Raw genomic sequence first — 62,876 nt, 5'->3', positions numbered from 1 at the left:
TGGGCTAGATTTCTCGAAAACCGTGAATCCCACGAGAAAATCGAGAGTACCAGAACGCTCCACTCGTCGAGAGCTTCGCGGCGACATAAATTTCGAATTTTTTCGACACCGTTTTTCGGTGGGTCCCACGGAACCTCGTAGTGTTTTTCCAAGTATTTAATGAGCTTAGAAAATTCTGAAAAATTTATGTACTAACCCCCGTGTTATGGGCTTCGTGTAGGTATCCTCAATTCGCGGAAATTCGACAGTTGTCCGGGTCTGTGAATTTCCGGCCAGACAGACCCGTTACCGGAAAAGTCTCCGAATTGGATCGAGGTTTTGGCGATCCCCCCATTGTCAGACGTCCCGAGCGCGTCCCCCAAGTCGGAATGGGCAAAGGTAAACCCGAACCTTGCTTTTTCGTAATTTTCTAGTGCTTAAATAGGATTAAAGATCCATAAAATATTCGTGGTAGCTTAGAAAATTATGATTCTTTTTGCAATAGCTTAGTAATATTGCTAAGGACCGCGGGGCAAAGTTTTAGAATTTTTAGAGCTTGTTTGGGCAGTTTTTGCAAAAATGATCAATAATAAGGACTAAATTGAAATTTTACGTATTGTGATGGATGACTGATTTGATGGGCCCAGGAGGGGCTGTGTGATATGATTGAGCTGTGGATATATGGATTGTGAGTATAGAAGTGTGTTTTGAGCCCTTTTACAGGTTGGGTAGGTCCTAGGTATAGGGGAGACTGCCGGATTTTCGGCACGACTTAGGACGTATTTGGTCTTTTTCTTTGTTTGTATTGAGTCAAATTTATTAAATGATTGTAATAAAATTGTCAGGTGAGCCGGGACAGTCCTCTTCCTCCGCCCAGCCGCCTCAGTGACCACCGTCAAGTCTGTGAGTAAAATATTAATTTTAATTGTAATTTCGATATTATTATATGTTCAAGCATGCCCATGCATCACTTATATGCATATATTTATGTAGTTAAACTCTAGGCACGATTTATGTTGCATTCATAACTGTTAATGTGCCATGGATGTTGTTGTGGTAATTTGGAGCAGTGTGCGTGCGTGTGATGTGGTGTGGACTATGGATAGGACGGGTAGTCACGGCTTGAGTTCTTCGCTGGGACCCGATCCTTCGGGGGGTAGTCACGGCTTGAGTTCTTCGCTGGGACCCCCGATTTGGTTTATTAAGCGAAAGTCCGGCTTGAGTTCTTCGCTGGCACCAGGTTGGATTTAAGAGAGTCAGATAGGGATCAGCTCCCATATATTATGATTGATGTTACAGGGTGCGTGAGTGCTCCAAATTACCTTTTTGATGTTATGATGTGAAAATGATGTTGATGTTGCATTTCACTCTACAGGGTGCATTAGTTTTAGATAGTTATAGAGATTATGGTTAAAATTGATATTTTACTCTCTAAGTCGAACGCTCACTCCTGTTCAAAAATTTTTCCAGGCCACAGGAGGATATTTTTGAGGTTAACCTGCTTTCTCCCTCGCAGGTCGATTACCAACGTTTGTATAAACTTGTTAAATCTTAGAATTTCCGCATGTGTTAGAAATGTTTATTTGATTTGGGTCTGTAACCTAAATTATTATTTTGGACCTGTAAACTTAATATTCTATGCATGTTTGATGGATTGGATGAGGGAGCTGAGCTCCCATTTATTTTTATGCTGATGAGTATGTGGAGGGTGAGCTGAGCTCCCCAATTGAGTATTTATTGTGTTTACAGGTCGGGTGAGTCGAAAACTCCCCGTTGGAAAGTCCATTTTATGGCCGGACTCTGTCCGTTTGTTTTCTTGAATTTGGGCCCAAATGGGCCTTAGAGTTGGGTTAATGAACAGTTAGGCTTACTACGGGCCTCGGGGGCTTTAGGCCGGCGCAGGTCCTAGTGCCGGTCCGGCCCATAGGTTGGGTCGTGACAAATGTGGTATCAGAGCTTAGGCTCCAGATTTTTAGGGAATGTTCATCTAAAGTGTTGGAAAGAGTCTACTAGGAGTCACATGCGGAAAAATAGGGTCCACATTCGTCTTGCATTGTCATCTTTGCTTCTAGTTTCTGCTCCATATATTGCGTATAAATATGAGTCTATAGAGCTGTGTAATGTGCAGTTTTGAATTTTGTGGGCTAATGCTGCTGAATTTCAGGAAAATGCGTAGAAGTAGGAGAGCTGCTCGCACGAGAACTGGATGTGCTCGACGAGGTGTCAAGACAGATGAGGCGCTGCCAGGAGGCGGGGTAGGAGGCCTAGAGCTGCTCAAGTAGAAGAGCGTTGCCACGATCTTGAGATCGATCTTTTATGGCACAGGTCCCATGGACCCCATGGCGCCTACTCTAGTGGGTTGCAGAGAACCATCGATATGATGGCGCAAGATATGGTCCACCCTCCACAGCAGCGATCCACCGAACCAAGATGGGTACCTTACATGCAGATCATCATTTTTAAGAAATTGGTGCCTGGTAATTATGATGTGTCAGACGATTCATATCGGTTTTTGGATTCTGCAGGCAGAACAGAGTTCTGATTGGTGATAGAAGACTTGTTAAGTGTGTGCAGCATGTCATGGGGCCTATGCCTAGACAATGGATGAATGACTACGTGTTACCTCGGATGGAGGGTTTGTCATGGGCTCAGTTTGTGGAACTGTTCATCAATCGGTTTGTGCCAGAAAGCTTCAGGGATCAAAAGCAGTGGGCCTTTGAGGCCTTAAGACAGAATGGCAGGTCTGTAGATGAATATGCTACAGAGTTTCTGGAATTGAGCAGATATGCCCCTACAGCAGTAGCTACAGAAACTATGAAAGTGAAGAGATTCCTAAAGGGGCTTGACAGGAGGTATGCAAACTTGGCCATGATGTCTGATCAGTCTTTTGATGTGGTAGTTGATCGAGCCAGACAGATAGAGATTAGCTATGCTGTGGATGACAGCGGAAGAGCAAAGAAAAACAGAGCAGAGGGTTCTTCAGGTGTTCCCCAAATGGGTACTCCGGATAGTGGTGGCCAGAGTAATTACAGAGGAAAGAGTAGGAACAAGAAAAGTGGTTTTAGACACAAACCTCAAGGATTCAGACTGAGTGCGGATCCAAAGCGGTCACGATTCGCAGTCTGGTTAGTGCAGTTCAGATCCTCTTTGGCACCTTGTGCACAGTGTGGAAGAGGACATTCAGGATCTTGTTTGATGGGTTCAGGAGTATGCTTCAGGTGTGGCCAACCAGTCACTTTGCTAGGGAATGCCCGTGTTGGCCGAGCCACAGATGGGGTCACGGGGTTCATTGCAAATGTTCCTCGGCGATTGTATCCTAGTGCTTCCAGGCATGGCGGTGATCGATTCGATGTGGCCAGGCGAGGACAAGGGGACATGGATTTGGAGGCGATCGGGAGGTAAAAGTCGATCGTGGTTACGCCACTCGGTAGGGGTCAAGCTCGAGTTTTCACCCTGACCCACCAGGATGCTCAGGCTTCTAATGCAGTTGTGGCAGGTATTCTTCTGGTCTGTTCCTATGAGGCTCGTGTTTTGATAGATCCGAGTGCTACGCACTCTTTTGTCTCCCCTGTGTTTGCCATGAGGTTGGGTAGAAACCCTACAACTTTAGAATGCCCTTTGTCGGTAGCTACCCCACTTAGTGACAACATAGATGTATATATGGTTTTTCCGGGTAGCCCAGTGGTAGTGGATGGAAAGATCCTCCCAGTAGACTTGGTTCCTCTACCAGTAATGGATTTTGATGTAATTTTGAGGATGGATTAGTTGGCAACTCATTATGCCACCTTAGACTGCAGGAACAAAAAGGTGTATTTCCACATACCTGGTGTGGAAGAGTTTAGCTTTGATGGTGACAGGAGCGTGGCTCCATATAATTTGGTGTCAGCGATTAGCGCTAGAAAAATATTGAGGCGTGGATGCCAAGGGTATTTGGCATTGGTGAGAGATACATCTGTAGAAGGTGTCAGCATGGAAAATGTTCCTGTTGTCAGAGAATTTATGGATGTCTTCCCAGAGGAGCTTCCAGGGTTGCCACCAGGAAGGGAAATAGAGTTTTGCATTGATGTTGTGCCGGGTACAAATCCCATATCCATGCCACCTTACAGGATGGCACTAGCAGAATTGAAAGAGCTAAAGGAGCAACTACAGGAGCTTTTGGACAAGGGTTTTATACATCCGAGCACTTCACCTTGGGGTGCTCCTGTTCTATTCGTGAGAAAGAAGGATGGGTCATTGAGGTTGTGTATTGACTATAGACAGCTGAACAAGGTGACTGTGAAGAACAAGTATCCACTTCCTCGGATCGATGATTTGTTTGATCAGCTCCAAGGGGCTAGATTCTTTTCCAAGATAGACCTGCGGTCAGGCTACCATCAGTTGAGAATTAGGAATGAGGACGTGTCCAAAACGGCATTCAGGACAAGATATGGTCATTATGAGTTCTTGGTGATGTCTTTTGGACTCACTAATGCACCAGCAGCCTTCATGGACTTGATGAACCGGGTGTTCAAGCCATTTTTGGACCGTTTTGTCATCGTATTCATAGATGACATTTTGGTATACTCTCGAACCGAGGAAGAACACGTGTGGCACTTGAGAATGGTGTTGCAGACTTTGAGGGAGCACCAGCTATATGCCAAATTTTCGAAATGTGAATTTTGGCTAGAAAGCATCTCATTCTTGGGACACGTGGTTTCAAGAGAAGGTATTCAAGTGGATCCCAAGAAAATTGAAGTCAGAATGGCGATTGGCTTAGGCCTACAACGATCAACCGAGGTGCGAAGTTTTCTGGGTCTAGCTGGCTACTATAGGCGTTTTGTACAGGATTTTTCCAGGATAGCGGCTCCCCTAACTAAGTTGACCAGGAAGAATGTTCCATTCATTTGGACAGATGACTGTGAGGAGAGTTTCCAGAAGCTTAAGGAGTGTCTAACCACTGCCCCTGTGTTGACACTACCTATGAGCGGTGAAGGATACGCCGTGTACTGTGACGCCTCCAGAGTTGGCCTAGGGTGTGTTTTGATGCAGAATGGAAAAATAGTGGCTTATGCTTCAAGGCAGCTGAAGAGGCATGAGCAGAACTATCCCACCCATGATTTGGAAATGGCGGCTGTAGTCTTTGCACTAAAAATCTGGAGACACTACTTGTATGGTGAAGTGTGCGAGATATACACCGACCACAAGAGTTTGAAGTACATCTTCCAACAGAGGGATTTAAACTTGAGACAGAGGAGATGGATGGAGCTTCTAAAGGACTATGATTGCACCATCTAGTACCACCCTGGGAAGGCCAATGTAGTAGCAGATGCTTTGAGCAGAAAATCTTCTAGCAGTTTGGCGCACATTTCAGTAGAGAAGAGACCGTTGATTCAGGAAGCACATGAGTTGATAGATCAAGGTTTAATCCTAGATCTTTCAGATGAGGGGGTATTGTTGGCTCATTTTTCAGTGAGGCTAGAATTGAGGGACAGAGTTAGAGTTTCCCAGCACAAGGACCAACAATTGATGAAGATCATAGAAAGAGTACAGCAAGGTAAAGGTGGTGAGTTTGGATTTGCCAATGATGGCGCCCTAGTGCAAGGTTCTAAAATATGTGTGCCCGATGTGGACAACCTCAGAAATGAAATCATGCGAGAGGCACACTATACACTGTACAGTGTCCACCCAGGCTCCACCAAGATGTACCATGATGTGAAAGATGGCTATTGGTGGAATGGCATGAAGAGAGACATCGCAGACTTTGTGTCCAAGTGCTTGACTTGTCAGAAGGTGAAGTTTGAACACCAGAGACCGTCAGGGAAGCTGCAAGAGCTCCCTATCCCAGAATGGAAGTGGGAAATGATTACTATGGATTTTGTGACTGGGTTGCCTCGTACCACGCGAGGATATGATTCGATATGGGTAATTGTAGACCGCCTAACCAAATCAGCTCACTTCTTGCCTGTGAAGACTACATATTCTGTGGCACAGTACGGCCGACTCTACATTCAAGAAATAGTCAGATTGCATGGAATTTCGGCTTCCATAATATCTGACAGAGGGCCCCAGTTCACTTCTCAATTTTGGAGAAAGTTGCAGGAGGCACTTGGCACACAGTTGAACTTCAGTACGGCTTTCCACCCTCAGACAGACGGACAGTCCGAAAGGACAATCCAAACACTGGAAGACATGCTTCGCATGAGTGTTCTGGATTTTGGAGGCCAATGGGATGAGCAGCTAGCTTTGGTGGAGTTTGCCTACAACAACAGTTATCACTCCAGCATAGGGATGGCACCCTATGAGGCACTATATGGAAGAAAGTGTAGGTCTCCTCTGTGTTGGACAGAAATGGGGGAAGCGAAGGTGCATGATATAGACCTAGTGCAATACACTTCAGAGATGGTTCCCTTAATCAGGGAACGATTGAAAACAGCTTTCAGTAGGCAGAAGAGTTATGCAGACCCCAGACGGAGGGATGTGGAGTTTGCAGTGGGTGACTATGTATTCCTGAAGGTTTCTCCAATGAAGGGAGTCATGAGATTTGGAAAGAAGGGCAAGTTGGCACCTCGGTATATTGGACCTTTTGAGGTTACATATAGAGTTGGAGCAGTTGCCTACTGGTTGGAGTTACCACCCAACCTTTCTCATGTTCATCCTGTGTTTTACATCTCCATGCTCAGGAAATACATTTCAGATCCTTCTCATGTACTACAGCCGGATGTAATAGAGCTAAAAGAGAACTTGACATTTGAGGAGCAACCTGTAGCCATAGTGGACTACCAAGTAAGACAGCTAAGATCAAAACAGATCCCTATGGTTAAAGTTTTGTGGAGGAGTCAGTCAGTGGAAGAGTGCTCCTGGGAGTCAGAACGGGACATGAGTAGCAAGTACCATTATTTGTTCAATGTATAATCATGTGCTTTATTCTGCCTTGTGTAAAATTCAAGGACGAATTTTCTGTAAGGGGGGAAGAATGTAACACCCCAAAAATTTTAAATTTTATTGTTTGATGAGTATTATTGATATTTTAGTTTTATTTAAATTTTAAGAAATTATTTGAGATTTTTCGGATTTTAAAAATCGGGTTCGATTTTCCGAAAATATAAACTTTGATGATTTTTAAAAATTAATTTAAAGACCACGTGGCAAAACTAAAAATATATTTGGAGTCTACGAATTTTTCTGAGTTTTCTGGAATTTTTTCAGAATTTTTGGACCTCGTTTTCGGTCCCGAGGCAGAGTAAAAATTCAAAAATTTTGTATTTCGAATCGAACCGGCCGAATCGAACCGGACCGGATCGGACCGGTCGAATCGGACCGGCTCCCTACCCTTTTTCTTCCTCCCGCGCGCGTCTCCTCCTCCTTCTCTCTTCCTCCCGTTTTCTCTCTCCTCCCGCCCCGCACCACTGCCACCACCGCCCCACCTCACTCGGCCACTGACCTCCCTCCCTGGCCAGTGCCCCAAACGGCTCGAAAACGCGCGCGAAACGCCCTCCCTGCGCGCGCGACTTTTCGACTTCCCCGGCCAAAATTCGGCCGATCCGGCCACCAATCGGACCGGGTCTTGTGTCTAAAATCATCTACTCGGCAAGAGCTTTCCATAGACACCAAGAACACCGAAATCCATCGAGCGGTTTGTCCAATTTTTGCTCGGGAAGTTTTTAGCCCATTTCGACTTTTGGGCTAGATTTCTCGAAAACCGTGAATCCCACGAGAAAACCAAGAGTACCAGAACGCTCCACTCGTCGAGAGCTTCGCGGCGACATAAATTTCGAATTTTTTCGACACCGTTTTTCGGTGGGTCCCACGAAACTTCGCAGTGTTTTTCCGAGCATTTACTGAGCTTAGAAAATTCTGAAAAATTTATGTACTAACCCCCGTGTTATGGGCTTCGTGTAGGTATCCTCAATTCGCGGAAATTCGACAGTTGTCCAGGTCTGTGAATTTTCGCCGCATGCACTGCACGGAAAAGTCTCCGAATTGGATCGAGGTTTTGGCGATCCCCCCATTGTCAGACGTCCCGAGCGCGTCCCCAAAGTCGGAATCGGCAAAGGTAAACCCGAACCTTGTTTTTTCGTAATTTTCTAGTGCTTAAATAAGATTAAAGATCCATAAAATATTCGTGGTAGCTTAGAAAATTATGATTCTTTTTGCAATAGCTTAGTAATATTGCTAAGGACTGCGGGGCAAAGTTTTAGAATTTTTAGAGCTTGTTTGGGCAGTTTTTGCAAAAATGATCAATAATAAGGACTAAATTGAAATTTTACGTATTGTGATGGATGACTGATTTGATGGGCCCAGGAGGGGCTGTGTGATATGATTGAGCTGTGGATATATGGATTGTGAGTATAGAAGTGTGTTTTGAGCCCTTTTGCAGGTTGGGTAGGTCCTAGGTATAGGGGAGACTCTGCCGGATTTTCGGCACGACTTAGGACGTATTTGGTCTTTTTCTTTGTTTGTATTGAGTCAAATTTATTAAATGATTGTAATAAAATTGTCAGGTGAGTCGGGACAGCCCTCTTCCTCCACCCAGCTGCCTCAGTGACCACCGTCAAGTCTGTGAGTAAAATATTAATTTTAATTATAATTTCGATATTATTATATGTTCAAGCATGCCCGTGCATCACTTATATGCATATATTTATGTAGTTAAACTCTAGGCACGATTTATGTTGCATTCATAACTGTTAATGTGCCATGGATGTTGTTGTGGTAATTTGGAGCAGTGTGCGTGCGTGTGATGTGGTGTGGACTATGGATAGGACGGGTAGTCACGGCTTGAGTTCTTCGCTGGGACCCGATCCTTCGGGGGGTAGTCACGGCTTGAGTTCTTCGCTGGGACCCCTGATTTGGTTTATTAAGCGAAAGTCCGGCTTGAGTTCTTCACGGCACCAAAGTTGGATTTAAGAGAGTCAGATAGGGATCGGCTCCATATATTATGATTGATGTTACAGGGTGCGTGAGTGCTCCAAATTACCTTTTTGATGTTATGATGTGAAAATGATGTTGATGTTGCATTTCACTCTACAGGGTGCATTAGTTTTAGATAGTTATAGAGATTATGGTTAAAATTGATATTTTACTCTCTGAGTCGAACGCTCACTCCTGTTCAAAAATTTTTCCAGGCCACAGAAGGATATTTTTGAGGTTAACCTGCTTTCTCCCTCGCAGGTCGATTACCAACGTTTGTATAAACTTGTTAAATCTTAGAATTTCCGCATGTGTTAGAAATGTTTATTTGATTTGGGTCTGTAACCTAAATTATTATTTTGGACCTGTAAACTTAATATTCTATGCATGTTTGATGGATTGGATGAGGGAGCTGAGCTCCCATTTATTTTTATGCTGATGAGTATGTGGAGGGTGAGCTGAGCTCCCCAATTGAGTATTTATTGTGTTTACAGGTCGGGTGAGTCGAAAACTCCCCGTTGGAAAGTCCATTTTATGGCCGGACTCTGTCCGTTTGTTTTCTTGAATTTGGGCCCAAATGGACCTTAGAGTTGGGTTAATGAACAGTTAGGCTTACTACGGGCCTCGGGGGCTTTAGGCCGGCGCAGGTTCTAGTGCCGGTCCGGCCCATAGGTTGGGTCGTGACACACTAAATTTTTATTTAATTAAATATACTTATTTATTTATTAATTTTATTAAAATAAATTAAATAATTTTAATAAATTAATAATACTTATAAGATTATAATTATAAGATTACTATATTAAGAATTATAATATATTTTTTCAGTATCAGTAGAATTATTATTAAATAATATTAAAATTTTAATTTATATTAATTATTACCATATTAAAAAAATAAAATTATCAGTTATTTAGTGATAAATATATTGTTGCTAAAAGTTATTAGTGACAATATAAAAGATAATAAAATTGGCATCATAAAGGATTTAACTACAAATTTTCTATGCTAAAAGATTAGCGACCATATGTTAAGGAGCCATACTAAAATTATTTGCGACACATTTTTTGGTCGATAAATAGCATTAGCGCCCAATTTATATACTTAGCTACATGCTTTAATATGTATTATTAGTGACAAATTATTTATCTGTCGCTATAAATATATTTTTTTTATATATTTTTAAAAATAATAGATAGATTAATAATAATTTTTATTTTTTGTTTATTAATTTCTTATTTTAGTTAATTACTTCTTATAAAATTTTATATTTAATTGAAGTTAAATATAAGTAGGATTAAGAATTTTAAATGTATATGAACTTTAAAATTAAAAATTTTAAATTTTGACAAATTTTAAAATTAACTTAAATAATAAGAAAATAATTGTAATTAATTTTAAACATGAAAGACAATTCCAGCAATGTCAATGTTGCCCTCCTTTGTACATCTATATATAATATAGATAATATAATTAACCTTTTTTTCTCGTTTGAATATTCATATGGTTTTATGTACAGTTATGGTAATTTGACATTTCTCTTTTCTCTGGTCTCAAGTGGCGGACGTGGCAGGTCCAAGCACATCCATGAGTTAAGCACTTGAGCTTGCACGTGGACATTTCAGAATCAGAAGAGCAATTGGTGAGATTTTCTTCTAAATCTGTACTATATATGTGTTTAACTTGGCAGCAATAAAGGGACAAATTTCATAAAGCCATTAAAAATGTTGATGAGCCACTAATTATAAATTAAAAAAAATACAATTATTTAGGTTAGTAAGAAAGGAAAGTGCTTATTGACATATGGATTGTTGATTTGAGCTCGTTGCTTAAAGAGGAAGAGCATGTGCTCTGTAGGAAAGTGTGGTTTTGTAGGAAGAGATTATGATTTGTGGAGACTTGAGAGAGAAGATGGAATTCGCAAAGAGATAAAGAAAACATTTGGGACTAAGAAAGAGAGGGAGGAAGAGAGAAAAATAAAATTAAGTTTTACTTTTCGTTAGTGAATTTAATATTTTTTTGTTAAATTAGTTAGAAAATGTATGTATTGTCAAAAATAGTAAAAGTTCATAAGCTTAATAAAAAAAATAATAAAAGTTTGAGGCAATAAAACTGTAAGCACTTGATTTAGAAAAAATAAAATTAAGGCCTAAAAGAAGAATTTTATCATTATAAAATAGATATAATTAGATATGTATATATGGATGTGTCTTTATGAAATAAAGATCTAACACCCCAAATATTTATATAGTTTTTTTTTAATTTTATTTGTTTTTAAAATTTACAAATAATTTGAAGGAAATTATTTTATAGTTCAAGTGGAATGGTAGCAAGTCCAGTCTCTTAATTATTTTTTTTTTCCATGAAAGTAATAATTTGTATGTTTAATTTTTTTTTTTTCAAGTGACAAGAACATCAATTTTATTGTGAGTTATTTCTGTCCATTTTCCCTCCAGGATTTATTGTCTCAATTTGTATCATTTATTTATTAATAGTATCATATCTTAGAATTCCGTACTGATTGTGTGTATATTCTTTTTTTGAAACTTTAAAATATTTTATGAATTACTATATAAGGGTTAAGTTAGGCTTATCAAATATTATGAATTTACTATTCTAATTATGTGTCGATTTAGAGGCCGAATATGGATCCCTCAATTATATATTATTATTGTATGTGGTTTGATTATTGACTTGTGCATGAATTAAGCTTACCATAAGCTTTGAAACCTTATGCTGATCCAAATTTTAGTGTTGGTCATGACCCTGAAAACCGGATCATGGCAATAATGATATCAAAGCCAATGGTTTAAGTGGATTAGCAATTTGGAGCATTAGGTTTTTGTTGACAAAGTTTTGAAAAATGGATAGATAATAAAGGTATCAAAGTAGCACGGTGGGAGCTTGGTGGTGTTGATTAAGTTTTTGTTCATGCTCAAGTTTTTCTTTTTTAGAATTAAAGGACGAATTCTTTTATGGTTGGAAGAATATATAAGACCCTAATTTTTTATATAGTTTTTAAATTTTATGTGATTTTAAAATTTACATATACTTTCATGGAAATTATTTTATATTTATTCAATTTGTTTTCCGAGAAAATATATATAAGTGATATTAGTTTTATATATCAAATTATTTTCAGAAATTAATTTCAGTGATGTATTTTGAATCCATAAATTTTATATATATTGATTAGAAAATATTTCAAGTGGAATGATAGCAAGCTATGTATTACAAACATTGTCTTTGAATTATTTATTTTTCTAAGTTGACAAGAATTGTCGTTTTATTGTTATGTAATTATCGTTTTATTGAAAAACAAGGATCAAACCGATGAATCGAAGTAAATAAAAAAAAATTAATTTAGATTAATTTAATTATAATCCATTATCCATTCAGTTTGATTTTCATATTAAGTAAATTTAATTATTTGAGTTTTGTTTTTTAATTTGATTTGGTTTAAAATTGAATAAATTAAAGCCATGTTTCACATTGAATTTCAGAACCTGAAACTACTTTTCTAAATAGAAGCACCATCTTAGATGTTGTTGAGAAAAATAATTTAGTAAAAATTATTTTTATTATTTTAATATTCTTATGATTAAAATTAATTAAATTTAATTTTTAATTATTTTTTAATACTTTCTCTATAGTAATTTTAACAATAATATCAAATAGATCCTAAACGGGAGCGAAAAGTCACCTACATTTGTTAAAGAATGAGAATGAGAAAAGGCACCTAAATTTGTCCGATCAACATATGTTTTTTGTAGTTGCAAAAGACTCTTTTGATACAAATACTAGTTCTGAAGAGACAGACATCTACAGAATCAGAATTTGAAATCACAGATATCACTAACTTGCTTAGAGTACTTACATGTCATTGGACATAAGAAAAAAAATATATACATATAATAATTAATTTTCCTTCTTTTTAAAGAAAAAATTATATTTTTCTTATATTATAATAATATATCTAAATGACATAAAAAAATTAAGACATAAAAAAAAAAAACTCATTAGAGTTTTTTTTTTTTTTTTTTGTCTTTCATTTCTCTGATTAAGTTTCCCTTCATTTACTCTACACAATTAAGGATCAAACAAAGAATAAATCCTTTTGAATTTCACAAGAAAATAATTTGGGTTCTTCCTACTATATGACAATTATAATTATATATATAAAAAAATAAGATAAGTATCTATCGTGGTCGCAATCTACATACAGGAATTTCTACGACACAGACAAAGAATCATTTTCCCGTGGAAATCACACGCACGAAGTCAAGTCGTGATTAATGTCAAGGAAGGCTGCTACGTGCAAACACTACATCTGTCACAGAGGTGGAAACCACCATTCATTTTTATTCGTGCATTTATTTTTTTTTTTTAAATTATTTATAGCATATAAAAAATGAAGAAATATTAATTTTTTTTTAATTTTACTATTTATTTTTATTAAATATAATAATTATTATATAAATTTTTAAATAAGATAAAAAATAATTTAATTAATTATTATTATATTTTTATAAAATAATTTAAATATAATAAATAAAAATAAATGAAAATAGCAGTTACAGCATGATTCATTGGTCTTAGTATTGCTGTTCGTGGTCACTTTATTGTCGGCGATTGGAGTACTGTTGGGACTCTTAACAGTAGAAAGGGCAACTCTCATTTATAAAACATTTGTTGTAAATAAAAATAGCAGAAAATAAATTAAATATGTTTTTTAAATCATAATTAAATTTTAAAAATTTAAAAATAATTAATTTTTCAATTTTCTATTTGAAAAAAAAAAAAAATAGAACCATCAACTTAATAAATTAGAAAAAATAACAACCATCAACTTATGGGGAAAATTCTTGGATAGGCCAACCCAGAAGAAACAATTCATGCATGATGAGTTATTTTCAAGCAAAATTCTTCCTTCATGGGTCCAGGAAAGAAAAACATTTCGGGCCAAGAATCTCTGCTTCTACCATCCCTTGTTTTTTGGACCTACTACCTGAGAGGTGCCAATACGAGAAGTAGCAGAGCAGGGAGAAGCACCATAACAACTTATTTTCCTTCGCAAAATTAACTCATTTCCAGACTGTTCTTCTACGTTGCAAAATAAAAATAGAATGGCCGAGTCTTTTCTTGTCGACATTGCAGAAAATGTTTTCAGGAAGTTGGGCTCTCTTGCTCTTGAAGAATTTTCCTTCGCATGGGCACTCAGAAGCGATCTTGAAAAAATTAAAAAGATCTTAGTCGTCATCAAAGCCGTGCTTTTCGACGCCGAGCAGCATCAGTTACGGAGTCAACAGATAGAGGTTTGGCTGGGGATGCTCAAAGATGTCCTTTATGATGCAGAAGATGTGGTGGATGAGTTTGAATGTGAAGCCTTACGAAGGAAAGTGGTCGAGTCTGGGAACACCACTCGAAAGGTACGCCGATTTTTTTCTACCTCTAATCCACTTGCATTCCGCTTTACAATGGGACATAAACTAAAGAAGATTAGAGAGAGGGTAGCTGAAATCGCTGCTCTTAAGTCTGATTTTGGTCTCACCGAGCGGATTTTCGATAGGCATGTCATTCATAGGGAGAGGGAGATGACCCACTCCTTTGTGGATGCTTCTAATGTCATTGGGAGGGACGAAGATAAAGAGAACATCATTGAAATGTTGCTGCAATCTTTTGATAGTGAAAATGTCTCCATTATTCCTGTAGTTGGAATAGGTGGTCTCGGGAAAACTACACTTGCTAAGTTGATGTTCAATGATCAAAGGGTGATTAGTCATTTCGAGCAGAAACTATGGGTGTGTGTTTCAGAAGTCATTGAAATAGAAAAGGTTATAATTAAAATTCTGAGCTCTGCATCTCCTGGTCAAAAATATATGGATCTGGAATTAGACCAGCTGCAAAAAGCCTTGCGACAGGCTTTAGATGGAAGGAAATATTTACTCATCCTAGATGATGTTTGGAGTGAGGACCCTAGAAAATGGCTGGAATTAAAAGCTTAGTTAATGGGAGGTGCTAATGGAAGTAAAATTTTAGTCACCACTCGAAGCAGCCGTGTTGCTTCCATTATGGGCACAGACTCTGCATACGATTTGAATGATCTTCCTTACCAGCATTGCTTGTCTTTGTTTTTCAGAAGTGCATTTAAAGGTGAGCAAGAAAAACAAAATCCAAACCTTATAAGAATTGGAGAAGAAATTGTGAGAAAATGCAAGGGAATTCCATTGGCAGTGATAACTCTGGCAACTCTGCTGTACTCTGTAACCGATGAACGTGATTGGGAAGTTATAAGAGATAATGAAATATGGAAATTAGAACAAAAAGGAAATGATATTTTGCCTGCTTTAAGATTGAGTTATGAACAATTGCCATCTCACTTAAAAAGATGCTTCGCATATTGTTCTGTTTTTCCAAAGGATTACATATTTTACGATCTTGAATTGGTTTATATTTGGATGGCACATGGACTTGTTCAATCTTGCAATGAAAATCAAGAGTTAGAAGATGTTGGCTTTCGCTATTTTAAGGAGTTATGTAGTAGATGTTTCTTTCAAGATTTTAGGGAGGATGCAGGGGATGTTCAGTGTAAAATGCATGATCTAATGCATGATCTCGCATCATCAGTGACACAAAATGAATCCTCAGCAATAATTTCCGGCTCTCAACAGGTTTCCAAAAACGTTCGACACTTATCTTTTCTTTATCCTGAATTACTTCCTGAGGATCTTCCTATACCCTTTCAAAACCTTGATCACGTGCGAACCATTTCCTTTTTAAATGAAAGGAGAGAAGGGATTAGTAGTGAAGTATTCATTGATGCATGTTTCTTAAGATTTCAGTGCTTGAGAGTCGCGGATTTGGCTTATTCAAAGTTTGAGTTACTACCAAGAAGTATAGGCAATTTGAAGCATTTGAAATATCTTAGTTTATGGAATAATTTTTTCCTTAAAAGACTCCCTAATTCCATATGCAAGCTACAAAGCTTGCAAGCACTAATACTTGGCGGATGTGACGAACTTGAGGAGTTGCCCAGAGATATAAAGTACATGGTTAACCTTAGATTCCTTTGGATAACTACAAAGCAAAAGTATTTACCAACTGGAGGATTAGGGTGCCTAAAATCTCTTCGATTTTTGTTCATTACTGGTTGCGAAAATCTAGAATATTTGTTTGGAGACTTGCATGGCTTGACAAATCTTCGAAGATTGTTCATTGGTGGTTGTGACAGTTTGATCTCTTTGCCGCAAAGTATTAAATTCCTAACAACATTAAAGATTCTCAATATTGCCAATTGTGAAAACCTTGATTTGGCAATAGAGGAAGTGGAAGATAATCAACACCGAAGTCCATTCAGTCTCCAAAAGTTAGAGATCATTAACATACCAAAGTTATTGGGATTCCCAACATGGCTAATTCGAGGATCAATCAACAGTTTAAAAGTCTTGAAAATTACAAATTGTGACAACCTTAGAGAATTACCGGAACCTCTACAAAACATAGCAACACTCGAAGAACTTTTGATCTATGGTTGTCCTATGTTAAACAATGAACGCCTACAGAATATATCAGGTATGCACCTTAATTCATGTCCTCATTTAATTTTAATATTTTATTTTATATTCTAGCAAAGCCATAATTTCTGAGCTCGTCAGGGAAGTGGAATAAATTCTCACATGATTTTAATTTGTCATGTATGAACTATATATGAGATTTCGAGTGTTGAAGTAGACATCTTATTAACTTTATAAATGGTCTCTATATATACTGATTTTTTTTTAAAAAAAATAATAGAATTTTATTCAAATGTAAATTAAATTTTAAATGATTATTATGTAATAAATTACAATTATATAATTTTATATAAAAGAAATTTGAAATAATTCAAGTTATTATATGCCATTTTAGATAAAACTTTAATTTCTTTTAGAAAATTATTATTTTTATTTAATATTTAGATCAAAATTTATGTTGATGGAGTCAATACAAACAAATCAACTTAAATGGATCGCATGAGTAGTTAAATTAATTTTTAATTAAATCTTAATTTAATAAATTATTCAAATTTAAATATCTTAAGTTAAATATATTAAAATGGTTTATGAATTACTTTAAATTTAATAACTTCAAATAAAATTAGTGAGTTGGGTTTAAAATTTAATGCCTTTAATTGAGCTTTGTCAGGGTTGGCAAGTCCAATTATATCATGTATATAATACCAATTACCGCTGCTTTTATCTTTACCAAAATCAGTTGCAAATGTACTGTTGATAGTGACAATTTGACAATTTCTAATGCCTTTGGAAATGGCAGGTGCAATTCAAGTATGTCCATGAGTTGAATTTACATGTGGGCTTTTTCAAGTCTCATTGGTGAGAGTCTCATAAAATAGCTTTATTCAGTAAATTAATGTTCAATTATACTAAAATATGTACATGTAAACAATTTAAGACTTGATTCAGTAGCTAAAAGTATATCACTCTTCTAATAGATTTAAATTCGAGTCCTCACTTCCTATTTCCTAGTAACAAAAAAAAAATTGAAGTACTTAAAAGAATTTTTTTACTGTGTTAGATTCTTTAAATACGTTGGAACTTTCACTTATTGATATTTTTGCTTATATATTGCAGTTATCATTGAGGGAGCTAAACCAAAATTATAAGCAAGCGAAGATGTTAATGTTGATCAATTAGTCTTTGCATTTAATGTTACATGCTGATTTGTGTTGTTAAGTTTTCAAGTAATATGTGCAAATTGTCTGTATTTGCTGCTTTATTTGAGGGCTTTTACTGTGTTTATATTAAACTTATTTGAGAAGTATTGCCCAAATATTTACTTTTTCTTTCTAGAAGTATATAAATGTTAGTTTTTGGCCCAGGAATGATAATAAGTGGAACACACTAGGGTTTGCTATTTTCACTTCCATATCACGGAGGTCATTGCATAGGGTCTGAACAAGGCGTCTCATCACAATTTTTTGCATTAAAACTAGGAATATATGTAAATGATTTTTCTATTCTCTTATACTCTCATGACTACTTTAAAAACTAGTAAGATCACAAATCTTTTTAATTTATTTTCTTTATAAAATATATAGTAATAAGTATAGTGTTAAAATAATCAAAATTATACTTATTTCAAAAATAGCTACGCAAAAATGGTACTAAATACACAAACTTAACCACATCAAACTTTCAAACTTATTTTATCCAAAATCTGCTAATTGTTGCTCTTACTCATATCCCTCAAGGGAATAGACAGAAAAAGGAGAATGATTATATCAACCCAGTTGATAATTACATGGGGAAAGAAAGGCTAATTTTAATTATATATATAATTTTGATTGAACTTATAAAGGTTGATTTTTAATTACAAATTTTAATGAACCTAGCTAAATATAATCACGTTATCTATTAGTTAGATAATATATTTATTCACATTAATATTAAATTTTAATGAAATTTTATGAATGTTTAATTGTATATATTATTTATAATTATATTATTATTTTTATTTAAATTAAATTAAGAATTTATTTAAATTTAAATTTATTAGCTCTACTTTATTTATCTTTCAAGTTTTTTTTTTTTGTTGCAGTCCAATTTTCATAATTGGAGTAAAGTATTTTGTGATAATAACAATGAAAGGCAACTTCTTTCCTTATGGAAAACACTTCTTTAATGGCAATAAGTAATGCTACTCTTTTTTTTTTTTTTTTCTTAATGAATATGGGTACTAACAATTTTCTTCAAATTACTACTTAGACTTAATTCACTCCAAGTAATTCACTATGTAAGAATATCAAAATTACTTGGTGTCTCACATGGCTAAGGACTTCATGGTATATATATCAAATTTTTTATTTGGTAGATTATTTTATATTTGTAAGTCAAATGTGTTAAGTTAATTGTATAAATTTTAGGATAGATCAGATTATTTTTTGTGGTTATATGCATGTTAGGCACAAAATTTGTTTAGATGTCCAACTTTATTGTGTATGCAAATAAGAACAACTTAATATTTAGTGATGAAAGTCCATGAAATTATTGAATATATCACACGTGTGAGATTTTAGTGCATTTTTTACTTACATATATATGGAATTTCTATAAATTTTGAATTTGAATTTGAATTTTTGTTTTAGTTTAGTGCCGGACTTGAAAAATTAATTTTTTTTATATTTTTAAATAATAAAAATTAACTTTCAATATATTTATCAATTAAATTTTCAAATATTTTTTTAAAAAATAAAATTTAAGAATAAAAAATGGAAGGAATAAAATTTGAAGAACCCGTATTTTCTCGCAACTTCTGTGTTTGGGTGTTTTCGTTACTTTTTATTATTATTTTATTTTTAATTTATTTTATGCATTTTACAATTAAATTAAATTTTAATAATTTAATCAACAATAATTATTATCTAAACAAGATATATTTTACAAAAGAAAATAAAAGTTAAAAAAAATATAAGTACTACTAAATTCGTTAATATTACTTTTAATTAAATAATTACTAAATAAATTAAAATAATTATATTATAAATAAAAATATAATTAATTTTAACAAAAAATTATTAATTGGTGCACGTGTAATGATAAATTAGTACTCTCTATTTTAATTGGCTAAAAAATAATATAAAATTTTATTATTATTTACAAAACTTTTTAATTTAATTGGTTAGATTAGTTTTATATTTAAATCTAAATCTATTACATTAATAATTAGTCGTTGAGTTGACGAGTGAATTACCTTAAGATTTAATTTTAAAATTAAAAGCTATAAATTTGATTGTAAAATAGCCAACTCATCAATTTTAAGTTTGATAGTCAATGATGAAAAATTATATTTATATATACGAAAATATATAATAAAATTTATTATAGATATTAACTTTTTTAAATGACATCATTACTTTATCACTTAATTAATTAAACTAAAATCTTAAAACTTTTTAATAATTTTATACTTAATAATATACATATCTTTCAATTTTTTCTTTCATTAGTAAATTCATGTATTTTTTTCATTTTTTTTGCAATTAAATCATATATGTAATTTTTCTCTCTTCACATTTGTGTTTATTAGGAACACATCTATGGTTCTCTCCCTAATATTGAGGTCCTATTCTACCTATTATTAGTTTTTTTGTCCATGTAGTAAGTTCTTTTTTTTTTTTGGCAATATTTGAATGAGCTATTTGGTGGTTCTAAGTAAAGCATGGATCATTGATTTCTTTTGATTTGATATTTTGAATCTTCATGTATGGATAATGATCTTTTATCAATGAAGTATAGTAGTGTGGCATGTTCCTTTATTTACGTTTGGTAGTTTAATATCTTTTGTGGGTCATATAAGTAATAACAAGTTCCCGAAATGATACTATTATAGAAGGTTTTTTTGATCGTTCAAAATAAAAATGGACAAATTGCTACTCAGAAGATTATTTCGCTCTGCCCAAATCATCTCTGAATAGAAAATTTTAACTGTCTATATTTAAATATTTTTTTCTCTCTTATAAGAAGATTATGATATATCTATTAATTAAAAAATACACAATAAATTTCATATAAAAAATATTTTAAGTATTAAGAATTTCATAAAATTAAAATAAAGAAAATTTAAAAAAAATCTACGATATTAGGAACTTAATAGAATTTTCATATATTATATCATATATAAAAAATTATATATAAAAAAATTTAAATCACGAGCTTATACAGTGAATAAAACAACATGCAATGCACGACAAGAAAAAAAAACAAGTTTAACTATAAAAATGAGAGAGAAAGTGAGCAAAATAGTATTTTTTTTTTCTTTTCTAGAAAGTGGCAAAATAATAATTTTATGTTTTTTTACATATTAACCAATTGTTGTAGTTTAAGAGGATTTTTTTTAAATACAATTAAAAGCAAGGAATTCTATTGTAATAAACTAAAATTTAGAAATAGTAATAAAATAATTCCTTAAGTTGAGGACAGCCGATGCAATTTATAATCATTCTTCATTGAGATCAGAAATGAAGGTTGGCTCCATATAAGATCTCTAGTCCTATGAGCATTGACACTGACGCATGCTTCCAAAGAGCTTCTACATATGCTAATTTAGCTGCTACTCACATTGCTCCATAATTCCAATCTTGGAGTATCAATTCTTAGAAACTTCAAATAGATATAAAGGAAGAGAGGTTGTTACCAGCACAGGTTGTGCTATGATACCATGAAGACTAAAAGAAAACATAAATAAAAAAAAAAAATGAGAGAAATGAATTGAATTCTTTATTGATTAACTGCTATATTTAGACTTAATTGCATAAACTTTCCCTGAACTTAGGTGGTACTTTCATTTCTGCCTTAAACTTTAATTTGTTAAAATAAAATCATTAAACTTTGCTTTTATTGCAGAGAAAGTCCTTCTTATCAGAATCCGATGTGAGCTCTGGTTAAATGAATACGTGGCTTTCCAGTATGGCTTTTTTAAATAATAAAAAAAAAAAAATTGTGTCACATTTTCTCCACTTCATCCGAGATAGCAAGGGTGATTATCTCTCTAAAATTCTTCTCCATTTCTTTCTTTCTCTCTCACTATTTCTCTTCTTCCTCTTCTCTTAAGATATCCTCCCTTCCACAGTCATTAACTCCCTCATTCACGTTTCCTTTACTTATCAAATTTCCATTTGTAGCAACTAACATCCAAATTAAAGTGAAAAAACCATAGAGATCTAACCCTAAAAAACATCAAAGAGGGAATGAAATAACAAAATTAGTAGTTGTATGATTGACAGATTGAGGATCACCAAGAGGATTATAATAGCTTGAATCGAAAGCAGAGGTAGAAGCACCAAGAGGAAGCCATAAAGTAGAAAGCTTTAGATTGAGGTCGATGGTGGAGCTTGCATTCTATGGTGGTGGCACTGTATCGATAAAAGGGAACAACTTGGGGTGTTGTGGGTCAGACTGAAGAGAGACATTGTGAGGGACAAGGATAATGGGTTAGTTGAGAACATGTGAATGGAAATTTCTCCAAAAATTTGTCAATAGTTATTGAGATTTCCCTTACTTCAAGCTCCAACCTTGCTGGTTGAGGGGAAAAGGGGCAACACTGCAATAGTGATTGTAGGTATGTGGGTTTGTTGGGGAAGCAGAATATAAATGAAATGGGTTTATTGCCAAATGATTGAGAAAGAGATAGTATGGGTTAGTGTCTATAATAAGGGATTTGAGGGTAGATGGTGATGATGGAATGGGAGCTGTGAAATGGTAAGGGTATATGCAGCATGGTGCTATGAGGTCTTTAGTCTTTGATTGCGAGGAATGACACTGAAGCTAGGTTTGCCATGGTTTGTATTTGAGGTGTTCAAGTGATAATCAAAAATAAAATGGAGATGACAAAGGCATGGAGGAGCAGGTTCTACTTATGGTGTGTTGGGTTGTGTCTTCGTGAGCATAGAGTTGCACTTATGGTTGAAGATTAGTCATATGTGGATTTTTATTTTTTAAAAAAGCCATGCTGGAAAGCCGCATATGTATTTAATCGGAGTTCACACCAAATTTTAGCGAGAAGGACTTTCTCTGCAATAAAAGTTAAGTTCAATTATTTTATTTTAATAAATTAAAGTTTAAGGACTAAAATGAAAGTAACCCCTAAATTTAAGGACGATTTGTACAATTAAGCCGCTATATTTACATACAAGCCAATAAAGAAGATTCTCTTGTAACTACTTTGCCAGCTAAGCTAACTAATTATGTTGAAATAGGCTAGAGTACCATTTTAGGTGCTGCACACCATTTTGATTGTTTTCTTCCCACCAATGCTCTGCGTTCCACTAGCATGCTCCATAACACTTCATTAGCCATGTTGCACACCGTTTTACACAATTTAATATAACGTATACATACATTAAATTTTGAATACTATTAAAATTCATGTGGTTCGAACTCCAATATTAACTTTTTTTTTTTAAATGAGAAAATGAAGATATTTCAATGGATGAGAAGGATTACAAGGCTTACAAGCCCATAAACAATAAGCTATACTACATAACTCCAATTCAAGCTCATAAAACAAAGGGTCTAAAGCCCTATTATCATGAAGCCTTAGGGCTAAGTGGATACTGATCCAAAATCATCTCCATAACATGAATGCATATATATATATATATATATATATATATATATAAAAAGCAAAAAAGTTATAGCTAACTAATTAAAAATATTAGATATATTTTAATAATTTTATAAATTTTTCATTTAATGATTCTTAAATATTATTACTTTAATTAATATTAATAATGTTATATTGTTTTATTATTATTTAGAAAAATTTTTAAATTATATATATAGACCTGCTCCCATTTCAAGTTGTATTTTTTATTAATTAATTATATTATTTTATTAAATTATGCTTAAGTTATTAATTTCTTAATTATATATATATAAGTTACAGTTTATTTAATTATTATACTTTAATACTATAATAAATAGTTATTATTATTATTATTATTATTATTATTATTATTATTATTATTATTATTACAAATACCTGAAAGCTTAATTTAATTAGAGACATAAAAAATAAGAGTTAATTAGATTAATTTATTAATTATACTCAATAAACACATATGCTAATTTTATATATGTTTCATTTTTGCTTCCTAATTAAAAAGTGATCCAATTTTTTATAAAATACATTTAAGAGGAGATAGAATTTTAAATCTATCACATTTATACCAAGTATTAGTTAATAAATATAATTATCATTTATTATTATATTTCCTAATTTTTAATTTGAAAATATCAATGGCAGTAAAATTAAGACTCACATTTACTTTAAAGAAAAGTGAAATATTTTTAAACATATTTACTATAATTAAATTTAGTATTTAATTACTAATGATTTGTCAATCCAAGACATTTAATTTCAAAATTTAACGAATTTTATCACGACTATCCAATTATTATCATAACTGAAAGTTTAATTTCCTTTAAAATATTTACTCTAAATTAGAATTAAATATATTTAAATTTTTATGAGAAATTATGATTAAATTTTCTTTTAAACATGTCTAAATATTAAAAGTAATATCTATCCATTAAATTTTAATTTTTTTTAAAAAAGAGAAAAGTCAATATTAAGTTTTTCTGTATTTTTTAAATTGCCGTAATATATAATTACTAAAAATACTTATCACACATTATGATATTCTCTAATTTTTAATTTAAAAACATCAATAGAAGTAAAATGAAGATCCATGTTTATTTTAAAGGAAAAGAAAAAACTTTTTTCTTTTCCTTTAATACATTTAATAAATTTTAATTTGCTTTAATATTACTTTATTTTTATTATTTTAAAATGATTTAATAATAATAATAATAATAATAATTATTATTATTATTATTATTATTATTATTATAAAGAATAACTTGTGGCCATTAAAAAAAAAAAACTTATGGTTATTAAGGTCATTAATTTCAGAGCAACTGCTAACTTATTTGACCAAAATTTATTGCTAACATTTTAAAGTTTTAATATTTTAAAATGCAACGTTAAAATTCTTTTAATTAAAAAATAATGTTTTTTAATTAATAATGGTTTAATGATTTAATTAAATCTGATATAAATTTTCTCTATCTCTTTTGCTATACCTAACTGTCAAAAAACCATTAGTATACTTAACAAAGTTCCACGTCAGTTGCCATATCATCATTTTAGGAGCTACATTAGAAACCCTAAATTTGGATTAATTGCAAAAAAATATGAAATTTATTAATTTTTGCAATTAAGCCTTGAAGCTTGCATAATTGCCAATTACACTCTCACATTTTATTGATGTCTCAATTAATCTGACTGTTAATAAACTATTAGTATACTTCAATAAACTAGAAATTGCAAGCCAAATTTTGTTTTGTAGATACAATTACCCAATCTCATTCTAATCAATCTACAACATGATACAACCCTAGACACAGAGAAAAATAAAACAAAATCAAATTCTTTCTCCTCTACACAATCAACTCTTTCTTCAAATAAATTATTTCATTCTTAATTTTTTTTTTTATCTTTGTCAACTCTTTAACTCTACAAATCATTAATTAGTATATCATTTTGATCACACTTTTCACTGAGTTGAATCCATTTCTTAGTGATTTTGTTGTTATTCTTCTCAAAGTGTGTAACTTCTTCTAAAGAGTATTTTTTATCAAAACAAATGTGTAAGTAGCTTATTCGCCCCGCCATTGTAAGGTGGATCTAACCACTAAAAGAAAGAACAATCATTCTCCTAAATCAATTGCCTATTAATATTAGTTATCAATAAACTTATAAAATACAGCTCCTAATAAAAATAATCAAAATAAAAGTCATAACAATTACCTTCCACGCACTACATACTAACGGTTTATTGATGATCGGGTCAATTTGAGGTATCAATTAAACATTATGCAAACTTCAAGGTTTAATTACAAAAATTGGCAAACTTAATAATTTTTTTTTGGCAATTAACACTAATTTGGGGTTTTTGATGTAGTTTTTCCAGTAATGATATGATAGTTAACGTGAAATTCTCATTAAGTTTGCTAATTATTTATTGACGATCGGATCAATTGGAAACATCAATTAAATGAAAGAGTTTAATTGGCAATTATGCAAATTGCAGAATTTAATTACCAAAATTGATAAATTTCAATTTTTTTTTGGTAATTAACCCAAAATAAAATTAAATAAGGCACCTAAAAAAATTAATATATTTTGAGACTTAAGACCTCGATTTATTATTATTATTATTATTATTATAGTAACGAAATAAGGGATCTAAATTTCATATAATTTATAAAAGTTAGACCACAATATTAAATTGTTATTTGAATATAAATATAGTTAAGCTAAAATTTAATTGAGTTATATAAATATTTTCTTATCAATACATTATTATTTTCTAATTACATTATTTAGTTTCTACCCCTATTAAAAAATAAAACTGATTACGACTAATTACCTTGTCTTGTTCTTTAAATATGCAGATTTTTTTTTTTTAGTTTTTAGTTCTTAACTATAGTAACAAATATATATATATATATATATATATATATATATATATATATGTGTGTGTGTGTGTGTGTGTGTGTGTGTTTAAAAATGTTAATTATGTCAAATTCAAAGTGAATAGTTTTTGGCTCCATCCTCTTTGCTTTCAAAATCGAAAACAAGAAAGCAATTCTTTTTCTTTTCTCTTACCTCAAGCAACGAATAAGGAATAAAGTCTCCAAAGCAACGAATTTCTTTCTCACCGTATCTTGTCCTTTTTTTTTTTCTTTTTTTTTTCTAATTTTTTAATTGAGGTTCTTACAGAGGTCTTCGAATGTACCAATTCCTTGATCATTGCTTTCTGTCAACTGAAAATTAAAAGAACCCATTTTGCCTAATCACCATTTCATTTCTCCTCTTCTCTACCCAAACACAATGGCAGACTCTTTTCTCTTCAGCATCACAGAAAGTGTTCTGGAGAAGTTGGGCTCTCTTGCTCTTCAAGAAATTTTCCTCGCATGGGAACTCGAAAGTGAACTTGAAAAAATTATGAAGATCTTGGGTGCCATCCAACCCGTGCTTTTCGATGCCGAACAGAAGCGGTCACACAATAAAGGGATAGAGGTTTGGCTGGGGATGCTCAGAGATGTCCTTTATGATGCAGAAGATATAGTGAATGAGTTTGAATGTGAAGCCTTGCGAAGGAAAGTGTCAAGTCTGGGAACACCACCAGAAAGGTACGGCGATTCTTTTCTAGCTCTTATCCACTTGCATTCAGCTTTAGAATGGGACATAAACTAAAGCAGATTAGAGAGAGGGTTGATGAAATCGCAGCTCTTAAGTCTAAGTTTGGCCTCACAGAGCGGATTTTTGATAGGCATGTCATTAATAGGGAGAGGGAGATGACCCACTCCTTTATAGATGCTTCTAATGTCATTGGTAGGGAACAAGCTAGAGATAACGTCATTGGAACATTGTTGCAATCTGTTGATGGTGAAAATGTCTCCATTATTGCAATCGTTGGAATAGGAGGTGTTGGGAAGACTACACTTGCTAAATTGATTTATAATGATCAAAGGATAGCTACTTATTTTGAGTTGAAGTTATGGGTTTGTGTTTCAAATGTTTTTGAATTCGATAAGGTGATTATTAAAATTCTTGACTCTGCATCTCCTGGTCAAAGATATATGGATATGGGTATAGACCAATTACAAAGAACCTTGCGAGAGGCTTTGAATGGAAGGAAATATTTACTCATCCTAGATGATGTGTGGAGCGAGGACCCTAGAAAACGGGGTGAACTGAAAACTTTGTTAATGGGAGGTGCTGATGGAAGTAAAATTGTAGTCACCACTCGTAGCCAGCGTGTTGCTGAAATTATGGGCACAGTCTCTGCTCAAAATTTGAGTCTTCTTTCATACCAGGATTGTTTGTCTTTGTTTTTTAAATGTGCATTTAAAGGACAACAAGAAAAACAAAATCCAAACTTGGAAAGAATTGGGGAAGAGATTGTGACAAAATGCAAAGGAGTTCCTTTGGCAATGATAACTTTAGGATCTCTGCAACTTTCAAAGTCATATAGCACTTGCCTACAACGAAAATGGCACTCTTCCCTCCCACCCACCATGGCAACATATCAACCTTTAACCATAGCCTTCCCACTGCATATTTTGAAAATTTTCCTCCAGAGTTGAATGCTGAAACCTTGTGGAAATCCTTCTCCAAGTTTGGAGATATTATCGAGATTTTTGTGCCACAGAAGCTGAGTTGGATCAGTAGGCGATTTGGGTTCGCTCGTGTTCGTACAATGGCATATCTTCAAACTCTTCTGGCTGACCTTAACAAGATTTGGTTCAGTAGTTATAAGCTTTGAGCTCTCGAATCCCATTACAATAGAAGATACCTTCAGAAAACAAGCTACCAGTTTGGGCATAGGAAGAGTAGGGAACATGGGCGAACCAGGGACTGCAGGCACAACAGAGCATCTTCCCATAGCATCCACTTTAGGTCACCAATTTCCTCTGCCAGAGAGGACTTCTCACAAAATATTCATATGTGTATTGGTGATCATACTGAGCAGAACAAGAACAGAGTTATCAAGGATTTTGATATCTGCCCAGGGAGGTCTCACTCCGTGGAACAAAAGGATTTCATTTAGGGGGTAGTTTCGCATCCAGCTACAACAACATGGAGTGGTTGTCTCGATTGGCTTTTGGGACTGTCATCAACACGAATACAATTTCTAATCTCCAGGAATACTTCTTTGCGGAGAGAGTGTTCTCCATTAAAGTCCTCTATATTGGGGGAAGTTCTGTCTTGCTTACTTTCGACTCAAAGGAGCTTATGGAACATTTTCTGGAAGAACGAACGTGGTTAAACAAATGGTTTACTGAGATACAACCATGGCATGTTAATGCTACACCCTCCTAGCACCTTGTTTACCTAAGGGTTTATGGCATTCCCCTTAATGTTTGGACAACGCAATTCTTCAGTTGGGTTGGTAATCAATTTGGTGAACTCATCTCTATTGATAGCAGCACTCAAACCAAAACAAAAATCGATTCAGCTAGATTACTCATTCTTACCGATTCTTTAATTCACATTAACAAAACCGTGGCTGTTGATATCGATAATGTTAGATTCAATATCATTATGGTTGAAGAATTACCATTTTTTGGCATCCCCAACTGTTGTAACAAGACAAAAGCAACTTCATTAGCTACTGAATCAACAGGGGCAAGTTCAAACGAGTTTCGCTTTGAGTCGAATGCTTCATTGGAAAAAGAAAATAATTCTCACTATGGCTCTTCTGCAGCAGACAAATTAGCTCTGCATGTGAGCACACCTGTCAATTCAGGCGGCTACATCTCACCTTTGGAGGACAGTATACTTGAGTGTACTGTCCCCAAATCACCTTTGCTGACCCAACAGCTACCCTAGATTGCTCTTCTCAAGAAACCGGCCGCAAGTTTAATCGTGGAATAGAGAGCTTCGAAGATCCTCTGGCATCTCTCCCTAACACTCGGTGGTTGGGTATTAACGCCACTGTTTCCCTACTTAATTTTGAGGCGTTTAAAAATAGGGAGAACCACATGGATTCAATTGCAATGACACGTGAACAGAAGCGTCTCACCGAACAATTGGCTGATTCAAATCCACTAGCCATGGTTCCATGGCAAGCTCATGGGCTGGCCCTGCACTCAACTGGACCTTCTAAATGTCTCAAAGTGTTTGGGCTTCTCAAGCAGCGACCTAAGTGCAAATTGCTTGGTGATTTAGTTGACTCTTCCCCAGAGTTTCTTAGGGGAGGCAAACGCCAGAAGAAATTGAAAAAGCAGTCCCGTAGCAGCTGTTCTCGAATGAGGAAAGAAATTGTTCAACCTTCAGACAGTGATATCAATCGGATCAATTCTCGCCTTCGCAATTTTTTCGCTTGGGATGTCTCGGCTATCCCTTTTGATGCCGAAGAAGAAGCAAGGCAAATGGTTATCTTGGGAAAACAACTTGTTTTAAGTTTTTCAGAACCGAATGATACTGTGGTGCACTTTCTCACTGACTTTATTAAGTCAGATAGGGCAATGTGGGAGGCTTCAGGTGGTCTTGGGTGTTAGTGAGCTGCATTTTATCTCTTTTACTTGCTAAGGTTGCGTGTTTTGGCATCTCTGCCTCTGCTTAGCTTTGCTATTGGGCTTGATTAGGGCGGTTTTTGGCTATTCTTGCTGAGGTTTTATTGGTTGGTCTATTGCTTTTTTATGCTGGTTTCGTCTCTCCTACGTTTTCTTTTTTTGTCAGTTGGTCTTGTTTCCTCCTGGAGAATCTTGATTCAAAACTTATAGCTTTTTGGATCCAAATTGCCCTTGAGTTTGCTTATTCTGTTTTGTATTCTCTTTTGATGGGAGTGTTCATTCTAATTTCAAGCAGATCAGTCTGGGTTTGTAGGAGATGCTCCACTCTGGGCTAGTAAAGTTTTTGTGATCTCAAGTGCTGGATTCATGGTTCTCCTCCTTCGCCTTGTCATCTTTCGCCTCTATCCTCGCATATCCATTTCAGCAGCAATCTCTTTGGTGTAGCAGGATTTCAATAGACAATCTGAATTCATTTTTGCACCTGCTGTTGTTAGTATCTGAATTCCTAGCTTTTGGTTACTGTGGTTTTGGGCTTTTGCTTCATACTAGTAAGGGCTCGCTGTCAAAATAAATTTTTACAATCGTCTTGAACTTATCTAGTATAACATTATAGTCATTCAACTTAAAAATGTAATATAAAACTTCTTTAACTTTCAAATTTTGTACAGTAAAATCCTTCTAACCTCTAATTGTCAGTTTTTTCAGTTAGACGCTGACCTGAACAGTTCTAGCGTGAAGCTTAATCAATATTTCTCTTTTCTCTCTCAAGTTATGTGTAAATTGAATCATTTTTATCATTGTAAACAGAATGATTTTTCATGTTCAGAGAGAATAGTTTACAATTTGAATAAGAGAGTAGAGAGAAATGTTGACTAAGAGCCATGCCGGAGCTGTTCACATCAGTTTTCAACTGAAAAATCAATAATTGAAAGTCAGAGGGATTTTACTGTGTAAAATTTGAAAGTTTAGGGGGTTTTATGTTACGTTTTAAAGTTTAAGGACTGTAGTGTTACAACCATATAAGTTCAGGGATAGTTATTGAAATTTATCCACTACTATCTTTCGGCTTGTTCGCGTTATGTTTGGTTTATGTATCTTGTACCCTTCAAAGTTTCTTTACTCTAATAAATTTGCTTTTGCTTATTAAAAAAAAAAACTTCAGGATCTCTGCTTTACTCTATAACTAATGAACATGATTGGGAATTTGTAAGAGATAATGAGATATGGATGTTAGAGCAAAAGGAAGATGACATTTTGGCTACTTTAAGATTGAGCTATGAACACTTGTCATCTTACTTGAAAAGATGCTTTGCATATTGTTCAATTTTTCCCAAGGATTATGTAATGCACGATATGGAATTGGTTTATTTATGGATGGCAAATGGACTTGTTCAATCTTCCAATGAGAAATATGAGTTAGAAGATGTCGGCTTGCACAATTTTAAAGAGTTGTGTTCTAGATGTTTCTTTCAAGATTTTTGTGTGTAACGCCCTCACCGTCGGTAGTCCGTACATTCTACTGCCCCGGTGACTGACGTCTGTCTGGACAGTCAGGGTGTTTGAAACTACACCTAAATGACAGTGAGGACACATAAAATGATAGAATACATGATAGAAAAATACAAGAAAAATTAAGGTAAAATAAAAGACTTAAAACGAAATTAGGCTAAAAGAGCAATGCCCCAGACCCCCAAGGAACCCTAGGAACAAATTTCGGGGTTTAATTAAAAATTTATCGACGTGTAAATAGCATTAAAAATGTCAAGAATAATTTAATTAATTGATAAAAGTGAAGATAAAAATAAAAATAGACAGTGTAAAAATTTGGAGAAATTGTCCGATCAGTAAATTCGAAAAGAGGGACTTTAACCCGAAGAGGGGTATTTTGGTCATTTGATATTTAAAGTTGACTTTTGATCAAAAAGTCCATTAAAAATTAGTGGTATTAAATTTAGAAAATCCCATAAAAACCCCATGAAAACATGAAATTATATTAGTGCAATTAAAGGGGACTTAAATGGGGTTAATTGGGAATTTAGAAATTTTGAGTATTATATTATTATTTTAAGTTAGTGGAGGGGGATATAAAAAGTTAAGTGAGCAGAAAAAGGAAAGAGAAAACTCATCTCTTCTCCCTCATCTCACCTTGCCGCCACCCTAGCTTCATTCCCCATTGAATTGTTTCACTTGCATGCTTGGATTTTAGCCATAATCCACAACAATTCCCTTCACCAAAGTTGTTCCCCACATCAAAAGGAAGCCATTGATATTAATTTGAGAAGGTAGAAGTTGAAATTGGGCTGTTCAAGGGGCTGCCATCTAAAGTTAGTGCATAATCCCTTACTTCCCTCTCTTAATTTCTTGATTTTAAGATTAATTGAGTTAGTGTGTTAGGAAAATTTTAGGAATTGATTGGTAATTGGGAAACCCTAATTTGGTAGCCATGGAACTAGGGGGAAATTGTTTAATTTTTCATGAAATTGATGTTTAGAAATGTTAATTAAGCTAAGTACATGAATTAAGATAGGGTTATATGTGGGTGTTTGAAGTTAATTGTGAATTAGGGTTTGTAACCTTAAAAATTTGGGAATTTTCTTTAGACTTGAATCTGCCCAATTTGGCAGCCCTAATTAGCTTAATTAGTGATTAAATTAGACACATAATTGGTGAATTACAATGTTGATTAAGGTGACTAAGAGTATAGGAATCAAATTGCATGTATAAGTGTTGATTTGGATACTTTATCTTAGGGCTTTGAACAATTGTGAGTAATTAAGGATACTGCCCAATTTGGTAGCCTTGAGGAGCATAGAAAATATGTAATTTCAAGACTTAAATGATGAAGTATGGTGTCCATGGATATATGGAAATGAATTAGGCATTGGTAGTTGAAATTACATACACTAATCAATTGTTCCATGCACATATTATTCACCTTGACCAAATTAAATTTAGGGTATTGAGTTGCTTATTATAGATTAGTGTATACTGTTGGATATTGATTGTTGAGATGAATTGGTGATATTAGAAGTGCCATGAATGTATACTTGAAGTTTGAGAGATGGAGAAATGAATTATTGGGAGTGTTATTTTTTGCAGGTTGTGGTCTTGTTGAAAATAGAATGTGAATTGAGTTAAAACTGACTTTGTGTGACTCCAATTGGTATGAGGCCAATTGGAGGTGAAAAATGACCTAAAATACTCCAACTTTCATGTAGAAACCATGGCCCAATTCTGCCTAAAAACTGACATGAGACTTGACTAAATCTGGATATACAATTTTAGTGAACCCAGAAATGACCAATTGAACAGTGTTCACTCTTTTGGTCATATCTCACTGTAGACAGGTCTAAATGACCTGAAATTTATATCATTAGAAAGCTTAGACATAGGGCTACAACTCGTGTAGAGGACACAAAGCCTAGAAATGCCATTTACCTAACCAAATTGCTTGTTTAAGTTGAAGTACCAAATCTGTCCAGAATTAACACTGCCCAGAATTTGCCATATAAGGACCACTTGACCAGTCTTGGCAAAGAAGCCATAACTTGGTCCATATGACTCCAAATGCCCTGAAACTAGTGTCAAATTTTCACTAAGACATAAGTCTACAAAAATGGTATTTTGACCAAAACCCAAAAACTTAGGGAACTAGGTCAATTAACTTGATTAATTTGGCATACCAAATCTGGAAATGGTTCAAATGACCATTAATTCTAGCAAAGTTTTTTAAGGATAACTCCTACTATAAGTCTTCAAACAAAATAAGTCATACCATTCTGAAAAGCTAAGAAATAGACCTCTAATTTTGCTTTAGGCAACTTCCTCACCTTATGAATGCAAAGAGCCTAAATATTGGGTTAAAGCTACTGCCCTAATTGAAACCTAATTTCTATAAGACACTTGAGACTAGGTCAATAATTTGACTATAAGTAACACAACAAGATTTGAAAAATTACAATAAAAAATTTTAAGTGACCATAAGACATAGGGTAACATATCCTATGAAGAGTAGTAGACTCAAATATAACAGCAACTTACTCAAATAAAATTGACAAAGTATAACACCAAAACTACCTATTAAGGGAACTAAAATTCAGAATTGACCAAGTTATGGTCAATTGACCATAACTTGAGTTATACTAATCCAAATGACATGATTCAAAGAAATAAAGACAAGACATAGAAAAATAATTTCCTTTTAGAAAATGGGGCCAAACAGTGGCCACAAACTGTCCAAAGTCATATGCAAAGTGAAAGTCCCAAATCTGAACCTAAAGAAAGGTTCTTGAAAAACATTATTGGCTTATCCCTACTAAGTCACTATATACTAAATTACTTAAGACAGGTATGTGGGACCTACTTTCCCACTACACATTGACACAAAAATTCTATTGTCACTACATTACACTAAACGAGTATGTGGGACCCACATTCCCACTACAAAATGACATGAAAAGCCTACTAAGAAGTTATTAATGCTAAATTGCCCAAAGTAAACCTAGGCTTATGTATATTGTATGGATCTATTGGTATACTAATTAGGGATTACAGATAGCAGTACTGCTTATAGGAATAATCACTGATCGACAAAGTATATATGACATGATTGTTCTACAGGCTATATGCCTGACCGTTGGCCATTGTGTCTAATGATATTTGTGGCTTAGAAAGCCTACCCGTTGGCTTAGTGTCTGACATGACATGTGTATACAGGATAGACATATGGCTGTCTAACCAATATACTCCCGCGCATGCAGCACTTATAGCCTATTATAGGTTACTTAGGCACTATTATAAATAAATCAAGACTGAAAATATAAGAAATGACCAGAAAAGATACTGTTAAGTTAAATTGCTTCCAAAGTGCAGGAAATTCATAAATAACTTAGAAACTACGAAACTTAGCATAGAATGATTATTTTAATTGTTTAATTATATTTCTTTTAAATTATGCACCACTAAGCTATCAGCTTAGCGCGCATGGTTTTTCCATCGCGTAGGTACTGGAGACTAGGCTCACCTGACACGGTCGCCATAGCAGCAGCCACCACAATAGCGTCTGACAGAGCTCTGACCAGATCTGCCACCGTTCAGAGTCACCTCACTGGTCATTTTGTATTTTAGTAAGGCTCAGGTATAGACTAGTATTTTGGTTTATTGTGTATAAACATGGTGTAATTACTAGTTTGTAATGTAATAAAAATTGTAAGTTTGTATTTTGGATTGTAATTAAAGATATGAATTTCTGCATATGAATGTCTATATGAATGAATGAAATAAATGAATGAACTTGAGATTGTACAAGCAGAAATGAGATAATATGACATGTAGAAATATGAGACATGGTATTATTTTAACAGATAACTTGTGGAAACCGCCAGATGCCAATTAAATAGAGGGGGCTCTGCCCGGGTATCCACAGAAATAAATTGTGATATAAAAAAAATTCACATATTTTATATAAGTTTAAAATTAACAATGAACAGGACAGCATAAGATAGGGTGCTCCGGCACCAAATGTGGCACTCCTCGCTCGGCTATACTGTAGATGGGTAAGGGGCGTCACATTCTGAATATCATGATCTGGCATTATCAGTCACACAAAATGAATGCTCAATGGTAAGGACCAACACTCAACAGATTCCCGACAATGTTTGACATATATCTTTTCCTTATCCTCAATCACTTCTAAAACATCTTCCTAAATCCTTACATAACCCGGATCGCATTCGAACCATTTGCTTTATAAATGAAAGAAAAGAGGGGATTAGTAGTGGAGTGTTCATTAAGAAGTGTGTCTATATATATATATATATATATATATTTCAAGTAGAATGGTAGCAAGCTATGTATTACAAACCTTGTCTTTGAATTAATTATTTCTTTTAGTGAAAATAAGTAGTGATTTGCAAGTTTAATTATTTTCCCCAAGTTGACAAGAATTGTTATTTTATTGAGTTACTTACAGTTAAAATACCTAACTTAGTTGATAGAATTAATGTTGCTTTTTTTTTTCTTAGAAATTCAGAATTTCTTTAATGTTGCATTTGCTGGACACTAAAATTAGTATTTCTTTTTTTTTTTTTAATTTTAATATTGGTGAGTTTGGACTGCTGGAATGTGATGGATGAAATTTGCATTTTTAATGTTTTAATTTTTGATAGATTTTATTGATAAAATATGAAATTTATGGATTTTGCAATATGTTTAATGATTAAGAATAGGGTTAATTATAAAAAAAACAATGAAATTTGTCAATTTTTGTAATTAAATTTTTTAAATTTACATAATTATTCATTAAACTCTTATGTTTGATTAATGTCTCAAATTAACCTAATCGTTAATAAATCATTAATATATTTCAACAAATAAGAAATTACAAGTCAAATTCTGTTATGCTTTTTATCTTTATCAATACTTCAACTTTGTTTTGCAATTCATTAATTAGTATATCATTTTAATCATACTGTTTATTGAGCTGCAACCATTTCTCAGTGATTTTTTTGTTAATTTTCTCCAATTGTGTATTTTCTCCTTAAGAGTATTTTTTTACTAAAGCAAATGTATCAATAGCTCATTCTTCAGGATATTGTAAGATGGATCAAACAACTAGAAGAAAGAACAATCATTTTTCTTAATCAATTGTCTATTAATATCAACTATTAACAAACTTATAAAGTGCAACTTCCAACCAAAATAGCCAAAATAAAAGCCATTGTAATTACCTTCCAAGCATCACATACTAACGGTTTATTGATAGTCAGATCAATTTAAGACAACAATCAAACTTTAGGATTTAATTGGTAATTATACAAACTTTAAGGTTTAATTATAAAAATTAGCAAATTTCATGACTTTTTTTTGCAATTAACCCTTAAGAATATAAATACTATGAAGGCTTATCAAAGCATGTATGAAATAAGGTCTAAATCGATAAATCAAATTAAATTAAAAAAAATGTAGTTTAATTCAATTTTAATCCATTATAGATTGAGTTCGATTCTCAAATTAAGTGAAGTCAACTCTTTGATTTTTCTAATTTGATTCGATCTAAAACTGAATTGATTGAGTGAAAAATCATACCCAGAATCTCACTTTTGAACTATAAGACATCCCTTTTAATCTCCGCATCTTTGTCATCTAACCTCTAAGAGAGAGAGAGAGAGAGAGAGAGAGATTTAAAACAGAATTGATTGGACAGCGTGGACAGCCATGCCAAGAATCTCTCCTTCGAACACCCCTTTAATATCCTCGTCTTTGTCATCTAACCTCTCAGAGAGAAAGGAGGAGAGAGAGAGAGATTAAAAAATGGGAGGGGAGCTGCGTTTTGATCCTGCCTTAGAGCTTTTTTATTTTTTGCTTTTTTCTTTTTTTAATTTATCATTGTTTCTTTATTCTTTTACATAAAAATAATAATAAAAAAAAAAAAAAAATAAGTAGATAAGAAAAATGAGATAAAATATTCCAAATTAAGAAATTTGTAAATTAAGATGAAAATAAAATAAGAAAGTTAAAATAAAAGACATAAATTGATTTATATAAAAATATAATATCATGTATTTACATTTTCGATAAAAATTTCAAAGAAAATTTGTTTATTTATATAAAATTAAAAAATAATGAAAAAAATACCCTCTTTTAGATATGCATACTCAATAAAGAATTTTTTAAATACTAAACATCTTTTCTTCTAAAAATTTCTTAAAAAAAATTCTTCAAAATATAATTTTTTTGAAAAATATATTTCCTAAAAATCCTTTTAGAAAACTTATTATTTTGTCAAACTCTAAGGGTTAAATAGTGATTTATTAATAGATAATAATATCTTTCGATGTATATTTAATAGAAAAAAAATATATCTTTTTTAATCAGAAATTAACTCATTAATAAATTTAAAATATAAGAATTGATTTATTTTATCATAAAAATATATAAATTGACTTATTAATATTGTCTAACCACAAAGATGAAATTGCAATATAACCTTTTTAAATAAATAAATATATATATATATATATATATATATATATATATATATAACAGAAACACTTGCAAATTATGAGATAGGTGAAAATCATATATCATAGTTATACAATTTTAACTATTTAATTATTCAAAATTAAGAGATTTTTTTTTAACCAGAAATAGCATTTTATTGATAAAAGCATGGTTATATCGTTCAAAACTCATCTACAATAGACATCCTAATTAAACAACAACCCCACAAAAGAAAGGAGCCAAGGCCCTTAAAAAACAGTAAAACCTAGAGCAAACGGGTGCTTGACCCAACACTAACACCAATGACCCGACAAAAGATAAGAAGAACACAAGCACCGTCGCGAACACCAAGGAACCTACTATACCTAAGGGAACTACACACACTATAGAAATAGTACTTAGGGTGCCCATAAAATAAACATAACCAATTCAACTTCTTCGCACAACAAAACCCCCAGACATGGGCAAGTTAGGATTGATCTATTGTTGACGAAGAAACAAATAACCATGGATATGTCGGATGATCGGGAACAGCATGGCAGAGCTCCAGTGTCTCATTCTCGTATAAGCTAGGGATCAGTGATCGCCATTTTATTCGGAACAATCGCCTCCCTTGAATTACCAGCTAACAGGGAGATCCTTGGACAAGCATCTTAAAACTTCAATTACTTAACTGTTAGTGATGAGAATACTAGAAGCAGAGGAAAACCATAAGATAAATGAAGGAAGAAAAACTCTCTCACTAAAGAGAGACTTACTCTCGCTAAACACTGGATTAAAACAATGAAAAGAAATCAATAACTACTGAAAAAAGCAAAAGGAAAGAGGAGGGAGGGTTGACGGCCACGAGGCTGGACCGCCCTCATATTAAACTGTGTTTTAGTTTTGTAGAGTGAGATGAGAGGTTTGAGAGGTTTTATAGAAAGAGATGAATCATGTTGTGCATTCATTTTCAAGAGATTTTATATTTTAGTATATAATCATCACTTTTTAATTTTAATTTGTAAGAAAATCCAATTCGCCCATTTTATATTGAAGGGTAAAGATTATTAAAACATGATAGGTCGTCTTTCTATCAATATGAGGATCTAAATTCTTAATTTTTATATCCTAGGGAATGATTGTTATAAAAATTGTTACAAAATTAAATTAAATTTATTTTTAATTAAAAATTTATGTTTAATTAGATCTAATTTAAATTATTAGAAATTAATCATTCTCTTAAAAAGAAAAATATGTATTCAATATTTTAAATAATAAAAAACTAATAAAAATAAATATTAATGAGACTAAATACTCAAATTTTAAAAGCTTAAGCGTGCATTTACATGCAAAATATTATTATAGAAGAAGTTTTTTTTACGAGAAAAACTTACTTAAACTTAATCTATCGTAACTCAAGACACAAGTATATGGGTTTCAACTATCAAACATATGGGTCTTGTCATACCTACATGACAAATAACTCTCATCTAGTTTTCAATTAAATTTATTATGATTGTATTTGATTAAAAATATTAAGGGCATTTAGTTTAACTAATCAGTAGTTGATATAGTTATTTGATCTCAACATAAGCTCGTAGTCTTAAAAGACTTTGGGTGTGTCCAATGGCTTTTAGGGCTTGCAAGTTGATAGATTTAACCCAAAGATTTTTTGTGTTGGGTTTAGTTTTAGCTGTTCACATTAGAAGTTCATTGACTCTTCATTAAAAGTCAATAATTTCAATAATTAACAAGAAGAATAATAATCTAATGTTGTTTATCTACAATTTGTTGGTCAATCATTAGAGACTTTTCAAAATACAATTTGTTGGTCAATCATTAGGAACTTTTCAAAATCATAAGCAAACCTTAGACCTCATTGATCCACCACCAACTTTGCATCTTCTTTTCATTGAGTTCCTTCTTTTTGAGAAAGGAAAAATGTTGGAATCTTAGCTTCCCCAACTCTTGGAGAGATTAGCTTAGCTTACAATGTCAACTACGAACTCGAAAAGTTTAAAAGCACACCCTCAAAGCCGTCCTCTTGGATGCCGATTATGTGCTCTCAATTTGGTCCCCTTAAAGCCTCATCCTACCTTTATAGATATGGGTTAGTGAATTCTTAAAATTTTTGTAAAAGAAATTTTAATTTTAATACGTATAAGTTATTTTATAACTATTCTTAATTATAAAAATATAAAAAAATTTTGAGTGTGCTAATTAACGCTCCGCCATCAGCCCATGTATATAGAAACAGTCCTTTACTTCAAGAAGAACATAAGGGTATGTTAAAAGATTCATCTACACCCGATATTGTCACCGAATATTTCAATACTTAGCAAAAATTAACTTCTAGAGTTGTTAGGTACTTTTGGAAAGAGTGAAAGATATATGCATATGGTGCTATATCAACACTACCCTGGGAATATTAAAGCATGATAGGTCGTGTATCTAAATTTATATCCTTAGGAATAATTGGATATTTCTTAAAAAATTGTTTTGATGATTTTTCTCAAAATTTTTACAAAATTAAATTAAATTTATTTTAATTCAAAATTTACGTTTGATAATAACTAATTTTAATTATTAGCATTTGATTATTTCTTTAAAAAAATATGTATTTAATGTTTTAAGGAATGAAAATTAATAAAAATAAATCATAACGGAACTCAGTGCCTAAATTTTAAAGGTTTAAGCATGAATATTTTACATACAAAACAACATTAAAAAAATGTTATCTTATAAGAAAAACTTATTTAGTTAAGATACAAATATGTGTATCTCACCTATTTGATATGTGAGTCTTATCATACATGTTATGTCTCGATTATGGTTAAGTGTGCTTGGCGAGAAATATTGGGAAGCTTTTAAAAAGGTTATATATGCTAAAATAAAATATTTGTTTGTGATATAGTCATACCACTTATAACCTTTTTTGAGACGGAAGTATTATAGGAAGACACATTTGATGGATTTTTGTTAGAAGATTGTCTTTCCTGAAAGTGAGATTTTAAACAAAGGTATGAAATTGATTTCGCTCTAGATAAAGAATAGAATGAGGACTCTTATGCTGTAAAATATAGAAAGGTACATGATTAATTAAATAGCAAACAATAAGACACACCACCAAATTTATCATATTGAGACTTAAAATTTTATCTTAAAAAATCATACATTTATTCTTTTTACTGTTATCCCTAAATATGTTTAGTCACGGCAATAGAGACAAATTTATATTTGATATTAATTTAATTTTGAAAAATGAATATGTTTATTTATAAAATTAACTTATAGGGACAAAAAATTTCTCTCTATATACTCTTATAAACTATATTATTTGCCTCTAAAGTTATTTTTAGAAACAAAATTATTTGATTCTAAATATATTTTTTTTAAAATTATTCTAAATATAAATTTAAAATTAAATAAATTTATCTCTAATAATATGCCTTAAAGACAAATTATTTTATCTTCGCATATTAATCTCCCTGTATTACTAATTGCTAATGATAATAAATTTATTTATTTTTAAAATTATATCATTGATTTTATTTTAAAATATAATTTAAGTTAAAATATATTTAAAATATTATTTAAATAAATATAATTAATAAACAATAATCACCAGCGGCCCCGCTTCCATATTTGTGGGATGCACGATCATCTGTATATTTAAATTTGATTGCTTGTCATTTTATATAGGATTGTTTACGTAGAATTACTGATATAATATATAATTTTCCTCCAAATAAAGTAATTTTATAATAATAGCGTAATGGCAAGCCAATCCTATATTGACACATGTACAAAAATAAGTTTTATTTAAAAAAAAACTATTTAGTGATTATGATATTTTTGAGACCCGCTCACTCCTATGTGTCTATATACTATTGGTTTATCATTCCACGTAGAATGAGCAATAGAATTTCTTCCCCAAAGGAGGCCACATATTGGTATCTTCAAATTGCCAGGGACGAGGCTTCCTGAGCCAACTCCTGCGCAACTCTTTGAAATGGATGTTGGATATTTCGTTTTATTTTTTTAAGATATTTATTTTTAATTTATAATTTAAAATTTTAATTTATATAAATAGTTTATTATAATAAAAAATTAATTATATACTATAATATACAGTTTAATTTTATTATATTTATTATAGTATCTGAAATTTTAAAATATAAATTTAGTTAAAAATAAAATTTGACAATATTAAATACTTGTAGTTAAAATACTTTTAGTTAAGTTTTTGACGTGTTTTTATTTAAGTTTTGAGTTTTTTATTTAATTGCTTAATTTTAAAAATTACTTTGCAATACAAATGTAACTTATTATATCATAAAAATATATTAACTATTCTGATTGATATTTAAAAATAATTTAATATTTAGAGACTAATAAATTTTTGTCTCAAAAAATTTATTATTAAAAACAGATAGCATAACATTTAAAGACTAATAAATTTTTGGTTCAAAAAGTTTATTATTAAAAATAAATAAAATAACATTTACAGACAAATAATTATGGTAACAAATATCTTATTTATTTCAAAATATGTATCTCTACAGACAATTTTGTATTAGTGAGAATGACATCATCCCAAAAACGATATGATTATAAATAAGTAATGAGTGAGCTCTTTCAATCAAATATCTATTTTTACGCTTAGCCACTTCATTTGGTTGAGAAACATCAGTGCAAGAAGACTGATGATGGCTTTTGCTAAGTATAAGCGCAAAAAGACTGATAAAAGATTCCTTGGGAAAATATATATTTTATAATTTCATATATATTCCAAGAAGTGCAGATGATGCCTAACTATCAATAGATTTAGATAAGCTCAAACAGTTATAAAAAAAAATTGAAATCGTTAAACTACTTACAAGTGTTAATTTTTTTTATAGAGGATTGGGAGAGTGAGATTCGAATTTGACACTTATGGAGTGAATTATATGCTTTTAACCACTAGACTAAATCAGGTTAGACTTATCACTCACTTGTCAGGTATCAGGTTCAATTGTAAAGGCTAATTACAATTGTAATTCATGATGAAAATTGAATTTAGAGACTGTTGATCATGTGATGTGTGATTCAACAAAAACATTATAATTTTATTAATGGATTCTATAATTCTTGATGATTAAATAATTTAAAGCTTTTCAAAATTTTATAATTATATTTCAATTTAAAGATTTGGAGCAATTATATCTAGTTGATTGATTTTGATTTAAATTAATCAAAATTGAAAATGATTAAATTAATATTTTATTACTTAATAAAATAAAAAATATAAATTCTATGCAATTATGTTTATTTTTATATTAAAATAATTATGTAGAGTTACATGTATATTTCAGTTCGAAGATAAAAAAATATATCATTATTGCTATAACATTAATAGTGTAGGTTAAAATAAACAAAATTAAAACGACAGGATAAATTTGAAAAACATTTAAAGTTTAACATTTTTTATTATTCAGTAATATATTAAAATAAAATCACAAAATTTTTTATTTTCACATGTCGTATAAAATATTAAAATTCTATGAAATAAAAAAATCAATTTAAAAAAATAATTTTCATACATATTACTATTACTCTATTCTAAAACACGTAGAGGCCATTATAAAAAAAATAACAATAAATATACACTTTTAATTATTTATATATGTGTATCATTTATTCTTATTATATCTTTTATTTCCATGAAATATCAGATAAAAGAGGGACGATCTTAGAAGTGGTATAATGAAATTACACATTAGTATTAAAAAAAAAAAAATTATCATTGGTTAATAAATATAGTTATATATATTTTATATATTTAATTTAGATAAAATAATTCAATTAATTAAAATTAATATAAACTTTAAATTGAGCTGAAATTATAAAAATATAGAAAAATTTGAATTTTGTATAATTAGATTGTAAGAAATGCAAGACTCATTAATACAATAATAATATTTTCATCACATATTATATTTGCAATGAACTTTTAAAATTGAATTACAATTGCCAAAAAAAAAAAAGGTAAATACAATTAAAAGTTTAAACTTCTATACTTTTTCTTGAGAAGCTAAATTTGTATTAAAGAAGATCTATTTATATGAATTTTATTAAAGTATTATTGTTTACAATATTTTAGTTTAATTTATGCTTAATTTTAAATATAATTTTAATTAATTGCATATTTGCAAAACTTTAGATACATAAAATTAATATATTTTAAAAAATTTTATTATATAAGGAATTGATATATTTCCCAATATGAGAATATTGAAATTTCAAATTTATGAGAAAAAGAAAAACCTTTCATTCCAAAAAAATCTTAAAAGTTAGACTTTAAATTCTGTTTATTTTATCAAAAATATTTTTTATATTTTATAGCGTTTGATGTATTCAGAAAAATATGTTAATAAAAAATATTTTTTTTGATATAAAGAAAAATTAAGTTATTTTAAAAAAAAAATTACTTTTTCTTTCTAAAAAAAATTATTTTTTACTTTTGAAATTTTAATAATATTAAAAAAATATGAAAATATTTTTACATAAATAATATAAATATGTATTTTTAATTTCAACATTAAAACCAAACACCAGATATTTTTAAAGGAATTGAGTGTGCTGATTAAGGCTCCTGCCATCAACCCATGTAGTTTAAAATTTCTGGTGGATAGAGAGGGCCCAGCTCATAATATCAAGGAAATAGCTCATTCCGATCAAGTGGACCGTAGATAACAATGTTGATTCTATTAATTATTCGATTCAAGTTAACGAAAATTAAATTAAATCAATAAAACTTCAAATTTATTAGTTCAATTCAATTTTTAATCAAATCAATTAAAATGATGCATATTTTTCTAATTTCATATAAATATTTATATAAAAATGAAAATATATGTTTTTAATAAAAAATATTATAATGAACAGAATTAATTAAATATTTTAATTTTTAATTGGATTGCATTCAATTTAATTTAACCCTTCCTTAAAATAAAAATTTAATTTAATAGTTTATTCTATTTAATAAAATTCAATTTAATGACAAATCTAATTCGGTTAAAAAAAATCATTTTTCCTCGATTATGCATATTTTCAAAGCTGATCGGTTCTTGCCTCTTTCACAACCACAAAATGATCAATGGATTAAATAATAAAATTTATTAATTTAATTTTATATTATTTTTTAATACTCTCCAGTTATAAGTATTTATAATAAGCTTTTTTATTTGGCTAAATGATAAAAAAAAAAATTCAAATTTTTGTAAATTTTTTTTTACTTTTAGTTAAACTTTTTAATTTTATTAAATTAATTATAATTTTTTTCATATTATTTTTAATTTTAATAATAAATTTAATTAAAACAATCAAATTCACCAATTAATAAAAAATAATTCAATTCTTTTTTTTAGTTATCAAATTATGTTTGTAGATTTTATATATATATATATATATATATATATATATATATATATATATATATAAGCGTTAAAACCCCTCTGCGCGACGCTGTGGACATTTTTTTTATTTTATTTTATTATTTTAATGTAATTAATAAATAAAATGTTTTATTAAAAATATATTAAAGTTTATAAAAATATAAAATATTATATTTATATCTTGTGACACCTTTTACCCGTCTACAGTGTAACCGAGTAAAACATACCACACAGTGTGCCGGAGCACTCCTTTTATCTTAATTTATTTCCGTTCTTGATTTTATTAATTAAAATGTCTTTTTTATGGAAAATGCAAATACATAAGTCCTTTATTTTTTTCCTTTTAAAAAAAAAAAGATTTATTTGATTAATTTAAATTTTCGTAAATTTTGTATAAAATCCAGCAGAGTACCAACTATAAATGGAGGAAACAATTCTTCGGAAACTTGTAGAAAACACTTCCAATAATTTTCTTAACCCACAACTCCAAATAATCGTCATTTCTCAATAAATTTCTCATCAAACTCTCAATAATTCCTCAATTTGTCATTCATTCATTTCATATCAAAATCATACTCAGATGATGAATAAATACTCAAATTTTATCTATAAACACAAATTTATAGATAATCACATTAATACAAAATTATATTACAAAAGTTTTAAATATACATAATAAAATAAAAGTTTAATTACAAAGTTTACGAAAATTACAAAATACAAAATGTAACCTAGTGTCCTACCAAATGCACTGTAGCCTAAGAAGTGACACATGACACTCACAGATCTCATCCTCACTCGGACTGAGGTCTACTGGGATCACGCTTTGTATCTCTAGTACCTACGCAGGGCAAAAGCAATGCACTAAGCAATACTGCTTAGTGATGTTAATAATAAAATAAAAAGAATTAAAAAGAAATAAACATGCAGTGTATATGTTGATTTTTTATACGGACAAATTTTTTGTAATTATTTGTAGTATTATTTATTTGGTACTTTTTACTTTAATACTTGATTAAAATTTATCAATATTTATTTTTGGTTGCCCAAGTAATCTATACCTGAACTGGATAAATGGGTAAACTAGCACTGGGTACCAAGTACCTCGGGTCGTCACACCATCAGTCACATAGTGTCTCCAAGTGTGCAACAGAATAGCTAACAAGCTGTAATAAATATTAGGCACAAGGCAAAGTATCACAATAAGGTTAGAATGGCTAAAAGCCATAAAATCATAGAATGGCCATTTAAGCAATGAATTACAGAATGGCATGATGCCATATGCAGTACTGCTAACAGAACCCTATTGGCATGCCAACCTATCCAAACCAATCACACTAGGCTTATTAGGGCATGTTACACTTTTAAATTTTATAATTCTTTGAAATTGAAGTTTAATTGTTACTATTCATTTCATTAGTCAACTAAAATATTGACTTTTTCATAGACAATAGGTATATTGGTTCTAATATCCCCAACATACCACATTTTGCATTCTAAAGTTGTTGATATTGGTTGCCAATATCATTTCAAAGCTTAGTGTTGGTTATTTAAAATTTTCAGATTTCAAGCACTAAGTTTACTGTTCCATTGGTCATTTGTACAGTAGGAATTTGACAAAATTGTCTTCATGAAAGTTGTTCCTTTATGTGTCTTCTTTAATTCCCTTTTTGAATCACTCCATTTGGAGTTTTCTAGCTCAAGATATGCTAATTTGAACAAGGCTGGCCGGACTAGTATCTGCCCAAAATTTCTGGGCAAAATCCCATTCTGCTAGATTTGGTAGCTCAAATTTGGCTAACAATTTCATTTGGTTAAGTCCAGAATTAGAGTTTGTGTTCTCCATTAAAATTGTGCTAAATTATCTAAGCTTTCCATTGATATAAATTTTAAGTCAATTGGACCTTTCTACACTGAGTTATGACCAAATGAATGAACACTGTTCATTTGGTCATTTTGCCCAGGCAGCATGAATGGTATCCGGATTTGGTAAATTTTTAGGCAGTCTATGCTAGTTTTTTGGGCAAGGTTCCTTCATCAAAGTTGTGCCATTATGTATCTAATTTCATGTCCAATTGGCCTTGTACCAATTGAACCTACATAACTTAAGTTATAGTTGCCCAAACCTGCTGGACTCACATCCAGCCCTGTAGGTCACCCAAGGCAGCACACCCAATCTCAAATCCAAAGCCCCAATTCACTTCAATTCCTCATCAAACATAGCCAAATAGTCATTAATTGACCATTAGGACTTCTATTCACTAACACATAACCAAAACCCTAATTTTTTTTTAACCCAAACCCTAACTCAAATTTCCAAATTACTCAAACATCATGCAATCTAATGTTCTAATTATCAAATTCATATTCAATTGCATCAATTAACCACTAAAACTCACTTGAATCATTAAAACCCTAGAGTACCCTAGGCTGCCGAAATTTTAAGTGAACTTTACCATGCCTAATTTGTTTCTAATTTCATACTTTCTAACATAAATTAATGTTTTAACAAAGGATATAAGAAAAGATTGAACAAAAATGGCACTAAACTCTTTGAAGCTTCTACTTGAGCTTGAAATTCTTCACAATTCCTCCTTCTAATGGCTACCTAAAGGTGATTTAAGATGTGGGAAGAAGTTTTAATGAAGTGAGTTTAGGATTTTGGGGTAAATTTTCAAGGAAATTTTAGTGAGAAGTTTGACAAAATGGCGAGAGATAGGAGAGAGAGAGAAATCGGTAAGGAAGAAGAAGAACCAGAATTTGTGTTTCAATTTTTGACTCATTTTCCCCTTTTTAATGAATTTTAATTATGTAGTTAAATGGTGATTGGTGGAGAGCATACTAATGATATCATGTGATGTCAAAATTTTAATTTTTCTTTCATTTTCTTTTCTTTCCTTTGCTACTCATTTTCAATTAAATTTTTAGCAATTTTTATTCATTTTTTATGTCATAATAATTATTTATTTAACTGGACAAGTTGGTCAAAAATCACCTCTGAAGACGAAATGACCAAAATGCCCTCCGTTTGGCTTATTGAGCCAAAATCATTTGTACCGATCTAAAAATTTCTCTAAGTATTTTTTTGGCATTCTAATGCCATTGAAACCTCAATGACTCTTCTCTAGAGTTCCAAAAATTATTTCATGAATTTTTCCTCGGGTTTAGGGCTATTATCTGATTTATTTATGACTCCTCACTCTAGTCTAAATATTATTCCAGACGTTCTAGCTGTCCGGACTGACACCAGTCATCGGAACAGTAGAATGTACGGAACAGTAGAATGTACGGAATGGCTACAGTGAGGAAGTTACAACTCTTCCCCTCTAATTTAAATTTCATCCTCGAAATTTACTTGATTCAAACAGTTGAGGGAACTGTTGCTTCATCATCTCTTCGCTTTCCTAAGTTGCCTCCTCGGTATTATGGTGCCTCCAAAGCACATTCACCAGTGGAATCTGCTTGTTCCTCAGTTCTTTCACTTCTCGAGCCAGGATCCGTATGGGTTCTTCTTCATATGTCAAATCTGGTTGAATTTCTATCTCTTCCATGCAGATGACATGTGAAGGGTCTGATCTATATCTTCTCAGCATGGATACGTGAAACACATTGTGGATCTTGTCCAGCTCTGGTGGTAAAGCTAGCTTGTAGGGCACTGGTCCCACACATTCAATGACTTCATATGGGCCAATGAACCTAGGGCTTAATGTACCCTTTCTTCCAAACCTCAGTACCTTCTTCCATGGTGATATCTTGAGAAACACCTTATCGCCAACTGCATATTCTATTTCTTTTCTCTTCAGGTCGGTATAGGATTTCTGTCTGTTTGAGGCAACCTTTAAATTAGCTTTTATCAGTTTAATCTTCTCCTCAGTCTGTTTCACCAGGTCTGGTTCCTACTAGCTTGTCTTCACCCAATTCAGTCTAACACATTGGGGTTCTACACTTTCTCCCATACAGTGCCTCATACGGAGCCATTTGAATGCTAGCTTGATAGCTATTATTGTATGTGAATTCTGCCAGTGGGAGGTATCTATCCCAACTTCCCTCAAACTCGATGACACAACTCCTCAGCATATTCTCAAGGACCTAACATATATTTCATGTTATTATTAGAATTTCAGTTCAATATTTATACTAATTCAATTGGTTTTAATGTTTACCTGGATTACTCTTTCTTATTGCCCATCCGTCTAAGGATGAAAAGCTATGCTAAAATGGAGTTGTGTGCCCAAGGATTCTTGTAATTTCTTCTAAAATCTCGATGCAAACCTTGGGTCTAGATCAGATACGATGCAAAGTAGAATTCCATACAGTCTAACTATCTCACTGATATATAATTCTACTAGCTTCTCCAATAAGTAATCAGTCCCAACTGGCAGAAAGTGTGCTGACTTCGTCAATCTATCCACTATCACCCATACTGCATCATGCTTCTTCTAGGTGAGGGGTAGACTACTTACAAAATCTATAGTGACCCGGTCCCATTTTCATTCAGGTATGCTTATGGGCTGTAGCAAGCCTGATGGAACTTGATGTTCTGCCTTAACTTGCTGACATGTTAAGCATCTGGTTATATAGTCAACTATGTCCTTCTTCATACCAGGCCACCAATAGTGAGGGTTTAGGTCATGATACATTTTTGTGCTTTCTGGGTGCATAGTATAAACATTGGTGTGTGCCTCTTTCAGAATGCTAGTTTTCAATTTCTCATCATCTGGTACACACATTCTTCCTTTGTTGTACAGACACCCATCTTTTTTAACCTCATAATCAGTTCCTTTCCCTTCTGGGATTTTACCCATAATAGCCATTAGCTTCTCATCTACCTTCTTCCCATCTAGAATCTACTGTAGTAAGTTTGGCTTCACTTACAACTCAGCCAAAATAGCTCCATCTTGAGCCAAGGACAAACAAGCATTCAATGATCTCAAAGCTGTGATGGACTTTATGCTCAAGGCATCCGCAACTACATTTTCCTTCCCATGATGGTAATCTATTATACAATCGTTGTTCTTTAGGAACTCAATCCATCGCCTCTGTCTAAGGTTGAGCTCCTTCTGCGTTGGCAAGTATTTCAGACTTTTGTGGTCTGTGTAAATGTAGCACTTTTCACCATAGAAGTAGTGCCTCCATATCTTCAGTGCAAAGATATTTGCTACAAGTTCCAAATCATGGGTAGGATAGTTCTGTTCATGTGGCCTTAGCTGCCTGGAAGCATAGGCGACCACCTTTCCCTCTTGCATCAATACACACCCTAGCCCATTATGTGAGGCATCACTGTAGACCACAAAGTCCTTACCTGACACTGGCTTTGTTAACACTAGTGCCTCTGTCAACACAGCCTTTAGCCTCTCAAAACTGGCTTGACACTTATCGTTCCAGTCAAATCTAACATTCTTGTGTAACAACTTGGTCATTGGAACAGTTATTAGAGAAAATCCCTTTACAAATCTTCTGTAATACCTAGCTAGCCCCAAGAAACTTCTGACCTCAGTTGTATTTCTGGGAGTCTTCCATTCCATCACTACTTCTATCTTCTTGGGATCCACTCTAATCCCATCAGCTGACACTATGTGTCCAAGAAATGTAATCTCACTCAACTAGAAGTCACACTTGGACAGTTTAGCATACAACTTCTTTTCTCTTAGGGTTTGCAGAACAATTCTCAAATGTTTATCATGTTCTTCCCTGGTCTTGGATTACACCAAAATATCATCAATAAAGACCACTATAAACCGATCTAGATATGGATGGAAGATACGGTTCATAAGGTCCATGAATGCTGCTGGTGCATTTATTAGGCTAAAGGGCATCACCAAGAACTCATAATGCCCATACCGAGTCCTGAATGCAATCTTTGGCACATTTGCATCCTTTACTCTCAGCTGATGATACCTTGATCTGAGATCAATTTTGGAAAATACTCCTGCTTTCTTCAACTGCTTAAACAGATCATCAATTCTAGGCAACAGATACTTGTTTCTTACAGTCACTTTATTTAACTGCCGGTAATCAATGCATAGCCTCAAAGTCCCATCCTTCTTCTTCACAAATAGCATCGGAGCTCCCCATGGTGACACATTGAACTGAGGCGTATAAACCCCTTGTCCAGTAACTCCTGTAACTGGATTTTTAGCTCTTTCAATTTCGTAGGTGCCATCCTATAAGGAGTAATAGAAATTGGTGCTATACCTGGGAGTACCTTAAAGGCAAATTCAACTTTCATTTTTGGTGGCAAACTAAGCAATTATTCAGGGAACACATCTGGGAAGTCTCTTACTGTGGGTGTGTAACACAGGTTTGGCTTAGGCTGTCTAGTATCAACCACGTGTGTTAGGTAGGCTTCACAGCCCTTTCTCATCAATTTTCTTGCAACTGTGGCTGAGATGACATTGGACAAGAAATCTGTCCTTTCACCCACAACTGTGATCTCATTACCCTCAGGAGTTTTCAAAGAAATTCTCTTCAGTTTACAGTCAACCATTGCCTGATGACGTGATAATCAGTCCATTCCCAAAATCACGTCGAACTCATGGAAAGGCAATTCGATCAGATCTGCCGAGAATTCGTACCCTTGAATCCTTAATGGGCAACCTTTGTACACCTTACTCACCACCACACTGTGGTCTAATGGATTAGTGACCAGAATGTCTTGGTCACTCTCCTCTACTAGTATCTCCCTTTATACAGGTAGCTTGATGCAGATATATTAATGGGTAGATCCTGGATCCACCAATGCATGTAAAGAGATGTTGTAGAGGGAAAACGTACCCCTGATGACATCTGGGGCATCTTGCTCATCTTGAGCTCTCATGGCATAAGCCCTAGTAGGTACTCTGGTCTCTGGCCTCTTGGTTGTCTCGGATACAGGTTTCTGTGATGGACCAGCTGCCTCAGATTTACTGGGCCTTTTACCCCTTTGAGGTGTAAGGGTAGGCTTGTCTGGTTGGGCTGGAGCAGCTGTAATAGTTCTGTGTAGACAGTTTCCTAGCTGATGCTCTGTAGGCCCACACAGTAGGCAAGCACCCGTCACTCTCCAACACTCCCCCTTATGCCACTTCAGGCAGTGTGGACAGGTAGAAGATGCTGGGGCTAGTCCCTTGAACACCGTCCCTGGAGAGTTACCCACTGATGGGGTTGACTGGCCTCTCCTAGGTGTGAACTGTGGTCTGGGCCCCTGGAACTGACCCTAACCTTGAGGCTGACCCGAACTCTGAGCAGGTGGACCTTTAAATTTCTTCCCAAGTGCAGAAGATGAATCGGACTGACCTGGACCCCTCTTCTGCTGTCTCTTCCTTCTATTCTGCTCATTTATTCTTACTTTTTCAACTTTGAATGCAACTTCAACTAATTTTGTGAAGTCCGTAATCCCCAAGGCAGCAATCATGAATTTAATATTGTCATTTAGCCCTTCTTCAACCCTTCTGCACCTTTAGACTTCTGTGGGGACTATCTCTCTCCCATACCTACTCAGTCTCACAAATTCTCGTTCATATTATGTTACAGTTAGTTATCTCTGCCTCAAGATGATAAAATCTCTTCTTCTATTTTCCAGGTACACACTTCCCACATACTTCTTCCTGAACTCAGCGAGGAAGAAATCCCAAATTACCAGCTTTGGCCGGACTTCACTAGATATAGTGTCCCACCACTGATAGGTATCGTCTTGCAGTAGGGACACAACACCCTCTAAGTTTTGCTCTAGGGTGCAATGCAGTTGCTTCAATATCTGGATGGTTCTCTCTAACCAATTTTCAGCTGCCACTGAGTCGTCTTCTCTCTTACCCAAGAAGTCCACAGCTCCAAATTTCCTCAGTTTTTCTAGATGAGATTTTCTGCTGTGGAGGTGGTGGTGGTGGCATAACCCTAGCCATTTGTCTGAAGAAATCCACCATGTACTGAAACATAGCAGGCGGAGGCTGTGCAGGCACCTTTAGTGCTGGTGGAGAAGGTTCTCCCCTGGCACTAGTTTTAGCTGCAGGTGGAGCATGACTCTCCACTTCCTCATCTACTGCTCTCTGTGACGTGGGGTCCATATCCTAATCAAAATAAGAAAAACAAACAGATATGTATTAGTGTCACCTCAACTCTTACGAATGCAATGCATGGTATGGACTCTATCTGGACCCAAAAACGCACTAAATCGTACTCTGATACCACTAAATGTGACACCCCTTACCCATCTACAGCGTAGCTGAGTAAAACATGCCACATAGTGTGCCGGAGTACTCCCTTTATCTTAATTTATTTCCGTTCTTGATTTTATTAATTAAAATGCCTTTTATGAAAAATGAAAATACATAAGTCCTTTATTTTTTTCTTTTTTTTAAAAAAAATTTATTTGATTAATTTATATTTCTATTAATTTTATAGAAAATCTGGCAGAGTGCCGGCTATAAATGGAAGAAACAGTTATTTGGAACTTGTAGAAAACACTTCCAATAATTTTCTCAACCCACAACTCCAAATAATCATCATTTCTCAATAAATTTTTCATCAAACTCTCAATAATTCCTCAATTTGACATTTATTCATTTCATATCAAAGTCATACTCAGATTATGAATAAATACTCAAATTTTATCTATAAACACAAATTTACAAATAATCACATTAATACAAAATTACATTACAGAAGTTCTAAATATATATAATAAAATAAAAGTTTAATTACAAAGTTTACAAAAATTACAAAATACAAAATGTAACCTAGTATCCTACTAAATGCACTGTAGCCTAAGAAGTGACACAGGACACTCGCAGATCTGATCCTCACTCAGACTGTGATCTACTGGGATCACGCTCTGTATCTCCAGTACCTACGTGTGGCAAAAGCAACGCACTAAGCAATACTGCTTAGTGATGCCAATAATAAAATAAAAAGAAATAAACATGCAGTGTACATGTTGATTTCTCATATGGACAAATTTTTTGTAATTATTTGTAGTATTATTTATTTGGTACTTTTTACTTTAATACTTGATTAACATTTATCAATATTTATTTTTGATTGCCCAAGTAACCTATACCAGTGACTGAACTGGATAAATGGGTAAACTGGCACTGGGTACCAAGTACCTCAGGCCGTCACACCATCAGTCATATAGTGTCTCCAAGTGTGCAACAGAATAGCTAACAAGCTGTAATAAATATTAGGCACAAGGCAAAGTATCACAATAAGGTTAGAATGGCTAAAAGCCATAAAATCACAGAATGGCCATTTAAGCCATGAATTACAGAATGGCATGATGCCATAAGCAGAACTGTTAACAGAACCCTATTGGCATGCCAACCTATCCAAACCAATCACACTAGGCCTACTAGGGCATGTTACACTTTTAAATTTTACAATTCTTTGAAATTGAAGTTTAATTGTTACTATTCATTTCATTAGTCAACTAAAATATTGACTTTTTCATAGACAATAGGTATATTGGTTCTAATATCCCCAACATACCACATTTTGCATTCTAAAGTTGTTGGTATTGGTTGCCAATACCATTTCAAAGCTTAGTATTGGTTATTTAAAATTTTCAAATTTTAAGTACTAAGTTTACTGTTCCATTGGTCATTTGTACAGTAGAAATTTGATAAAATTATCTTCATGAAAGCTGTTCCTTTATGTGTCTTATTTAATTCCCTTTTTGAATCACTCCATTTGAAGTTTTCTAGCTCATGATATGCCAATTTGAAAAAGGCTGGCCAGACTAGTATCTGCCCAGAATTTCTAGGAAGAATCCCATTCTGCCAGATTTGGTAGCTCAAATTTGGCTAACAATTTCATTTGGTTAAGTCTAGAATTAGAGTTTGTGTTCTGCATGAAAATTGTGCTAAATTGTCTAAGCTTTTCATTGATATAAATTTTAGATCAATTGGACCTTTCTACACTAAGTTATGACCAAATGAATGAACACTGTTCATTTGGTCATTTTGCCCAAGCAGCATGAATGGTATCCGGATTTGGTAAATTTTTAGGTTAGTCTATGGTGGTTTTCTGGGAAAGGTTTCTTCATCAAAGTTGTGCCATTATGTATCTAATTTCATGTCCAATTGGCCGTGAACTAATTGAACCTACACAACTCAAGTTATAGTTGCCCAAACCTGCTGGACTCACATCCAGCCCTGTAGGTCACCCAAGGCAGCACACCCAATCTCAAATCTAAAGCCCCAATTCACTTCAATTCCTCATCAAACACAGCCAAATGGTCATTAATTGACCATTAGGGCTTCCATTCACCAATACATAACCAAAACCCTAATTTTTTTTTGCCCCAAACCCTAACTCAAATTTCCAAATTACTCAAACAACATGCAATCTAATGTTCTAATTATCAAATTCATATTCAATTGCATCAATTCACCACTAACACTCACTTGAATCATTAAAACCCTAGAGTACCCTAGGCTGCCGAAATTTTAAGTGAACTTTACCATGACTAATTTGTTTCCAATTTCATACTTTCTAACACAAATTAATGTTTTAACAAAGGATATAAGAAAAGAGTGAACAAAAATGGCACTAACCTCTTTGAAGCTTCAACTTGAGCTTGAAATTCTTCACAATTCCTCCTTCTAATGGCTGCCTAAAGGTGATTTAAGATGTGGGAAGAAGTTTTAATGAAGTGAGTTTAGGATTTTGGGGTAAATTTTCAAGGAAATTTTAGTGAGAAGTTGGACAAAATGATGAGAGAAAGGAGAGAGAGAGAAATCGGCAAGGAAGAAGAAGAACCAGAATTTGTGTTTCAATTTTTGACTCATTTTCCCCTTTTTAATGAATTTTAATTGTATTGTTAAATGGTGATTGGTGGAGAGCACACTAATAACATCATGTGATGTCAAAATTTCAATTTTTCTTTCATTTTCTTTTCTTTTCTTTGCTACTCATTTTTAATTAAATTTTTAGCAATTTTTTATTCATTTTTTATGTCATAATAATTATTTATTTAACTGGACAAGTTGGTCAAAAATCATCTCTGAAGATGAAATGACCAAAATGCCCTCAGTTTGGCTCATTGAGCCAAAATCTTCTGTACCGATCTAAAAATTTCTCTAAGCATTTTCTTTGCATTCTAATGCCATCGAAACATCAATGACTCTTCTTTGGAGTCCTGAAAATTATTTCATGAATTTTTCCCCAGGTTTAAGGCTATTATTTGATTTATTTATGACTCCTCACTCTAGTTTAGATATTATTCCAGACGTTCTAGCTGTCCGGACCGACACCAGTCACCAGAACAGTATAATGTACAGAATGGCTATAGTGAGGGTGTTACAACTCTTTCCCTCTAATTTGAATTTCGTCCCCAAAATTTACCTGATGCAAACAGTTGAGGGAACTGTTGCTTCATCGTCTCTTCGCTTTCCCAAGTTGCCTCATCGGTATTGCGGTGCCTCCAAAGCACTTTCACCAATGGAATCTGCTTATTCCTCAGTTCTTTCACTTCTCGAGCTAGGATCCATATGGGTTCTTCTTCATATGTCAAATCCGGTTGAATTTCTATCTCTTTCATGGAGATGACATGTGAAGGGTCTGATCTATATCTTCTCAGCATAGATACGTGAAACACATTGTGGATCTTGGCCAGCTCTGGTGGTCAAGCTAGCCTGTAGGCCACTGGTCCCACACATTCAATGACTTCATATGTGTAACACCCTAGGAAAATCCCACATCGGCAAAACACGGGAGAGATGCTGGGTTTATAAGTTGGTGGTTCGTAACCCCTATTAACGCGTTTTGAAATCGTGAGGGCTTCGGCCCAGAGCGGACAATATCACTAGTGGGCCGGGCCATTACATTTGTGGTATCAGAGCCTGGTTTTGATCCAGAGACCTATGGGTTATAGGCCCACTACTTTCTCCTCACCCATTTCTGTCCAGCATAAGGGAGTTCTACATCTCCTCCCATACAACGCTTCATATGGAGCCATTTTTATACTGGCTTGGTAGCTGTTGTTATAAGCAAACTCTACCAAAGGAAGATACTTCTCCCAACTTCCTTCAAAATCAATGATGCAGCTTCTCAACATATCCTCCAATACCTATTATGTGATTCATGTCATTTTTAGTAGTCTTTTAACATTTATAATAATTTACTAGGTTCTAAGGGTTACCTGAATCACCCGTTTTGACTGTCCATCCGTTTGTGGATGAAAAGCCGTACTGAAGTGTAGTCGAGTGCCTAAAGACTCCTGTAGCCTCTTCCAAAACCTCAAAGTAAATCTCGAGTCTCGGTCAGATATGATCGATGTTGGCACTCCATGTAGCCGGACTATCTCATCTATGTAAATTTCTGCTAATCTCTCTAATTATTAGTTGGTTCTAACTGGTAGGAAATGAGCTGACTTAGTCAATCTATCCACAATCACCCATATAGTATCATGCTTCCTCTGTGTCAATGGTAGCCCAGTCACAAAATCCATGGTAACGTGGTCCCACTAGTGATATTGTCCACTCTGGGCAGAAGCCCTCACGGTTTTAAAACGCGTTAATAGGGGTTACGAACCATCAACTTATAAACCCAGCATCTCTCCCGTGTTTTGCTGATGTGGGATTTGCCTAGGGTGTTACAATCCACCCCCCTTATGGGACTCAGTGTCCTCGCTGAGGTTTGTCCCACCATCGTTCAAGGTTGCACACGGAGCGGCTCTGATACCACAAATGTAATGGCCCGACCCACTAGTGATATTGTCCGCTCTAGGCCGAAGCCCTCACGGTTTTAAAACGCGTCACTAGGGGTTACGAACCAACAACTTATAAACCCAGCGTCTCTCCCGTATTTTGCCGATGTGGGATTTGCCTAGGGTGTTACAATATGGGCCAATGAACCTAGGGCTTAACTTATCCTTTCTTCCAAACCTCAGTACCTTCTTTCACGGTGATACCTTGAGGAATACCTTGTCGCCAACTGCATATTCTATTTCTTTTCTCTTCAGGTCGGTATAGGATTTCTGTCTGTCTGAGGCAACCTTTAAATTAGCTTTTATCAGTTTAACCTTCTCCTCAGTCTATTTCATCAGGTCTAGTCCTACAAGCTTATCTTCGCCCAATTTAGTCCAACACACTGGGGTTCTACACTTTCTCCCATACAGTGCCTCATACGGAGCCATTTGAAAGCTAGCTTGATAGCTATTGTTATATGCAAATTCTGCCAGTAGGAGGTGTCTATCCCAACTTTTCTCAAACTCGATGACACAACTCCTCAGCATATCCTCAAGGACCTAACATATATTTCATGTTATTATTATAATTTCAGTTCAATTTTTGTACTAATTCAATTGGTTTCAATGTTTATCTGGATTACTCTTTCTGATTACCCATCTGTCTGGGGATGAAAAGCTGTGCTAAAGTGGAGTTGTGTGCCCAAGGATTCTTGTAATTTCTTCCAAAATCTTGATGTAAACCTTTGGTTTTGATCAGATATGATGGAAAGTGAAATTCCATGCAGTCTAACTATCTCACCGATATACAATTCTGCTAGCTTCTCTAGTGAGTAGTCAGTCCTAACTAGCAGAAAGTGTGCTGACTTTGTCAATCTATCCATTATCACCCATAATGCATCATGCTTCTTCTGGGTGAGAGGTAGACTACTTACAAAATCCATAGTGACCCGGTCCCATTTCCATTCAGGTTTGCTTATGGGCTGTAGCAAGCCTGATGGAACTTGATATTCTGCCTTAACTTGCTGACATGTCAAGCATTTGGTTACATAGTCAGCTATGTCCTTCTTCATACAAGGCCACCAATAGTGAGGTTTCAGGTCATGATACATTTTTGTGCTTTCTGGGTGCATAGCATAAACACTGGTGTGTGCCTCTTTCAGGATGCTAGTTTTCAATTTCTCATCATCTAGTACACACATTATTCCTTTGTAGTACAGACACCCATCTTCTTTCACCTCATAATCAGTTCCTTTCCCTTATGGGATTTTGCCCATAATAGCCATTAGCTTCTCATCTACCTTTTGCCCATCTAGAATATGCTGCAGCAGGTTTGGCTTCACTTACAACTCAGCCAAAATAGCTCCATCTTGAGCCAAGGACAAACAGGCATTCAATGATCTCAAAGTTGTGATAGACTTTCTGCTCAAAGCATCCACAACTACATTTGCCTTCACAGGATAGTAATCTATTACACAATCATAGTCCTTTAGGAACTCATTCCATCGTTTCTGTCTAAGGTTGAACTCCTTCTGGGTTGGCAAGTATTTCAGACTTTTGTGGTCTGTGTAAATGTAACACTTTTCACCATACAAGTAGTGCCTCCATATCTTTAGTGCGAAGATAATCGCTGCAAGTTCCAGATCATGGGTAGGATAATTCTGTTCATGTGGCCTTAGCTACCTGGAAGCATAGGTGACCACCGTCCCCTCTTGCATCAATACACACCCTAGCCCATTATGTGAGGCATCACTGTAGACCACAAAGTCTTTTCTTGACACTGGCTGTGTTAACACTGGTGCCTCTATCAACATAGCCTTTTGCCTCTCAAAACTGGCTTGACATTTGTCGTTCCTGTCAAATCTAACATTCTTGTGACACCCCTTACCCATCTACAGTGTAGCCGAGCAAGATATGCCACACAGTGTACCGGAACACCATACTTTATTTCAATTATTTTTTTATCCTCCCTTATTTATTTTTTTTATAGTTATGAAGTACAATTGGTGAAGTATAATTTATTTAAGTCATTTATGGAAAACATCAATTTATTTGAGGTTTCGCAAATTTTATAGAAAATCCAGCAGAGTACCGGCTAAAAATGGAGAAAACAGTTCTTCGGAACCTGTGAAAACACTTCTAAAATTTTCAATCAATCAATCCCAAACTCCATTTCATCAACAAAATCTCAATATTTTTCAACAATATTTTCATTTCTCAATCATTCATTTCATATGATATTTATGTAAAAGTCATCAATAAATATTCACTTTTTCATTCAGAAGCACAATTTCCACTATTTACATCAATACCAAAATATATTACGTAATTCTTAATTACACGAGAAAATAAAAGTTAATTACAAAATACCCAAAATGAAACCTAGTGTCCTACCAATGCACTGATATCGGTGAGGTGACACAGACACTATGCAGAGCTGCAGAAGGTCTCACCCAGTCTGTGGTCTACTGAGCTCTTGGTCGGTCTCTCCAGAACCTATGCGTGGCAAAAGCAACGCGCTAAGCAATAATGCTTAGTGGTGCCAACAATAAAATAAAAAGAAATAACAGAAAATAAATATACAGTGCATGTTCTAATGTCTTATGTAGACAATTTTTCGATCATTATTGGTAATCTTATTTATTTTATACTTGTTATACTCATAATTTCATTAAATTTATCCACTTCCATTTTTAGTTGCTCAAGTAACCTATACTGGATGACTGGACTGGATAAACGGGTAAACTGGCACTGGGTATCAAGTACCTCGGGTCGTCACACCATCGGTCATATATGTATCTCCCAGTGTGCAACAGAACAGCTAATGATCTGTAATAAATATTAGGCACAAGGCCAAGTATCATCACAATGTTAGAATGGCTAAAAGCCATAAAATCACATAATGGCATAATGCCATGTGCAGTACTGCTAACTGAACCCTATTGGCTTGCCAACTTATCCAAACCAATCTTGCTAGGTGTACTAGGGCATGTTACACTTTTAAATTGTACAATTCTTGAAATTTAAGTTTAGATGTTACTATTCATTTCATTAGTCAACTAAAATGTTGACTTTTGCATAGACAATAGGTACATTGGTTCTAATACTTTCAACATACCACATTTTGCATTCTAAAGTTATTGGTATTGGTTGCCAATACCATTTCTAAGCTTAGTGCTAGTTGTTTAAAATTTTTAAATTTTAAGCCTTGTGTTTATTGTTCCATTGGTCATTTTTACAGCAGGAATTTGGCAAAGTTGTCAACATAAAAGTTATTCCTTATTGTGTCTAGTTACATTTTTTTTTGAATCACTCCATTTGGAGTTTTGTAGCTCAAGTTATGGCCTAAACACCATAACTGGCCGGATTGCAAACTTTCCAGATTTTTTGGACTGACCAAATCTATAGTGTTTTGTGCAGTAATTGCAGGTCACTTTTTGAACATGTTATGATCAAAATTTAGGTTAGGTTTCTTCATGAAAGTTGTAGATCTATATCTCAGCTTTTTGATGGTAAAATTTTAGGTCAATTGGACTTTTCTACACTGAGTTATGATCAAATGAATAGACACTGTTCATTTGGTCATTTTGCCCAGGCAGAATGCAAGTCACCCAAATTAAGGTAATTTTTAGGTCAACTTGGTTTGATTTTCTGGGCAGGGTTTCTATACTAAAGTTGTGCCATTATGTGTCTAGTTTCATTTTCAATTGGCCTTGCACCAATTGAATCTCTACAACTCTATTTATAACTGTCCAAACCTGCTGGACTCATGCTCAGTCCTGCAGGTCAGCCAAGGCAGCTCACCCACACTCAAATGCCAAGCCTCAACTCACTTCATTTCCTCATCATACGCATTCAAATGGTCACTAATTGACCATTACAAGGTTAATAAACCATCACGTGAACAAACCCTAATGTTGTTCAAGTGTCCACATTTTCAAGGTTCATTCATGCATCACACTTGCATTTCACTTACTCTTACATGTGCAATCACTCATCTCAAGCTATGGGCAGCTCATAAACACTTTACTTCAAGTAAATTCATCAAACCCTAACCATCTCTAGGCTGCCCAAATTGTAGGGATGAATATACATAAGTTTTATTTTGTTTTTCTTACACTTTTCCACTTATCTCATGCCAATAAACATGAATTAAGCAAAAGAGATAGGAGATTGGACACTAACCACTTTGAGCAGAATTTCTAGGTAAAAAAACTTCAATCCTTTCTCTTCTTTTTGCTACAACTAGCTTCTCCAAGATGTGGGAATGATTTTTAGTGAAGTGAGTTTAGGGTTTTGTAGAGAGGAAGCTTAGGAAAATCAAGCTTTAAAAGAGAAAATGGAGAGAGAGCTTCTTGGCTATGGTGGATGGGAAATGAGGAAGAAGAGTGCAGTTTTTTTATTTCAAATTTCTGCCCATTTGACTCATTTTAAGCGGTTTATGGACATGTGTCACAATGTGATTGGGTGAGAGTGCTTAGTGATACAAGCATGAGGTTAAAATTGCAATTTTAATTCATTTTCTTTTCTTTTCTTTGCTACTCATTTTCAATTAAATTTTTAATAATATTTATTCATATTTTAGATCATAATAATTATTTACATAACTGGACAAGTCGATAAAAAATCATCTCTGAAGACGAAATGACCAAAATGCCCTCCATTTGGCTTATTGAGCCAAAATCGTCTGTACCAATTGAAAATTTTTTCTAAGCATTTTCTTGGCATTCTAATGCCATAGGAACCTCAATGACCTTTCTCTGGAGTTCCAAAAATTATTTTATGAATTTTCCCTCTGGTCTAGTGCTCCTAGTTGCGAGAACCGCAACTTCCCACTGGATTACCCATTGCTAGGGCACCGGCTCAATTAACTTAGTTGTATTTTATTTCTAAAATTTTTCCTAAATTTTTTTTATTAATATTTGAGTTAATTATGGTTCCTCACTTTAGTTTAAATATTTTTCTAGACGTTCTTGCTGTCTGGACCGACATTGGTCATCGGAATAGTAGAATGTACGGAGTTGCTACAGGGAGGGTGTTACAATTCTTGTATAACAACTTGGTCATTGGAGTAGCTATTAGAGAAAATCCCTTTACAAATTTTCTGTAATACTTAGCAAGCCTTAAGAAACTTCTGATATCAGTTGTATTTCTGGGAGGCTTCCATTCCATCACTTCTTCTATCTTCTTGGAATCCACTCTAATCCCATCAGCTGGCACCATATGTCCAAGAAATGCAATCTCACTCAACCAGAAGTCACACTTGGAAAGTTTAGCATATAACTT

At 33.4% G+C, this 62,876-nt stretch overlaps 3 protein-coding genes across 3 annotated transcripts; all 3 read left to right on the top strand.

The window, feature by feature from the left end:
* The first annotated feature begins 13,994 nt into the window (after positions 1 to 13,994).
* Positions 13,995 to 14,873, top strand: LOC131178297 (disease resistance protein RGA2-like). The gene has a single exon (XM_058143242.1). The coding sequence runs from the start codon at positions 13,995 to 13,997 to the stop codon at positions 14,871 to 14,873; it is 879 nt and encodes a 292-aa protein (XP_057999225.1).
* Positions 14,874 to 14,876: 3 nt separating this feature from the next.
* On the top strand, positions 14,877 to 17,561 carry LOC110642266 (putative disease resistance protein RGA1). Its single transcript, XM_058143241.1, has 3 exons — positions 14,877 to 16,440; positions 17,182 to 17,192; positions 17,499 to 17,561. Exons 1-3 carry the CDS (start codon positions 14,877 to 14,879, stop codon positions 17,559 to 17,561), a joined length of 1,638 nt encoding a protein of 545 aa, XP_057999224.1.
* Positions 17,562 to 26,322: 8,761 nt separating this feature from the next.
* On the top strand, positions 26,323 to 27,760 carry LOC110641503 (disease resistance protein RGA2-like). Its single transcript, XM_058143240.1, has 3 exons — positions 26,323 to 26,624; positions 26,666 to 27,425; positions 27,470 to 27,760. Exons 1-3 carry the CDS (start codon positions 26,323 to 26,325, stop codon positions 27,758 to 27,760), a joined length of 1,353 nt encoding a protein of 450 aa, XP_057999223.1.
* The last annotated feature ends 35,116 nt before the right edge of the window (positions 27,761 to 62,876 follow it).

Source organism: Hevea brasiliensis, chromosome 3 (genome assembly GCF_030052815.1).
Source record: "Hevea brasiliensis isolate MT/VB/25A 57/8 chromosome 3, ASM3005281v1, whole genome shotgun sequence".
Taxonomy (NCBI): Eukaryota; Viridiplantae; Streptophyta; class Magnoliopsida; order Malpighiales; family Euphorbiaceae; genus Hevea; species Hevea brasiliensis.
The sequence above is the reverse complement of the archived record's forward strand: the minus strand, read 5'-3'. Positions and strand labels throughout refer to the sequence as shown.

What these genes read in the sequence shown, in the direction of transcription:
- LOC131178297 (XM_058143242.1), top strand. Translation starts at nt 13,995, where the DNA reads ATGGCCGAGTCTTTTCTTGTCGACATTGCAGAAAATGTTTTCAGGAAG.
- LOC110642266 (XM_058143241.1), top strand. Translation starts at nt 14,877, where the DNA reads ATGGGAGGTGCTAATGGAAGTAAAATTTTAGTCACCACTCGAAGCAGC.
- LOC110641503 (XM_058143240.1), top strand. Translation starts at nt 26,323, where the DNA reads ATGGCAGACTCTTTTCTCTTCAGCATCACAGAAAGTGTTCTGGAGAAG. An exon ending in CTGGGAACACCACCAGAAAG is followed by an intron (nt 26,625 to 26,665) that starts GTACGGCGATTC and finishes ACTTGCATTCAG; the next exon opens with CTTTAGAATGGGACATAAAC. An exon ending in AATGCAAAGGAGTTCCTTTG is followed by an intron (nt 27,426 to 27,469) that starts GCAATGATAACT and finishes AAAGTCATATAG; the next exon opens with CACTTGCCTACAACGAAAAT.